Source organism: Miscanthus floridulus, chromosome 16, assembly GCF_019320115.1.
Source record: "Miscanthus floridulus cultivar M001 chromosome 16, ASM1932011v1, whole genome shotgun sequence".
Taxonomy (NCBI): Eukaryota; Viridiplantae; Streptophyta; class Magnoliopsida; order Poales; family Poaceae; genus Miscanthus; species Miscanthus floridulus.
In genome coordinates this window covers 55,982,882-56,054,970 of record NC_089595.1, presented here as the reverse complement: position 1 = coordinate 56,054,970, position 72,089 = coordinate 55,982,882, and the positions used below count along the sequence as shown (strand labels likewise).

The following is a 72,089-nucleotide window of genomic DNA, read 5'->3' as shown; positions in this document are numbered from 1 at the left end:
ATGTTGATGCTCCACAACCTCCTCCTCAAGTGGTCAATAGAAGAAATACACCTCTCCTACAAGATCATCCACAAGATCTCATCATAGGGAGTCCAACAAAGGGTGTGATGACTCGATCTCAAAAACTTACTTCATTTATTGCTCATCACTCTTTTGTCTCTTGCTATGAGCCTACCAAGGTAGAAGAAGCTCTTAAAGATTCGGATTGGATCAATGCCATGCATGAAGAGTTGAACAACTTCACTCGCAATGAAGTTTGGACTCTTGAAGAGCGACCAAAAGGTGCAAGAATCATAGAAACGAAGTGGGTGTTCCGCAACAAGCAAGATGATCAAGGTGTTGTTGTGAGGAACAAGGCAAGACTTGTTGCAAAGGGGTTCTCTCAAGTTGAAGGTTTGGATTTTGGAGAGACCTTTGCACCGGTTGCAAGATTAGAAGCCATCCGTATCCTTCTTGCATATGCATCACATCATGGAATGAAACTATATCAAATGGATGTGAAAAGTGCATTTTTAAATGGCTTTATAAATGAACTAGTCTATGTTGATCAACCTCCTGGGTTTGAAGACCCTAGATATCCTAATCATGTTTATAGGTTGTCCAAGGCACTATATGGGCTTAAGCAAGCCCCAAGAGCTTGGTATGAGCGCCTTCGGGACTTCCTCATTGAGAAGGGCTTCACCATTGGGAAGGTCGACACCACACTATTCACCAAGAAGCTTGATGGGCATATCTTCATTTGTCAAGTATATGTTGATGATATCATCTTTGGTTCATCAAATGAAGACTCATGCAAAGAATTTGGTGAATTGATGTCGAAGGAGTTTGAGATGTTAATGATTGGTGAGCTTACATTCTTTCTTGGTTTTCAAGTCAAACAAATGAAAGAAGGCATCTTTATCTCTCAAGAGAAATACACAAAAGATCTTCTCAAGAGATTCAAGATGGATGAATGTAAGCCAATCAAGACACCAATGCCTACAAATGGACATCTCGACCTAGATGAGGGAGGTAACCCGGTTGATCAAACTCTCTACTGTTCTATGATTGGTAGCTTGTTATATTTAACCGCATCTAGGCCCGACATCATGTTTAGTGTGTGTATGTGAGCTAGATTTCAAGCTAGTCCTAAGGAAACACATTTAATTGCTGTAAAAAGAATCCTTAGGTATCTTAAGCACACACCAAGCATTGGTCTTTGGTATCCCAAAGGAGCTTTATTTGAATTAATTGGCTATTCCGATTCGGATTACGCCAGATGCAAAGTTGATAGAAAAAGCACATCCGGAGGGTGCCATTTGCTTGGTAGATCGCTTGTGTCTTGGTCCTCCAAGAAACAAAATAGTGTGGCTTTGTCCACCGCCGAAGCGGAATACATTGCCGTGGGTGCTTGTTGTGCACAAATATTATACATGAAACAAACTTTGCTAGACTATGGAGTAGTTCTAGAGAAAGTACCTCTTTTGTGCGACAATGAAAGTGTGGTAAAACTAGCAAATAATCCGGTTCAACACTCTCGCACCAAGCATATAGATATCCGCCATCACTTTCTAAGAGATCATGTGGCTAAAAATGATATATCACTAGAAGGTGTAAGATCCGAAGATCAATTAGCGGATATCTTCACTAAACCGCTAGATGAGGCTACATTTTGTAGATTGCGGAATGAGCTCAATGTACTTGATTTTAGTAACTTCACAAAAAATTGAGCTTGTGTTGTCCCTTGCATTCATTGTAATATACAACATGTTTAATTTGTGGCAATGCACATAGGGCTTGTCTAACATGGTTAAGATAACCACCGAAAAGCATGTGAAGAAGCTTAACCTTGGATCAAACTTGACAAGCAACTAGATTTACTTACAAGTATTACATATGCATGAATGTTGTTTTGTCGTTTTGTTCCATTTGCCCTCTTGTTGCCTATTTTCTTAAAAAGAATTATAGCCTAAGGCAAAATATTTTGAAAAATATGAGGGTTTGAGAGAGGTCACTCACATCAGTCCCAATTGGTGTTTATTTGGATCTTATTCAAGTTGGGACTTGATTGGGAACAGGCAGCGCGAAGGGAGTTTGAAGATTTGCTGGAAAAGGTGCACCAGACGCTGCACTAGACGCTGCTGTCCAGCATCCGGTCAGTTCACAGGAGGTGAACTGCTGGTGAAGGAGTGACCGGACGCTGCGTCTGTGCGTCTGGTCAGGAAGGGTTCAGCGTCCGGTCGTTCGAAGGAAGACCAAGTTGTACTGACCGAACCCTGCCTACGTTCGGTCATGGACCACCGGACGCGTCCGGTCCCGATTCCAGAGGATTTGGACCTCTTTGGAATCGACCGGACGCTGGGTGGTAGCGTCTGGTCGCTACCACCGGAGCGTCCGGTCAGTGGATCTTGCGCGGCTTTAGGACTCTTTTCGGTTTCCTTTTCTGTCGTATTTGGGGGATTACTTAATCGTAGCCGTACCCTGTTCATCCTCAACTCATTTTTTTTGCCCTAGCCCGAGCCGCCGTTGCCGCAGCACCGCCGCAGCCTTGCCCGTGCCTCCCTTGCCAGTGCTCGCCCAACCCCCTCGTCAGCCAGGCACCACCTCAACCCTGCGCCGGCCACCTCGCGCCCATGCCGCCGTGCTCCAGCCGCGCCAGCACAACACGCGCCACCGCAGCTCGCGCGCCACCACGCCAACGCCGCCGTAGCTCGCTGGAGTCGCCCTGTCCATGCCTCTGCTCTGCCTCTTGCCGTGTGCCCTAGCCTCTTCTCCTCTCGGTAAGGCTAGCCCCTTGTTTCAATTTCAAATTGCGTAGATCAATTTGCAATACTATGCACTGATTTCACATATACTAGGGCCACAAGTTCATCACTGCTCTGTGTGACCCTAGCCCCTACCGGTTCCGAGGATTCCCCCACGTGTCACCTTATCTTTTCTCGGATCGCTGATCGTCAGGTAGAAAGTCATTCGATTCAATTTCGCATCTACATTGCTTTCTCTATTAGGGTTTTGCATCTATTAGACATATGGTATTTATTTATATATCCATCTATTCTATCGTGCAGCGAGTCGGTTCCGTTGTCGTTCTTGTGGCAGTTGGCAGTCAACTCGGAGCCAAGCTCATGAGTAAGGATCGAGGCCAAGCCTCGAAAGCAGCAGTTTGACAGTTGATCTTCATCAGCGGCAGTTCACCATCTTGTCAGCTCAGATGGCTCACACCAAGAACGTTGGTGGTGGCCTAGGTGATGATGATCGGAGGCCCTCGCCTCGCCAGCCAGCCAGATCTAAGGGCAAGTCAAACAAGCAGGTGACATCCAAGAAGCGGAAGTACCCCGATGCAGAGACAGTGAGAGCAGTAGCTGTTGCAGAGGCCATAGAGCGTGCCGAGAGAGGTGGTGCCCGCAGCGGTGTTGTCATTGCAGATCAGTCGGTTTCACCAGCACTGAGAGCTGCGATTGAGGATGTTGAGCGTCGTCACGGGAGTCCAGCTAGGACTGCCACGTTTGCAGGACGACGGGTTGCCATTGAGGAGGGTCTGTCAGCTCAGCAGTAGCCCCCACCAACAGAGCCTCAGCCAGCCCAGGAGACTCAGGAGGGTCAGGAGACCAAGCCGACACCTCAGCTACGCCGCTCAAGTCATACCAGTGCTACAGTTCCACCGACTCCAGTTACATAGCGCAGAGGTTCACGTCCTCTGCCCAGACCTCAGGGTCCGCCTCCAGTGGTTCACCTCGACTTAAGGGCCGCCACTGCCAGACAGGTTCAACAGCTGCGATTTGTTGAGTTTGAGGTTTGGTTTCCTCCGAGGAGGGATGAGAGAGCAGCTGAGGGTTTCTACATGCCACTGTAGGAGGATTTCTACAATGCTTATCTCAACAGTGGGGCAGTGTTCAGATCTCAGAGAGTCTATCAGATAGAGTCTATTATGGCAGCAGCCGGAGAGAGCATTCGGCCATACTTGTCATATTTGCCAGGACTGTCAGATCTGATTGGATGGACGGGGATATATGTATCATCTTGGGTCCGTCAGTTTTATGCCTCGCTCTACATCGATCCACATCACAGATTCATTCACTTTGCCTTCAAAGGCAAAGACTATAGAGTGATGAGTGGCAGAGTCAGAGAGATACTGAGGCTACAGGAGCAGCCTGTCAAGATGCATGAGGTCTGTTATGGATAGCAGGAGCCTCCCAGGTGTCCTCATGGAGGGTTGGTGCCCCCTACAGATTTAGTGCGACATTGCTTCAAGGAGCCATTTGGAGAGGGGTCGAGCAGGAGCCCCAGTGACTTGACTCCTACAGCAAGGGTACTAGAGGCCATCATTAGGAGGACACTACTTCCCAGGTTGGGATACAGGGAGGGCCTGACTCGCTTATAGCTATGGCTTCTCAATTCCATCATGCAGCAGACAGTATTTGATATCTGGGATCTCCTGCTTTCAGAGATGGAGGACACGATAGCTGAGGGATTCAAGGGTCGTAGGCAGCTTCCCTATGCTCACTGGATCACATTCCTCATCTGCAGAGTAGTGCTTGATAAGCCCCCTAGCATGATGGATGAGTATATAGGTGCCACCACAGAGTTCCCAGCTTACAACCTATCACAGAGGATCAGGCACACCACTCCTTAGGCACCCAAACAGCCTAGCCATCGTCCCGATGTGCCAGAGTCCGTAGCTTAGTAGGATGAGATCATCAGAGGGATTGCAGCCACTGAGGAGGAGGAGCTAGAGGCATAGCAGGAGGTGAGCAAGTACAGTGATAGCTCTGACGACGACTACCAGCCTATACCTTAGATGCCTCCACGTAGACATGATGTAGAGGCCGGTAGCTCCAGTTCTGCTCCACCTGCTCCGCAGACAGACCCTGCTCTCATTGCTATTCTTGAGCGGATGCAGTAGGATCAGACATGACAGGCATAGGAGACAGCTGCCAACTTCGCATAGTTTTAGGCTCGTCAGGATGAGTTCCAGCGACAGCAGTAGCTCCTTCAGCACTAGCAGTTACTTATGCAGCAGCAGCTCATGGGATTCATGCAGCATGTAGTGACAGCCATTGGGATCCCACTGCCATAGCCTTCACCCCAGCTTGCATAGCCTCCTACCACTTCAACGACTCTAGTAGTACATCCTAGTGGGCTCCAGAGTCAGGGATAGCCTCCAGCTCAGTTTGCTTCACCTCCTATATAGGTGTCCCAGTGGTTAGCCTCACCCGTGGTAGCCCCGCAGTTCACTCCATTTCAGATGGGCTTCACACCAGAGCAGTCTTCCTCGCTATTCGTGCCTAAGACGTCAGTCTCTAGGAGTCTTGGAGCATCCTTTAGCGAGTTGACCGACATGCCTACTCCGCCTCATATGCATACCGCCGGTCCGTCTACAGCAGCTCCAGTCGTAGTGACTACTCAGAGGCTCCCCTCGTCTGTCGCCTCATCAGATCCTACGACAGACATACTAGTAGCTTCCCAGGCAGCACCAGCCCCAGCTCTGACCCAGACCGCTTTAGCGACACTTCCTGCTTTAGAGGGTCAGTCAGTTCAAAGCTCAGGGTCAGATGATGATGGTGCCCAGTTCCATCTTGCTCCACGTACTTCAGCGCCCGACTCGTCTGCTGCAGCCCTACCAACCGACCCTTAGGTTTTGGTGTTTGACACCAAAGGGGGAGAGGGCTTGAGTATGTAGACTCAGGGGGAGCGAGTTTTAGGGGAGCTAGTTATCTAGTTTTAGTTTATTATATACATTTGGAGTTTTATTTGTGTGGTACACTATTACTTATGCATTCGTGTGTTTACTTTCATGCATACTATTATATATATGTGATAGTGCTATCTATGTGATTGTGATAGTTGACATGTGTGATCTCTACTTTGCATTATCTATATGTCATATCACTTGTGATGCTCATTTGTTTTTGCTTCTGCGCTTATACTTCGAAGCAAATGAGCTTTGTTACTCGTACTCATGCTTAATTCATATTCTTTGAGTACATTGTGTTGGCTTGGGTCATATCAACTTGCCTAACTCTTTTGCTCTTATCGACAAAAGCTTATATGAACCAAGCCCTTCAAAAACCTCACTCTATAACATACTCGAGGTGGTATTGTCATCAATCACCAAAAAGGGGGAGATTGAAAGCATCTAGGCCCCTAAGTGGATTTCGGTGATTAATGTCAATACAAGATTACTGTGACTAACATGTGTTTTGCAGAGGCAATTAAGTTAGGTCATGGTAATGGAGATCGATTAGGCAATCGAGGTTGTCATGCCCCTACGATGGAAATCGTTTCGGTTTTCAAAGGATGGACGACAAGGTTAAGGATAACTAGTTCTAAGTGTCAATTGAAGTTGGAGAGACACTTAGAGTAGTTTAGGATTTTGTTTTTTCCTTTGGCCATACTATGAAGGGGGGTATGAATGGGTAGCTTGACCTAGTTGAGTCTAGTGAGTTAGGTATGGTGCACACTTGTGAAAACTAGCTCTAGGTAGCTCCTATGAATGCCTAAAATCCTTTGGAGCAAACTTCATTCACATATGATCGAAAGTTGGAAGTGAATGGAGGGTCAAATACTGACCAGACGCTAGCTCCGGTGCGACCAGACGCTGGCCGCAGGGTCCGGTCAGTTCATTTGACTATGAAGAACAAGTCTGGTGTGACCAGACGCTGAGGGCCAGCGTCCGGTCGACTCCAGTAAGGGTCCAGACTTGAGAGAGTGTGACTGGACGCGTCCGGTCAGTGGTGACCAGACCCTAAGTATCCAGCATCCGGTCATTTATAGTAAGCATCCAAGATAGTTCTGACCGGACCCTGACAGCGTCCGGTCATCACTTGAAAACTGTTCGCGGGTTGAACTGACCGGAGCGTCCGGTCAAAACGATCGGAGCGTCCGGTCACCCCGCAGAAGCTCATAACGGTTCGTTTTTCAGGCTGCCTTATAAATAGAAGCTCCACTCATGAGTGGAGCTACTTTTTGCTCATTCCAACAGCTGAGAAACACGTTTGTAAGTGCCAAGAAGAGCAAGGTCCTAGTGAGGTGTTTGTGATTTGAGAATCCAAGAGTGAAACCTCATTAGTGAATCAAGAGTAGACAAGTGTGCATCCATCTTCTCATTAGGCTTCGCATGGTCAAGTGAGAGTTCGTGCTTGTTACTCTTGGTGATCGCCATCACCTAGATGGCTTGGTGGTGATTGGGAGTTTGGTGTTCACCCGGCGAAGCTTGTGGGTGACCCAACTCAAGTTGTGAGCGGCTTTGGGTGATTCACCACGACGGAGTGTCAAAGAATCAACCCGTAGAGAGCACTTGATCCTTGCGTGGATCAAGGGGGAGCTACACCCTTGCGCGGGTGCTCCAATGAGGACTAGTGGGGAGTGGCGACTCTCTGATACCTCGGCAAAACATCGCCGCGTTCTTTTCTCTCCCTATTTACTTTGAGCACTTACTTTGAGTATTTACTTTGAGCAATTCAATACTTGCTTTACATTCTTAGAATTGCTATGCTAGAGTAAGTTTGGAACATAGGGTGCAAGTCATTTGTGCGTTGATTTGATAGGAACACTTTTCTAGGCACAAGGGGTTAATTGGGCTATCCGTAGGATTTGATTATTGCAAGTAAATTTAGAATTAGCCCAATTCACCCCCCCTCTTGGGCATCTTGATCCTTTCAGCCATTCATGGTCTAGGGGCTCGATCTAGTTGGACCTCTCAAGAGGGCACCCAAAGGCTACACCTACATGCTTGTCACCATAGACAAGTTCACAAAATGGATAGAAGCTCAGCCAATCTCCGCGATGAAGTCCGAGCAAGCCATGCTGTTCTTCCTCGACATCATCCATTGCTTTGGAGTCCCAAACTCCATCATCATGGACAATGGCACACAGTTCATAGGAAGGAAGTTCCTTTGATTCTGTGATGAATACCACATCCGAGTCGATTGGGCCGCCGTTGCGCACCCCCGAACGAACGGGTAGGTCAAGCGCGCAAATGGCATGGTCCTACAAGGCCTCAAGCCCAGGATCATCAACTGGTTGACCAAGTTTGGTGCATGCTGGGGCACCGAGCTTCCTTTAGTACTCTAGAGCCTAGGGACAACCATCAGTCAAGCCATCGGCTACACACCCTTCTTCATGGTCTACGGTTCCGAGGCCATCCTCCCAAGCAACCTCAACTATGGAGCGCCAAGGATCAGGGTGTATGATGAATAGGGAGCCAAGGCATCCCATAAGGATGCCATGGACCAGCTAAACGAAGTGCATGACATTGCCCTCCTCTGCTTGGCCAAGTACCAACAGGCGTTGCGACGGTACCACAGCCGACGAGTGCGGGTTGACCCTTCAATGTTGGAGACCTAGTCCTCCACCTCATATAGAGCAACAGGGAATACCACAAGCTCTCCCTGCCATGGGAGGGACCATACATAATTGTGGAGGTGCTCTGTCTAGGCGCCTACAAGCTCAAGACCATCAACGGTGAAATCTTCACCAATGCCTACAACATCGAGCAGCTACGTCACTTTTACCCTTAATAAACGCACACTTTCTCTTATTAGTTTTGTTATCCAACTCCCTAATTTTCAGTGACATCCGACCCCAGCAATAGCAAGGGGTTGGATCTCACTTAGGGGCTGATATAAGCATATCTATCCAGCAAACATTTTCCATGCCCACCCCCCCTTTTTTACGTTAGGACCTAGGAGCTAGGTTTATGGGAACAAGCTCTGAGTATAACTGGTCAGACTATGGGATACCTATGCCCCAGTAGCTACAACATCTTTGCTCACCAGCATGATCAAAATTGGCTTGCCTGCACTCTGAGCTTTTATGGCCTTAACGACGGAAAGGGTCGGAATGCGCTAACTCTTTATGCAAAAAAGAGGAGAAAAGCTAAGAGACCGTTTGCTACACCAAAATTCAAGAGCTTGTCCATTTGTTACAAGTTTTCTTTGCTTGGCTTGTCTACCTAACTAAATTCTTATGTAGGATGTCCTCATCCTTTATCTCTATGGGAAAGTCTCACCTGGGCAGGTAACACAAGTCAACCGGATGGCTCGGCCATGACCAAGGAACGGGTAAGGAGCAGATAGGATCCCGCTTATATCCGATGGAGGCTTTCCGAACCCATCACTCTTACCATCAAGGTAAAAAGGATGCCTAGGTCAATCGGATAGCTCAAAACCACTGCCATGAGACAAGCACCCTACTTTACGCATTAATTTCACTACCGAGCCTGCAACCCCAGCAATGGCAAGGGGTCAGACATCGCTTGGGGGCTGGTGAGAGTGTCTATTCAGTAGACATTCTCTTTGCCCGGCCCCTCCGTATGTTTAAAAACTAGAGGCACGGTGTGCGGGCGCAAACTTAGAGTAAACCTAGTTAGACCGCTAGGACCCTACACCCCTATGGCTATGGTATTTTTGCTCACCAGCATGATCAGAGTCTTTGTCCCCACACTCCAAACCTTAACCTCCACCTTCTCGGGAAGGGTTTGGAGGGGCCTACCCATGGAATCTCAATCGAGGAGAGACTATCAGGTCACCCAAGTCGATCGAACGGCTCGAGCCACTGCAAAGAGACAGATACAGAAGACTAGGATGCTAGTGCAGGTTGCATCGGCCCCATCACGAACGTTGGACCTTGACCCCCACTTTTTCTTTATATGATCATTCATTCATCTATTTTCATTCATACATTTGTTTATTCAATTATCCATACATTCATCTCATGCATCCAAGCATTGCATATGCATTTGCTGCATCACAATGCTTCGCGTCACGTCACAAAGCGGTAGTTGTCTCATTCGATATGAGCGGTGACTGACCGAGGTTCGAAGGCCAGCTCGTGAAGGGCTTGAGGCCGCCTCGTGTCAAATAGAGCCAGGGGAGAAAAAACAAGATGAGCCCCAGCGGCCTTGCCCGACCCTGCTCAAAACCAAACAAGGACATCTCGACCTTTCTTGTTCGATTCTAACCTTGAGCCAAGCCCACAGAATCTCCATCTAGGAGAGGCCAACGGGCCAACTGAGCCTATCGAATGGCTTAGGCAACTATCGGGAGGCAGGTTAAGAAGTAGTGGAATGCCACATGAGGCCTCTACCGACCCCATCAGTGGATGACGGTCCCAAATTCCACTCGAACATCCCATTAGCAAGCTCACCAAGCGTGACACTTGAGCCATTCAGGCAAGTGTCGTTAGCCTAGTCCCTCTAGTTGCAGAAAAAGAGGATGGGGTGACGCATGAAACATGGCCAACCTCTACCGAACCCCACGGGGCTCGGGGGCTCGAGTTGCCTGATCCTAGATCGAGAGACCAAGGTTTGAAAGCTAGGTCATGAAGGGCCCGAGGCTGCCTCACGTCAACAAAAGCCAAGGGGAAAACATAGATGAGGCCCAGCGGCCTTTGCTCATCCCACCTAGAAGCGGACAAGGTCATCTCCACCTTCTTGTTCGATCCTAACCTCTAGCCGAGCCCATAGAATCCCCATTGAGGGGGAATCTATTGGAAGGTAGGTTAAGGAGCAGCGAAATGCCACACGAGGGCTTTGCCGACCCCGTCAAAAGCGACAGAACTAGATTTTGTTTGAACATACCCATTAGCGAGCTCACTGAGCGCGTCACTTGAGCCATCAAGGCAAGTGACGTTAACTCAACCCCTCTAGTTGCAGAAACTACAGATAGGGCAATAGTCACAAAAATGAGCCGACCCTTGACCAAATCCCCGCTATGCGTGGGGGCTCGAGGAAGGTTGGACTTGCGAGGAGACCGAACGCTCGATCGTAGAACGATAGCTAAGATCCTAGGGAGGGGGTACATGCGAATGTAAGAGATGCTTTCTCCTACAATGTTTCACTATCCTCTCCTCGATTTTCAGTGATATCTGACCCCCAGCAACGGCAAAGGGTTGGATCTCACTCGAGGGCTGATAAAGGTACAAGTACACCTTTTTTGAAATAGTTGTCGTGTCAGACCTCTTCCTTATGCTAAGCCTAGTGGCAAGGTTTGTGGAAACAAACAACTGAGCATCCCTAGTCAGACTGCAAAAAGCCTACGCCTCAGCGGCTATGGTGTCTTTGCTCACTAGCATGATCAAACTTCTGCTCTTACACCTCGGGCCCTACGGTCTTAACGAACGGAAGGGTCAAAATACGTGAGCCACTTTTTTCACATACAAGAAGGGAAGAAAACAAGTTCAATCAAATAAAACAAAGTTATAAAATTCTTTTTATGATACATAAGGGTCGACACTTGTCAATAGATTACAATAATGTCCATCCGACCTATATGACTAACTATCCCCTCTAGGGGAGAACTATATCTTCAACTCTATTTGCTAGGTCTTGCACAAGAGGAGCCACCGCCATCTCTATCTTGTCCAGCTTAGAGGCTTCATAGCCAGGTGCAAAACTAAGGCTCATCGTCTCCAAGTCAATGCTATCAGCGTAATGCGAATGAGCAATCGCAAAGGCTTGGGTGACCTTGGTGCGAAGAGCATCCCTCTCGAGCTAGCACACCCGCGCCATGATATCAACAGCATGGGCCATGAGTGATCTGGTCCCCTCCAACCGCACCACCTCCAGGTCATCGCAGACCACTCCGAGGGGGGCGCTCAGGATACCAAGCTCATCGCTCTCCATTTGAAGGTTCCTTTTAACCTTGCGAGCTCTATGGCCAGCCCGATAGAGACACCCTTGGCCTCTAGCCTCCGGGTTGTAGCAGTTCTGTGCTCAGCCTAGAGGGAGCCGATCCTCTGCTGTGCCTCGTCACGCTCTCGAACGGCCTAGTCACGCTCCAAGCGGAGCCTCCCCACGATTTGGAGCAGCTCGTCTCACTCCTTACACAGCCAGGCGACCGCCTCGGCATCCTGACTCACCCTCCGCTCTAGGGCTATGAGCTTCTCCTCAACCACTAGCTTTAGCTCCTGCTCATTCTTGGTCTCAGCTAGGAGGTCAGGGATCCGCTAGCGGGTCTCAACATCCCTCTGGAGCAGTTGGTCCTACTCCCTCCTGACTCTAGTGGCCTCCTCCTCCTCTTACCGCACCCTCGCCGATAGGGCCTCAAACGCCCTTTTGGTCTCCTCACACCGACGGGCCTCGGCCTCCTACAGTCAGAGAATGTTTGCCTCCTCAGCTAGGAGAGTCAGCACAGCCACCCTCTATTGGGCAGCAACAAGCTAGGTGGCCACATCCCCGCACAGTCAGGCCTCTTCGATGAGGCGGTCCTAGTTCTTCTTCTGCTCATGAAGGAACTAGGATTTCTCTTAGTTGCGAGCGATAAGGGACTGAAAAAAGACGATGGTCAGAATAGAAAAATACATGAAGAAAAAGGAGGGCGAGAGGCAAGGTCGAGTGAATACCCAGCCAGTGGGAACAATGACTTCACACAGGGCACCTCTAGCATGGTGAAAGGTCCTTGTGTGGTTTTGGCAATTGAGTGACAACCTAGGTGGACTAATTGTGTTTATGTGAGATACATAGGTGATTAGTCCACATGTACATGTATGTGAGCAACATATACCATGAAGGTGAAAATGGCTTGGAGATGTTGCAAAGCTCACACATGTGATGATGAAGGAGCTCATTGCAAATGAGACATGACATTGAGTCATGTGATCAAGGTGGAGAAGATCAAGACATGACTTGGCTTGATGGACCGGTTGCAAGCGTGAAGGGCAAGTCGAAGACTTTGGAGTGATGGACCGTGTGGCGGTGAAGCTTAAGCAAGACTTGGCGCTGATGGATGAAGGCAGCGGTGAAAAGCAAGTGATGTCAAGATCGATGAACCAATATGATCACGTGATGATATGAAGTGGATCATATCATTGTTGATCATGATGGTGCATGTGTTGCATCAACATTGGAGGAGATGGAATGGAATGCGCAAGGCAAAGGTATAACCTAGGGCATTTCATTTCACCAGTCATAGGTGTGTAGAGAAGTTGATGATCAGATTTAGGATAGATGGTCGTACTATCAAGAGGGGCAAACTTAGGTGTGTAGAGAAGTTGATGATCGGGTTTAGGATAGATGGCCGTAATATCAAGAGGGGCAAACTTGTTTGCATATCGGTCATCTAAGTGCCACTCGAGTGATCTAACTTTGCATCATCGCTAGGATTGAGTGGCATGGCAAGTTGAGTGGCTAATCCTTTGAAAAATGATTGTGAAAATGCTAACACACACACATGGTGGTGTACACTTGGTGGTGTTGGCACATTTATAAAGGAGATGAAGTTGGAGTTGATGTGGATCAACTCGGCGATGGAACGGAGGTGAGAAGGGTTTGAAACTCCACCAGTGGAGTGTCCGCCAGTTGAGTGCAAACAGTCCAATGATGCCATCGGCGCACTAGATAGAAAAGATAAGGTCTCATAGAGTGCACCGGATGCTGGTCACGCAGTGACCAAACACTAGGGTCCTGCATCCGGTCAATGGCGACAGACAGGCGTCGATCATCGATCGAACACTGGTGCTGAAAGTGACCAAACGCTGACTGTGTGTGTCGGTCAGGGTGACATGTGATGATGCAGGCAGAGCAGAGAAGCTAGAAGTGACCGGATGCTGGTGCTGCGTCCGATCGTGACCGACCGGACACGTCTGGTCATATCCGGTACCTTACTGGAAACAACCGGATGCTGGGGTTGCTGCGTCCAGTCAGTTCAAGATGTTGCGTCTGGTCAACAGATGACCATTGAGATCAGGTGAACGACGTTTGAAGAAGGGGACATGTGGTGTGCATCGCACGACCAGACGCTGAGGTCCAGCGTCCGGTCGTCCCGACTTTTGCCCAGTGAAGGGGTAACGGCTCTATTTGTTCATGGGGTTATAAATAGAAGCCATGGTTGGCCTTGGGCCAGTAGCTGAGCACACTAGAGCCTTGGTGGCTTGTGTAGTAGTGCTTGGGAGCCCTCCATCTCACATATACTTGATAGTGATCATTCGATTATGTGAGAGAGCGATTCTAGTGGTGCTTGTTACTCTATTTGTTCATGAGGTTGCATCGAGTGGCACTAGGTGATGGAGTTGCAAGCTAGTGGTGCTTGTTACTCTTAGAGGTTGCCACCTCCTAGATGGCTTGGTGGTGGTCTCCGTTGAAGCCCGCAAGAAGCTTGTGCAGTGCTCCAGAGAAGAGCTTTGTGAGGGGCATTGTGCTCGCCCCGTGGGAGCCACGAAGAGCAACTCTAGTTGAGCGTGTCATTGAGCCACCCTCACTTTTGGGGTAGGTTCTTGTGGTGCCCGATGTGTGGGCTTAGCGGGTGATGCCAATTAGCCACCGAACCACCAAGTGAGCGATCAACACAACGGGGACTAGCATGTTGGCAAACACGTGAACCTCGGGAGAAAAATCACCGTGTCAACCTTGTTCTTCCCATTGGTTTGCATCATCGTTACACAAGCTTATAATTACTTTTGCATATATTGTGCTTATGTAGTTGCTTTTGTAATTAGTTAGCTTGTGTATCTTACTAGTTACCTTCTTGCTTGTGTAGCATAGAAGTAGCTCCCTTGCGTGGCTATTTTGGTTTGTGTAACCTTGTTAGTCATATTACTTAGTTTGTGTAGCTAAGTAATTGTGCTCTCTAATTTGGCATTGGTTACCTTGTTATTGAGCATTGCTAGTGAGCTTAGGTGGCTTTGTGCTTTTTGCTTACTAGCTTGTGTAGTAGCTCCTTTGTTGCTTGAAGTACTAGCGGCATAGGTTTGTGTGACCTTGCTTCTAGAACTGGTTAGGTGAGCTCTAGCTAGCCCGGCACCTTTGTTGCTTAATTAGTATCTTTGGAAGGTGCTAGAGAACATAAATAGAGGGGTGTAGTCTTGGCTAGACCGATAGTTTTAATTCCGCACTTGTTTCGGTTAGCCGACGTGATTATTTTTAGAAAGGACTATTCACCCCCCTCTAGTCCACCATCTCAATCCTACACATGGTCCAAGGCTTTTAGCGCGGCCGCAATCCCCTCATCAAGACTCTCTTGCTCCATGCTGATCGGTCGATGAGGTAGTAACACCGGTGCTGCTCTCGCCCGAAACAGGTGCTGCATCGACCGACGGCCGCTGCCTCGCCTGAAGGGCGACGCACTTCTTGGGCGCCAGCGCCAAAAGGTTGCATCGCCTCAAGACAATGCAAGAAATAAAAGGCATAAGTCACACTGAAAACAGAGAAAAATAGAGAAAATAGAGGAGTTGGTGACTTACATTGGTGTTGTTGGGTGGACATGCGCCTAGTATGGGGTTGTCCCCATCACCGCCTGCCATGTCAGGGGGCCCACACAGAGGAAAAGGAAGATCTAGTATCCTTGAAGGACTTCCTTTGCCTCTCATTTTCCTCTTTTCTCCCATCTATAATCCATACTCTCCCTTGGCCTATAAAAGGGAGAGTGTAGCACCCCACTAAGGGGATTGATTTCAAGACATCACAGAAGAACCACTAGCATCGAACCTTGAACATATAGCTGAGCAGCAACCAAGCTCTTTGCACCCATTCGACCTTTCCATTAGAGACTTAGGACCCGTCCCTCTGTCGCCTGTTTATAACCCCTACTATGAATTTTTCAATGCTAATAACACGAGCAGCAGCCACGAACTGGATGTAGGGACATTCTGCCCAAACTAGAATAAACCTTATGTCTTTTTAGCACACCATCAGGGCCAAACACGCAATAACATAAATTTACTCGTTGGTGTTTACTCGAAACACTGACAATATGAGCCGCCTCTTTCCCAATAAATTAGTACACAGTTTAGAGATACATCAGATGACATCATACCTGCATAATAATTAATATTAAGCATGGATTGGGAAGGCATACTTTCCTACTATACTAACTAAACCCATTAAAGGATCTAGAAAAATTCAGCTATAGCTAACATTGTAAAAAAACTCAGGCAAATAACAAGAACCGATACTGTTTTCTATATCCAAGAAGGAAATTTTCTTGGTCATGTTGTGCTCTACATATTCATAATATGTGGGCTTGGTAATTTTCATATTACTCCTAGCTACAGAAAAAAGGAACATTGTCTAAAGTATGTTGCTAGCCAAAGCCTGAGGTTAGTCTCATTGCTTCATGTAGCTATTGTGTGCTTGATGGTTACCTTGCACATTTTGTTTGGTTCTTTAAATATAGTCCCTGATTTGCATGCCTAGAGTAGTAGATGGTGTGTAAGAGCCCGACAGGGAGGGGCCCTAGGGGGTGGCAGCTAGGGTTGGGAGGGGAGTTGTTGGCGGCGGCGTAGGGCAAGACAGAGGGAGAGACTCGGCGCAGGAGAGGGAGAGAGGAAGGAGAGATAAGCCTTGAGGTAATCCTTTCTTGATTCCAATGATTACACAGCCCCCTTCTTATAGTCTGGGTAGACTTGTATCCTAAGTAATCTAATGAGGAAAGTCCTTATAGATATGGACTCCTTCCTATCTTAGCTCATCCTATTCCTATTGGAGATACTCCAGGTATGGATAGTGGAGCGTCGGGGACCCGCCCTCACTTGTGTGCACCTTCCCTAGGCGGCCCTACTACTGCTGCCGTTGGCGGCAGCCCTCCTAGCACCGTTGTTGCTGTTGGCGCCTAGGCCATGTGGGCCAAGGGCCCTCATCCAGCGTATGACATCACTCCCCTTCCCTAATCAGTGCGTCCTCACACTGAATCATCATCCAATCATTGACCACCTCTGGTGGTAATCTAGCATCCGTGGGTAGCTGTGCAATTTGAACTGTCATGTGGCCCAAGGTGTCGTTGAAGTCGTTGGTGGTGATGTGGTAGTCAGAGAACTGGAAGTGATAGCTGCACAAGCTAAAGTAGTTGGAGATGTAATAGCTGTCCTTTCTTGAGCCTTCAAGTGGTTCATGGATGGAGCAAGCCACGTAGATGGCTACACCAGAGAGTGTTCCTAGGAAGTGTAGTGTCTGCATCACCCATGGAGGTCATGGAAGCGAGTGCACCTAGCTAGCATCAACTTGACCCCTAATGCGCCGGCACAATGCTATGGCGATGATGGTCAGTGGTGTCGTGGTGAAGTGTTGTAGCGTGCCGAAGAGGAGGTCACCGGTGTTGTCGTTTGCTGGAGAGATCAGTGGAGGACCATTGGTGTGCTACCTGCCGATGTAGGTGTCCTCAATGGAGAGTAACTGTTGGTTGTTGTTGTCGAAGAAAATGATCATTGCCGATGGAAGTATGTGGTGTGGCCATGCCTCAAGGAGTAGAATGCTCGAGGGGAAGCTTGCATTGTCGGTGATGATGTCTCTATGTGGAGGTCGATCGCTAGGAGACATGGAGCTAAAGTTTTGAGTGACTCAAGCAAGTCCAATAACAAAGGTGAAGTTACCGGGATGTAGTATCGTTTGTTGTAGCAGACGATGCCATGTTGGAGGGACTAGGTTGATGCTACCGCTTGGACTTCAATAATGACGGAGATGATCTAGAGTTCGCGCTCGTCTGAAGTGACAATGCAGAGTTGAGCAAGGATCTCTGGATCTAGCTCAACATGGGCAGCCACTCTGGTGTTGGTGCCGACTGATGTGTCACGTGCTGGGGTGCCTGCTGATGTCGCGGCTTTTCTGAAGGCCGGTGTGGTGGTTCCACAACCGACCCAATGTTGGAGCTACCGATGTTTCCTTGTGGCGTGATGTCAGGGCAGTTGTCGTTAGTTGGGGTAGAATGCCCCACCTTGGCGGTCATAGATGCCGAGGTCTCCAGGGTACGGGTGAGGTCAATGGCCGTCTCCATGGAGCGGGGATGGTGACATATGACCATCTCTCAAAGTGCATGCTAAAGGTTGTTGATGAAGAGGCTAACTTGGTGTTGTTCACAAGTGATGCCAATGCATAGAGCGTAGGCGATGAAGTTGGTGATGTCATTAATGAGGCTGATATGATGAGGTGATGTGAGGTCGCTGGTGGTGTTTCGGTCAGGGCCAAAGTTGCGGATGATGCTCTCAGTGAAGTACGCCCACTCAGTCATGTGTGTATCCTTCGTTGCGCACATGTACCACCGGTGTGCTTCACCTATTAGATGAAAGGCCACGTACCAGGTTTGTTGTGTCTCTGGCAGATGGTATAAGTTGGAGATTTGTTGTATGTGTGAAAGCCATGGCCTCTGGTCCGTGGAGCCATTGTATGTTGGAGTTATGAGTTGTGTCTTGACAGGGACATGTTGTCATGGTGGTTCTATCGTTGTTGGTGTCATCAGAGGCAGCGGTGTTCAGGGGGCATCGTCCCTCCATGCCGGTGGCCAGGTGGCCGACTACTGCTGTGATGGCGCCTTGAGGTGCTATGCGGCCGCCAGGCAGGCTAGGAGTTGGCTGGCTGTGTGCACAGGTGGTGGTTGATGCTGAACTGCTGGTGGTGCTACTGCCAGTGGTGTGCGTGATGGCAGCTTGTGCTAGTTGATGTCCAACCATCGGTGGACAGCCTATCATCGGTGGTGTGTTTCTGGCATAGACGCGGTTGGTGGTGGTGCAGGCTCTGAACGGTTATCATCTAGGGCTTGGTGGACAGCCGCACGAATGACTAGGGGTTCCTCCCATTGGGGACACAGCGGCGCCATTAGTGGCTGTGGTGATGGAGGTGGAGCTGAAAGCAGGCTATCTGACACAACCAGGATGATCTCCGGAGTGTTAGAGGACTGGGGGTGCGTCCATCTTATGTTCGAGGTATGACTTGCTGGCGGCGATCATGATGCGCTTGGTTTCTATGGCGAGGTCATCGATGGTGGCTTCCCAATCCAATCTGACCTGGACACCGGTGATGGCGGCATCACCATGGGTGTGTGCACACTCGATAGCATGTAGATGGCTGTCGAGGTTGACAAGTTGATGGTGCATCTCCATGAAGTTCTTGCGAAGGTTGGCGGTGAGGTTCTTGATCAGCTACTGCATGGTGGGGGTGGTGGAGTCCATGGATTGTCTGGTCTCCGGATACCAGTGTAAGAGCTCGATAGGGAGGGGCCCTAGGGGGTGGTGGCTAGGGTTGGGAGGGGAGCTGTTGGTGGTGGCATAAGGAGAGGGTGGCAGCGCTAGGGCAGGAGGGAGGGAGAGAGTCAGTGCAAAAGAGGGAGAGAGAGAAAGGAGAGATAAGCCTTGAGGTAATCCTTTCTTGATTCCAATGATTACATAGCCCATCTTCTTATAGTCCTGAGTAGACTTGTATCCTAAGTAATCTAATGAGGGAAGTCCTTATAGATATGGACTCCTTCCTAGCTTAGCTCATCCTATTCCTATTGGAGATCCTCCGGGTATGGATAGTGGAGCATCGGGGACCTGCCCTCGCTTGTGTGCGCCTCCCCTAGGCGGCGCTGTTGCTGCTGTCATCGGCGGTGGCCCTCCTAGCGCCGCTGCTGCTATTGGCGCCTGGGCCATGTGGGCCTAGGGCCCTCATCCAGCGTATGACATGGTGCTAGCTTATGTTCATAGCATTCTTTAGGTGGCTACTTTAATTTTATCTAGCACCTTACAATTTGTGTAGAGTTCTGACTTTGTAATCCAGTGAGGTGGATTAATATTTGTCTTATTTAATCTAGTGAGGTGGATTGGATTTGTCTTACAATTGAATGTTAGGCTATTTGTATAGCGGTAGATAGTTAGATGGAGCTTGTGCACGTCTCTTAGGTATTATGTGAAATACATTTTATTTGTGGGGATTGGTGTTTCTTATAGTACTACCGTGAAGATGAGGTTGTATTTTTATTGGTATTATTTAGAATCTAACAATGCAGATGAAACTAACAGTGCATACGCCATGATTATGTACCTAAATTTGATTCTGGAAACTTAGTTGATACAAATATTGAGTAGTGCATCTGGTTCTACATTGTGTGCTTCCCTGTAGGATGTTGGTTCTAGCCTTGATGCAAGTAACCTATAGTTCTTAACTTTTGCAGGCTAAAAGGAGTGTTCCACGTGAGGTTGGCATATTTGAGGCCTGCATGGCCAAACCAACCGAAACAAAGGCCAGAAAATATTGCTGATATTGACATAGATGGGTGAGGGGACACTAAAACATGTGGATGTTTGTATCCATCTGATGTTTCATTTCTATGAGTGTCCATGGATTCAATATGATGTGTTGTTGCTTCTCTTGGGTAGTATAGATATATAGATAACTTTTATATTCGTTGGCTTTTTTCTTAATCGATGTCCTTTAATAGTTTCTGGTGATATGTATCAAATTGGCTGGTCAGGCCCTGGCACTGAATATGAGGGTAGGCTAACAGCTAGAGGCTGTATACTAATAACTGTTCTATCAGCTGCAACAAATTGTTTGTGGATGATCAACTTATGCTTAGTGTTGGACGTTTAGCATTCAAAAAACATGCCACTCTGTTAATCGACTAAATGATCTTGGTAGAATTCTTGGCTGCAAAATGTGTAATTTGCTACTATTTAGCGTTCCCCATTGCACATATGGGTTACTATTCCAAGCTACTAGTTAAAGTGTTTGGTAATTATCATCGATGATATTTGGCCATTACGACTTCTGATCTTAAAATGCATAATACAGATCTTTGCATTGCCATGTTTGCTGAAATGAATATTAATTTCTGGTAATGATAGGGCGCGTGAATTCCGATCATGAACTACAATGGATCAGTATGTAATGTATGGCCGAATAGAACCATAATGGCTACGGTAGCCATGCATGTAGTGAAGGATTGTGTAATCTATGGCTGAACAGAACCATAACGGCTGCGAAGGCCATGCAACTCATGTGTTGTGAATGCCCTATTTCTGCTGCTAAAATATTAGAGATAATTGTGTTTTGTATCTTAGCCATATCTATTGTTCGAAAATTATTTTTCTTAAATCATTGTAGGGCGCCTGATGTTCTAGTACGGAGAAAAGAAGTCTTCAATTAGCTAGAATCACAAACAAGAGAATCCATGATCTAAACATGTAGAGATCATTTTATATCTATAATTCAGATTCTGGAATTCATTACCTAGAATCTGATCTAGAATTTAGATTCCTAGAGTCTAGAAGGAATTCAAACATGTCCTAGGCCCTGTTTGAAACCGATTAAAATCGGATTCTCACCCGTCTACCGCAACAATCGAGCAAAAACCTACCAAACACCCTTAGATGGCCTTGATTCTTCTGACCTCGGTTCCAAACAAGCCCTTAGGAAAGAAACGTGGAGTCGTAATGCAATTGGAAAAAGTCTATATAACCCCTCTAACTATTTAGGGTGGACTACTTCACCCCTAGACTACAAAACCATATTTTCTATCCCCTGAACTTTTCAAAACCGGTCAAATAACCCCCAAGTTGTTTTAGACGGTGGTTTTGCTACCGTGACAGTGGTTGTCTTTTTTTTATGTACTTTCACTGAATCTTTGAAAAATCATAGTAAATCACGAAAAAATCATAAAATAGAAAATCTAATTTTGTTTGACTTCAAATGAGTAGATCTACACAGTGAACATATAATATGGTATGCTTTAGTACAAAGTTTTTGTTGTAGCTTTAGATCTATGCTTTTTTGTAATTAATTGAAATAATTCATAGCTACAGCTTCTATGGCCCAATTATGATAATATTTTTATGGTGGGCTAATTATTGTATGCTTGAACTATAGTAAAAATTTCATACTCATTGGATCATGTATAACTTATTTAGGTTTATGCTTGTTAAATCTATGCTTTATCTATAACTAAGTTATACATGATTCAATGAGTATGAAATTTTTACTATAATTCAAGCATACAATAATTAGCCCAGCTTAAAATTTTACCATAGTTGGACCATAGAAGCTGCAGCTATGAATTATTCTATTTAATTATAGAAAAACATAAATCTAAATCTACAGTAAAAAAAACTTTGTACTAAAGAATACCATATTATATATTCACTATATAGATCTACTCATGTGGAGTCCAACAAAATTAGACTTTCCATTTTATGATTTTATCTGTGATTTATTATAATTTTTTAAAGATTCAACGAAAATAAAGAAAAAAATGGACAAAACTACCGTCATTGTAGCAAAACCACCATCTAAAACCGCTTGAGGGATTATTTGATCGGTTTTAGAAAGTTTAGGCGGCAAAAAATCTGATTTTATAAGTTGGAGGTGAAATATTCTACCCTGAATAGTTAGAGAGTTATATAGACTTTTTTCTAATGCAAATGGTATTGTTGGCAACTGCTATCACATGCTATCTAAATAGAAAAGCACGGAAGCTACTGACCAAATCTTTTTCTTGCTTTAGACAACCTATTTGTGAACATTGGTATGGAAGAATATATGGTTCAATAATCCATTCATCCAATAGAATTTATATATTCTTAAGCCCGCTATAATTATTGTTGTTATTATTATAAGAGTGGCATATACTGATGCTAGATTTTATTACTTTACCAAATTGCAAATGTTATAAAAAACTATTATGATAAACTAAAGTCAAACGGCTTGCTCGCTTATGATTTTTTTACGTCTCCTAATTGATACAACTGTAGTAAACACATGTGCGAACTCGCACAAACACACACAGCACGCACACCTCTATGCACATATCTACAACTAGGGATGAAAACGGTACGGATATTTTCTGACCGTATTCGAAACCGAATCCGTTTAGAGAGGTTGAGACCTGTCCATATCCGAGTCCGGATATCCAACATCCGATACCGTATCCGTATCCGAATACTCAAATCGCATATTTATGATGTCGATATCCAATCGTATCATATCCGACATAGTTGACACTATCCGTATTCGAATCCGAATCCGAATCCGGACAGAAATATGAAAACAAATGTAATATCGGTGTTATCCATCCGTATCCGATCCGTTTTCATCCCTATCTACAACTACACACCTTGAAGATCATGTTCTCAGTGAGATTGATAGGGTTACACAGGATTAGCACGTCGTCCTGAGCAACGAAATTTATTTTCAGGGGCGTTGCCACCAGGTGATTCTAACCAGAATCTAAGGCCGGTGGGTGGGATGGAAATCGATTTATTGGTGTTTTGTAAATCGGACTAGTAAATTTATATGATTGTCGCGTTGTTCTAGGAAGAAGATGGTAGCATCCAATAGACACGAGGATTCAATCTGGTTTAGGTCGGATCTCTACATCCAATCTCAGAGATGATCGAGTAAGTGTTACTTGCTGGAATGCTCTGAAGTTCTTACAATGGGGTGCAAGAATGGAGAAAAATGTGGTGGAACCTATGCTAGGCAAGGGGCTGCCCAAAGGGAAGCTTCAGGAGCCTTACATCTATGTTGAATGAATGGAATGGTATAGGATGTCCCCTCTCCTTAAAGATGGGTGCCCGATCTGCCCTTATGTAGAGTTTAGGGCCAGGGCTCATACAAAGAGGAGGTTCTCCTGACCGAAGGGTCGAGAGCCAGAGGGAGGTCCTAGTTAACTTGGCTTGCGAGCTACGCCGTCTTCCGGTGCATGTCCGGTCATGGCTATCATCATGGTCTTTTGGCCACGTTACGGCAGGGCGTGACGTGGTGCTACTAGCCTCAATGGTGGTTCGTTAGCCATCCTTTGCAACACGGTATCCGTCATGGCCTTCGTCGCCATCTCCTAGTTTCCCAGGGTGTCATACGGGAGTTGGTAGCCACCCTCAAGTTGACAGTCGCCTTGTTGGCCAGGGTAGTTGGGGTCATGGCTCCTGTCAGTCTAGTTGGCCTCTAAGTCAAGGCCCTCATCGTGGATCCCATCCCATAGTAGGTAGAATCATACATGCGTCTACTCGGGGTGCGGTGTTGTCTCGTCGGGGTGGCGTGGCATAGGGTTGGTGTCTGACCGGGCCGAGGTGATCACTGTCCCTTTGGTCCCTGCCGAGTCAGTGTGGCATACCTGCCCTTGTCAGAGCAGGCACATTTAGCTAGGCACGACCTCTCTCTACCCCTTTTGGGGGTCATGAAGGAGGAGAGGTCGAGCGTCTTGTGGGCGCCGTTTGGCTAAGGTGGCTGGTAAGGGTCGTGACCGACCCCAACCTTAGCACCTGGCTTGTTTTGGTCAGCTCCTACTTAGCCTTGGTCGTTTGGGCCCTTGCTGACAGTTGCATTGTAGGCTGTGCGTCATGCTAACTAATCGGTGCCTTGAGACACCCCAGGATTACAACCCCGATAGTGGCCCCTGAGCATTTTTACAATGGCAAAGTGATCGTGAAAGCACTGAGATGCGTATGTACTCGTGTACGGGTTCATAGTCGTGGCGTATTCAAGCTTCATCGCTCGCCCCTTGTGGACTGGTATGTTCAATGTGGTAGGTGACCATTATGTTTGGCCTTGTTAGGGCATCCTGATGATGCGGTACGTGACCAGTGAGCCTGAAACCATGCTAGTGTGCCGTGTTTCGGGGTTAGTGACCCAAGCGGGACCAAGTAGTCTTGTCAACCCTGTTGCGTTCCTGCCTTTGGGAAGGTCTCGATTTCCCTATCCCCCTACGGGCATCTGACTTTGGCTATGGCTTTTCATGGTGCGCCACATGGCGTGGGGGTCCTAAGCCATCTGGTCTGCCTTTGGGCTTATAAATAGAGGTCTTCTCTCCGACTGAGTCATTCATGGCCGTGAATACGGATAGCTCCTTCCTTTCTGTAGAGAGAGGGAGAGGATGAGAGAAAGATGGATGCCCTTTCTAGTAGCTAGGGCTAGAAGGGATCTTGCGAGCAGGAGGGGGCTAAGGAGGTGCCTGGACTGCTTTCTGGGCCTAGTGGTTTCAATAGTCTCCAAACCCTCTAGGTTTGGGTTCACTGAAACACTGGTCCCAGTGGCCATGATAGACTTCTCTGGTAAACCAAGGGTGCCTTGTCGTTTCCCTCCTATTTTTTGGAGCCTGATGGTGGTGGTCTCTATGATCAGCGACCTTGTCCTCTCTTATGCACCCTGGCCTAGAGGTTGTGGCATGGCGAGAAGGCTAGCAAGGGGTTCCTCGCTCCTCCTCGTGCCCATGGCATTTTCCTCCGAACATCTCCATGGTATCACCGTCACAGTGATACTTGGTCTTAGCACCCTACGGGTGGTGTGCCCGTTCTTGTATTAGAGGGTGCTAAGTGGGGAGAGGTTTTTCCTTGAGGTTTAGGCTCCCCTTGCTGTCAGGCTTGTGCCTCTAGCCAGGGTTGCCTAAAAATTATTTAATGCGAGGGATCGTTCCCTCAACCTCTTTTTTGCACAGTCACGAGGCTTTTTGTGGTCGTGCATTGGCTCAGAGGTCTTGGACCTTCTGTTTCTTCCACATGATCGAGCCAAGATCACCCTTTGGGTTCCGCATTGCGTGTCGCCCTGGCCTCTGATGGTTTATGAGCCATCAGAGCAGGCTTTAGGTCTGAGACCTAGGACGTAGGGAGGAGTTAGTCATGGCTTGGCCCTGACTTCTTTTGGGATCATGGGGACCCAACTCCATTTTTCCCTGATGTCTTTGCCACCCCCAGGGGATCCTTGTTACAAGCGGGTTTTGTTTCGCCCCATGTGGGGAGAGGCATGCCTAATGTAACCACATGGTCGGAGTGATGCACCTTGTCAGGGTCTATGGGTAATCCGAGTGGGACTCGATATCCTCCCCAATCAATGTGGAGTTTGGTTGTGCCTCACGTGAGATATCCCATAAATCATTGGTCGTTAATCCTGTTGGTCCCCAACCGCCTCCATAGTGGCCAGAGGGCAAAATGCCTCCCCTTAGAGGGGGTCAACCCAGGAGACTTTGAAGCAGATGACTCAAACACAGGGGGAGATGGTCGTGTGGCTCCACACCACCGATTAGAGCCATAGGGGCCCATCTCCTCCCTGCTCCTATTCCTTTTGTGGCCTCAAGCCCTTCTAAGGACTGGCCTGATAGAAGATTTCCTAAGCACGACGTGGGGTCATGGTCGCAGCGCGTTGCTCTACGCACGATCTCAGGGGGGGCGTTGGCCTCCCCGTTCACATCATGGTGTAATGGAGCCTATTTGTGGGTGGTCATGCCTCGTGGAATATGGGCACATGAATCTAAACGATATGGACGAAGTGGGGGAATGCAAAGCTTACTTGGTTCGCATTGCTGCGTGGACAACCATCATTCCACCTTCCCTATGATCGCTTCACCTACTCTGTGTGATTTCTAAGGTGGTTAGTAAGTGAAAGTGAATATGCATGCGCCCGAGGTATCCATCTTGGCTGGTTCCTGTGGCTATAAATCAGGAGATCTGGCGTGGCAAAGGGATTCATCTTGTTCTTCGGTGCTTGCCCTCTTGCTTCTTCCCTCTTACCTTCATGCGCTTGTAGCTTCCTTTCCCAGTCGACTCAATGGATCACAGCGAGTATCCAAGGGAAGATGTGCTAGAGGCTGGTGGTCCACTACCGTGTCTCCGAGTTTTGCTGTGCGAATAGGGGGTGAGTGTTTGAATGGTGTTTTGAGTTGATGCTGACCTGAGTTCACCGTGAGCACTCCTTAGGGCTATCTCCCATGCTACTTCGGGAGGCACCACTGGCATTGCCCTAGCCAGGGCCCCATTGGTGGTGGGGTTGAGTTTGTCTTTGTCATCTCTAGGCGGCCACCAAGAGTTTCATTGTCTCATCCGTGAGGCAAATGAAACTCACCGATGATTTTTCGTGGTTGCTCTTGTTGCCTCGGAGGGTGAGTTCATCATCGCGCAGGCAGTGATCGCTGATGCGTAGGCCCACATCGTAGGTAGGGGATTCCCTCATCTTGATGTCCAAATGGATGTCTGCAGCCTCTGACCTTCGTGTCATCTCATTGCCAGCATTGGAAGAGCGGCTGGCGGCTTCTCACCATGAAGAAGAGGCAGCTCGCCTTTGACAGTTTATCATAGCGGAGGATCACGAGCGGGTGGGGGTGGTAGGGATATGGCAAGGGCCGGCATCACCCTTGCTGCCATGCAGCTATGGATCAGGGTGAACTTTTGTCGGGTGGCGCCTAGGTTCCTAGGGCATGTCCGGCTGGAAGAGTGGGCTGAGCTGGTTAATGATTTTGCTGCTGCCACATACGCTGTTGTCGCTGCCGTGGATGTGGAGGAGATCCTCCATGATGGTGGTTAAGATCCCTGAGGTGTTCTCAGGGTCTTTAATAATATTAAGTAAAAAGAGTTCCTTTTTAGGCTGTGTTCCATGATTTTTGTTTCTCTTGCATGCCGTCGTCTTGCCGTGACCGCCGTTGGTCTTGTTGTTCGAATGTCGTCGCCACGTAGCCCTACTCGGGGATTGACCCATGGACTCTGGCTCAGCACAACTCCATTTTCTTGACCTAGATATATATAAGGTAGATTTGGCGGCATCGTGCCCTTCTTCGTTTTCCTTTGGATTGCAGGGGTGCTTCTCCTTTTCTAGCTTTCATACTGGCGTATAGCCTCGCCCTAGTTTGGTTCCAGTAGTTTGGCTTCATGTGGTCTCTGTTTTCCTTGCTCTCTGCCATCCTGCCGTGACTGTTGTTGGTCCGATCGCTCGAATGTCATAGCCACATGGTGCCGCCCAGGGATCGTCCCATGGGGTTTGGTCCAGCTCAACCTCATTTTCACGACCTTGATATCTATAGGATAGGTGTGGCGGCATCGTGCCTTTCTTTGTTTTTCTTCAAGTTGCATGGACACCTTCCTCTCCTTGCTCTTGCACGGGCATGAGGCCCTGCTTGGATCAGGCTATGAGGATTCGACCTTGCGTGGTCCTTTGTTGCGTGTAAGCTCGTGGCACGTTGTGGTGTCATGGGCAATGCTGCTGCTCGTGGAGTGAAAGTCCTTATGGGCAAGGAGTTAGTTGCTCACGTATGCCATTGATTCCAAGCTCCTGATGTGTGATGGTCCTTGTCGAAGGACTCCGTGTTACACAAGTGTTTTTTGTGGTGGTGAACATGTTCAGGTTTTGTGTGGCTGATGTGCGATCGGCACATTCGTTTGTCATTTTGCTGTCTCTTCGCTCTTCTTCTCATTCGAATTGGAATGTGCTTCGTCCCCTCTAGTCTCATGCTCATGCATGTGCGTTTTAGCCTGGGGGCTAGCCCATGGAGCTAAAAAGGTATGCGATCCCCTAGAGCGATGAGGCACCGAGGGTAGGTTGCAGATCCAACACGATGCGAGGAGAAAGAGAGTGAGAGGTTGTGTGGCTTCTTTCCTTTCGTTTCCTTTGCCTTGAGCGTGTGAGTTCCCCGCTTCCTTTTAGGCTCATGCATGGGCACCTAGCCTTGCCTAGGAGCTAGTCCGTGAGGCTTGCCTAGAGTGAACTTTCATGCAAACAAGAAATCAAGACTCGGGTCACCAGCCCATCGTGGTGAGGGACACGATCGGAAGAAGTTTGAAATGGATCGGTCGCTGGGATAATGACAAATAGTGTTGCACTATAGTTCGTGTCCACGTACCCATGTGTGTACCCCCACGAGTGAGTTGGGTCCAGCTGTGAGTGTGAGTCAAATCGAGTTACTCGGGAGTTAAGCACCATTAGGATATAGCGTATGGGCATCACGCTATTTGGTTTGCTCTACGGGTCAGCCCTAAGTTTCTACAACTATTGGTGGGCTTGTATATGTATGTGGATGTGCTTAGGTAGAGAGGCTAAGGTTAAAGTAGATGTGACTGACTGATATACCAGGAGCCATTGTGGGACTGGTTGTTGCTGCTCGAGGTGCGGTGAGCCCCCGAGTGTCTACTTGTGATGAAGTTGTTGCGATCTTTGGGCTACGAGCTAATGAGGGCATTTTTCAATGCTTGGGACGGTCATAGTTGGCATGGATGGACCTCTCTAGCAACTCAAGTCAACCTTTGTCAGCTTGACGCTCTCGATGGGCTGGCAAACCCTTGAGGGTGACTTCTTCGAGTTTGGCCTGTTGTGGCTTCCGACCGGGAGGGCTCGTGCATACTGGTGCTTGAGTCCTCCTGGTGTGACAACGTTGTTGCCGTTGTGTTTCTAGCTCCGTGTGCAGTTGTCGCTCCCAACAGGGGGTTGTCATGACCTATTGCTATGGGAGCTAGCTTTGAGCACAACATGGTTCGATCCGCTTATCGTGACGTGTGGTGCGCTCAGGCAGCCTGCTTCCTTAGATGCATGCACCTCCATGCAAACAGGTGGCAGCCCATAGAGATGTGATGTACAGCTTGCCCGCTATGTAGGATTGGATCCTGGTCCCGAGCTTGACTTTGTGTGGCATGTGGCCGTTTAGCCGCTTGTTCACCAACGGTAACGCCGCGTGGTGGTGGGTGGTTTCGTCATTCATGCGCGCCCTAGTTCATTGCGTTTTGCTGGCGGTGATGCTGCCTAGGGCGTGATTCTGTCATAGGGTCCATTTCTACCGTGTGGCGGGTCTAGTCAGGGTATGAGCGGATGACGGGTGTTGCCCCGTCGGTTCGGGCGATCTCGTGGTTCCTAAAAAGGATGTGACCACCACGAGCCATTCCTTGGGTGAGATCGCCGTGAGCCATGGTTATTTGGTTTCTCGAGTGGAGGTCTCGGCCATGGCTAGTAATGAGAGAGCTCTAGGCCCCTCACGTGGGTGCACTCTGGGATGCAGCCCCTAAGGGCAGTTTCGAGAGTGTGTTCATCATGGATCGTGGGATCTAGATCTATAGGATGGAGGTCTGGGTTGCAACTGAGGGTGGACACGGGTGTTGATCCTTTGGTGCGATTAAACGTGTGGTTTCCTAAAAGGATGTGGCCAGTTGAGGCCATTCCCTTGGTGAGTTTGTCGCAAGCCATGGGCCTTTGATTTCCTGAACACGAGGCCTGGCAGCGCCCGGCGGTGGGTGAGGGTACTAGCCCCTCTAGGTAGGGGAACTCCAGGATGCTACTATTAGAGGCAGTTCCAAGAGTGTGTCTGCTATGGGCTACGTGCCCTAGATCTCCATGGTAGAGGTTTGGATCGTAGCCATGGGCGGACGCGGGTGCTAGCCCTTTGATGCTAATGAACTTGTAGTTTTTGCGATGGATGTGGTTGTCGTGGGCCATTCCACCAGTGAGTCCACCGGCAGTGCGAGGAGCCATTACTTCCTTCTCAACAAACGAGAGCGTGTGACTATCCCCTACCTGGCGCACCAACTATCAGTGTTTTGTAAACTAGACTAGTAAACTTTTACAATTACCATACTGCTCTAGGAAGACGATGGTAGCATCCAATAGACACGAGGATTTATACTGGTTTGGGCCAGAGCCCTACGTCTAGTCTCAGAGATGATCGAGTGCATGTTCCTCGCTTAAATGCTCTAAAGTTCTTACAATGGGGGTGTAAGAATGAAGAAAGAGGTGGTGGAACCTATGCTAGGCGAGGGGCTTCCTGAAGGGAAGCTTCAGGAGCCCTACTGCTATGGTGAATGAATGAAATGGTAGAGGATGTCCTCTCTCCTTAGAGATGGGTGCCCTGGCTGCCCTTATATGGAGTTCAGGGCCAGGGCTCATACAAAGAGGAGGTTCTCCCAACCGAAGGATCGAGAGCCTGAGGGAGGTCGTAGCTAACTTGGCTTGCAAGCCACGCCATCTTCTAGTGCATGTCCGGTCGTGGCTATCGTCATGGTCTTCTAGCCACATTGCGGTAGGGCGTGACGTGGTGCTACTGTGCCGACCATGGCAACACTGTAGCCTCGATGGTGGTTCGTTAGCCATCTTGTGCAATGTGGTATCTGTCATGGCCTTCATCACCATCTCCTTGTTTTCCAAGGCATCGTACAAGAGTTGGTAGTTGCCCTTAGGTCGTCGGTCGCCTTGTTGGCTGGGGGAGCCAAGGGCCACAATTCTGATCGTTGGGGTCGTGGCTCCCACTAGTCTGGTTGGCCTCTAAGTCAAGGCCCTAATCGTGGATGCCATCCTGTAGTAGGTAGGATTATACATGCGTCTAGTTGAACCGTATTGGGACAGTGGGTATCGTAACCGCTGCCCCCATGGTGCGGTGTTTGTCTCGTCGGTGCGGCATGGCATAGGGATAGTGTCTGACCGGGCTGAGGCGACTGTTGTCCCTTCGGTCCCTATGAGGTCAGTGTGGCATGCCTGCTCTTATCAGAGCAGGCACGTTTAGCTAGGCGTGACCTCTCTCCACCTCTTTCGGGGGTCGTGACAGAGGAGAGGTCGTGCGTCTTGTGGGTGTCGTTTGGCTAAGGTGGCTAGTAAGGGTCGTGGCCGACCCTAGCCTTAACGCCTGGCTTGTTTTCTCAGCTCCTGCTTGGCCTCGGTCGTTTGGGGCTTTGCTGACTGTTGCGTTGCAGGGCGCGTGTCCTGCTAACTAATGGGTACCTTGATACACCCCGTATTACAACCCCGACATGACCCCAAAGAAACCAAGCAGCTCCAAAGGCTACGCGAGGGTATCGTGGCAAGAAACTGATTTTGCTTCGGGAAGCCTAGTGCCCAAACGTCTAGCCCTAGGCCAGCGTCAGAATGCGGCTTCCGTTCGACGACCCGCCGCGCCCCCTCTCACATAGGTTGTGCCCATGGCGCCCACGTCACCACGCGCTTGCAACCCTTCTCCCAAACCATGACGTATGCAACCCCTTCCGCCCAACGCCCATCCCGCTTCGGAGGCAACGTCCGTCCGTATGGAGGTCCCTCGCTTGCGCCCAACGCAAGCAGCTCCCTCGTTCCGCACCCATCGCACATCCCTCGTTCGTATGGATGTCCTGCCAGCTCTAGGAGAGATGATGCAGCAGAAGGTAGGAGGAAGAGATGCAACACCCAATCTACTTTTCAAACATCCAAATGACAATGGTTGCAACATATGTCTGAAGGCAGTTGACACACTTGAAACATGCTTATGAAACACTTGAAAAACACACCCGAAACACACTTGAAAACCATTGCAACCATATGCAACATCTGAATAAAACACATACAACATATCTGTGAAACATATGCAACATCCAGATAAACACAATTACAACATGCGTCTGGACAACACAGATGAAACATACCTCTAAAATATCTGAAACACTCAAAACATACTCTTGCAACATGCCTATGAAACAATTGCAATATATGCAACATGTGCAACATCCCCTCGATCTACTTTTGCAACATCCATATGAAATAAATGCAACATACCTCTGAAACGTCTGGAACAATCAAAACATATAATTGCAACATAAGGGGGAGAGAGCATGGCGTGAGGAGTGGCATGGCCGACGAATCTACGGACATTGGGGGCTCCCGGTAGGGGAGGGCGCTGGTGTGAGGGGAGGGGCACCGCCGGGGTGGGGGAGGCCGCCGGGGGTCGGCGGCGGCGGCCAACGATAACTACTCCGGAGTCTAGGCATCACCGGTGGTGGTGACGAGGACCGCCGCGACGGTCAACGACGTCGGCCCGCGCGTTGCCACGGTGCGGCCACCGCTTCCACATCGAGTGTCGGGGTAGGGGAAGGGGCCGCCGGGGTGGGGGAGAAGGCCATCGGGGCGGGGGGTGGACACCAGGGTGGGGAAGGCCGTCGGGGTCGTCGGCGGCGGCAAGTGGTGGCTGCTCTGGAGCCTGGCCATTGCCGGTGGTGGCGACGAGGACCGCCGTGATGGTCGACGACGTCGGCCCACGTGTTGTCGCGGTGCGGCCACCGCTTCCACATCGAGTGTCGGGGTAGGAGAAGGGGTGTCGGAGTGAGGGAGGCAGCGATTACCGCGCCGTCGGGTGTGAGCCGACGCGAAAATGATAAGAATAATGAGACGCGAGCACCGCAGGAGCGAGGGGTCGAGCCATCCGTCGCCATGTATCGGTATCGATTTTGCTTTGCAAATTGCAGTTCCAACCGCGTGGGCCCCTCTCTCTGAAAGTGGGCCTATCCTCGCTGGCTATGTCTCCCCTCCGCGCACAAAAACCCTAGCACGCAGGCCCAGCCCTGCTCCCAAAGCTTCTGCAGAACACCTACCCGTCTCCCCTCCCTGGCCCCGCCGTCGCGTCCTCTTCGAATCGAATCGCGCCGCGATCACCTCATCTCATGGCGGACAAGGAGCCCGTCGTGGAGCGACCCGAGGCGGCTGAGGAGGAGGAGGACGCCTCAGCCGCCGCCGCTGCCGCGGGGGAGGAAGAGGACACGGGCGCCCAGGTGGCTCCCATCGTGCGGCTCGAGGAGTTAGCCGTCACCACCGGCGAGGAGGACGAGGACGTCCTGCTCGACATGTGAGGCGCCGCCCCCCTCCCCACCTCCTTGTTCATTGCCGCGCCCGGTTGCCCGCCCCCGCTTGATTTGGTGCTGATTTGGGTTTTGCAGGAAGGCGAAGCTGTACCGATTTGACAAAGACGGGAACCAATGGAAGGAACGAGGCACGGGCACCGTCAAGCTTCTCAAGCACAAGGAGACCGGCAAGGTCCGCCTAGTCATGCGCCAGGCCAAGACGCTTAAGATCTGCGCGAACCATCTCGGTATCCCTTTCTCTCTATTTGAAATTCGCCGTCACAATTTTTATTAAGTTTTTGGTTGATCCCAAAGAATAGGATTATGGTACTGATGCCGCGCTGTGTATGCAGTGGCCTCCACCACGAAGATGCAGGAGCATGCCGGCAGCGACAAGTCGTGTGTCTGGCACGCTGCTGACTTTGCAGATGGCGAACTCAAGGAAGAGATGTTTGCCATCAGGTTTGGTTCGGTAGAAAGTGAGTTCTCCATCTCGTTTACCCGGTTGTTCTGCCCAACTATATATTTGATACTAGATGGTTGAACTTCATAATCTCAGTGTTCTAAAATGAAATCTTTAGGGCCTATTTGGTTTGAGCCCAGGCAAAGCTGCCTGGCCCAGGCATGAATCTCAGGCCTGGAGGCCTGGGGTTGAGGCCTGGGGTTGAGATTGTTAAGTTGACAATCCGATTATAGGCTGCTTGGAACTACTAGTTGGCTTGCCCTTTACGTTACTGCAAAATGACCAAACAAATAGGTTTACCAGAGTTTAAGGTCCTTGTTTTGTTGATTAAGCGTTTTCAACGGTTCAAGGTTGTTCTACCGAGTGATCCTAAAGAAGCCATTTATGAACGAAATCGCCATCTATATGGCTTTATTTCTATCCATTGTTTGGTTTCAGTTTTGTGGATCTAATTGTTGAGTGTTGACAAAGGAGAGTTGCTTGATATGTTGGCTTCTATGAATAATAAGATGGTGAATTGTTTTGTGTTCTAAATAGTAAATTCTAATACACGTGGTGACTGAACTGTCTCTGGATATTGATTTTGAGAAGATGTAATAATCCGATAGCTTGTTAGTTCTACCGCTGTAGTATATATGATGTACCACTACCTTCTCTTTAGGGAGAACTATTATTAGGCATGCATCCGTGGGTGGTGGTTGAAAGAGGCCTAATCATTTCATATCATTTCTGTGCCAGGTGGTGTGATCAATTGATTACAACCTGTCGGGGTTTATTGTTTGCATAATTTATTCATCATGGTGGCATATTTGCACAGTACCTTTCTACTGGCTCTTTGTCTGAAATTTCTTATGTCAAGTTTGCGTCATCTAGTTTTAACAAGCCATTTTTTAGGTTTCTAGTTTACACTCCATAGAGCTTTTTCAATTTTTCCCTGTAAAACATTCTCCTTGATTTGTGAATTCCTGAGCAGTTCACAAGAAAAATTCCCAAACTAGATGTCACATGGTCAACATTGTAAAATGGATCAACCATATTGTTGTGTATGTAGCCTTTATATAGCGACAGTTGATATGTAGAGTTCCTGAAGTACATATTGATATTACAAATAATGGTCTGGTAGTGCTTTTTGCCAGTTGGCTCATTCTGCGTTTGCATTATGCTAACACATTATTTTATTTTCATTGGTGCTTCTATATATTTGAAGGGGTTGGCTTTTACAACTGCTCAATATCTTCTTTTTGGCGCATATTTTACTTAATTGAGTTCCCTACTGGCATTCGTAGGCACTAGCTTTGGTTTACCAACATTCTCTTTATGAATAAGTATGTTCTCATGTGTGCTCTGTGTCAGCTCCAGCTTAGTGGTAGTTCTGTGAGGTGTGAAATAACCACCCAAATCTTTGTTAACTTCCTAATTAGCTCATTTTTTATTAGTTAAAATGTCATGAGTGTTACTTTTTAGGTCACTCTAGGTGCTAGCCTTTGTTAGACCTCTGTTGTGTATTTTTCATCTGGTTGCAGGCTGCAGCCTTTCTATTCATAGTTTTAGTTCCACTATTAATGGGTGTTGTTGAGATCTTGATACCTGTGTAGCATCTGTACTGCAGTACATGAGGGTATCATATTACATTGATAAGCATGTTCTCATGTGTGCTTTGTGTGATTGCCAGAGGCTTGGTGGTAGTTCTGTGAAGTGTGAATTAGCCAAAATATTTGTTGTTAACTTCCTAACTTACTCGGTGTTTATTAGTTACAACGTCATGAGTAAATACTTTTTAGGGCATTCTTCGTGCTATACAACCTTGCCTTTGTTGGACTTCTGTTGTGTGTTCTTCCTCTGGTTGCAGGCTTGTGGCCTTTCTCTTCATAGTTTGAGTTCCACTATTATTAATGGGTTTCGTTACAATCTTGCTACTGGTCTAGCATCTGTACAGTACATCAGGGTACCATATTACATGGACTTCGATCTCATGTGTTAGACCGTGTAGTGTTTTCTATTCTGGCAGTCAATTTCTATGTCTGTTTAGAAAGATGCATAGTTCTGTGTTTTCTGTTCTGGCAGTCAATTTCTCTGTCATCTGTTGAGTGAAATACTCCCTAGGTATATGTCTAGACTGTCCATTTTCTTTTCCTTCTATCGGTTCTCTGGTCATTGTGTCTTCCAAAAACTTGCTGAATTTCACTAAGTTATGCTGACCAAAATTCTCTTTGATCTCATATAGATTGCAAGAAGTTCAAGGAGTTGATTGAGGAGATTGCTGAGTCACTTACAAAGAACGAGGGCAAGGAAGGTGAAGATGGTTCTTCCACGGCTGAATTGCTGGAGAAGCTCACTGTGAGCGATGGCAAATCTGAGGAAAGTGGCAAGTCGGAGTCAACTGATTCTGGCAAAGTGAACGAAACCAAATCTGACGCAGCCCCAGCCGAGTAGTTGGTGTTGTTTCATGCAGATCCACCCGGTGCCGAATCAGTTTGTGTCCTTCCAGTGGAAGTTTGGTGCCCGTTAGCCATGAAATATGACTGCTAACATTTGGGGGCGAGTTGGAGCAGTCTCAGGTGTTTGGATTTGGTCTAGTCTGGTTTGGTCCGGGCTTGATTTTATTAAAAACTTAAGTCCATCGGGGGTTGTGGAACGTTTGGTATGTGAGTCGCTAGTATTTTACTGCATGGATCATTATGGATTGCGGTAAATTCATTCATATAAGGTGCATCCTATATTTTTTTATTTGGTTCAATACACATACATGTGTTGTATTAATACTTTATACTTTATGCCAATGCCCCATGGGGAGAGTTCAATGAGTGTCGAGAGTGGTAGATCAGGTGTGTTAGCTCATGCTTATACATGTGATGTATCTCATAAACGTATCCTCTCGACTAAGATGTCCTCCCTCCGTTCTAAATTATAATTTGTTTGACTTTTTTTTTTACCCGAAATTTGACAGCTCGTCTTATTCAAAACATTTATGCAAATATAGTTGAATTTAAGTCATTCTTGAAGAACTTTTGTTAATAAAACAAGCCGCAACAAATGAAGTGATATCTAGTATAATTTTTTGAATAAGACGAGTGGTTAAGCTTGGAGTAAAAAAAAAGTCATACGAACTATAATTTGGAATGGATTTAGTAACTGGAAAAGATGTAACTGGAAATTCTATGTAGGTAGGGATGACAGTGGGTCGGGTAAGGTACGGGTGGGTGGGTTGGTCAAGATACGGGTGGAGTGTATGATCCTCTCGACTAAGATGTAACTGGAAATTTGGAGTGTATGAATATCTTCTTACAACAACAACAACAAAACCTTTAAGTCACAAACAAGTTGGGGTAGGCTAGAGTTGAAACCCAACAGAAACAATCAAGGTTCAGGCACGTGAATAACTATCTTCCAAGCACTCCTATCTAAGGCTAAGTCTTTGGGTATATTCCATCCTTTCAAGTCTCCTTTTATTGCCTCTACCCAAGTCAACTTCGGTCTTCCTCTGCCTCTCTTCACGTTACTATCCTGACTTAGGATTCCACTACGCACCGGTGCATCTGGAGGTCTCCGTTGCACATGTCCAAACTATCTCAATCGGTGTTGGACAAGCTTTTCTTCAATTGGCGCTACCCCTAATCTCTCACGTATATCATCGTTCCGAACTCGATCCCTTCTTGTATGACCGCAAATCCAACGCAACATACGCATTTCCGCGACACTTAGCTGTTGAATATGTCGTCTTTTCGTAGGCCAACATTCTGCACCATACAACATAGCAGGTCTAATCGCCATCCTATAAAACTTGCCTTTTAGCTTCTGTGGTACCATTTTGTCACATAGGACACCAGACGCTTGCCGCCACTTCATCCACCCTACTTTAATTCTATGGCTAACATCTTCATCAATATCCCCGTCCCTCTGTAGCATTGATCCTAAATATCGAAAGGTATCCTTCCTAGGCACTACTTGACCTTCCAAACTAACATCTTCCTCCTCCCGAGTAGTAGTGCCGAAGTCACATCTCATATACTCAGTTTTAGTTCTACTAAGTCTAAAACCTTTGGACTCCAAAGTCTCCCGCCATAACTCCAGTTTCTGATTCACTCCTGTCCGGCTTTCATCAACTAGCACTACATCGTCCACGAAAAGCATACACCAAGGGATGTCCCCTTGTATGTCCCTTGTGACCTCATCCATCACTAAAGCAAACAAATAAGGGCTCAAAGCTGACCCTTGATGTAGTCCTATCCTAATCGGGAAGTCATCCGTGTCTCCATCACTTGTTCGAACTCTAGTCACAACATTGCTGTACATGTCCTTAATGAGCCCGACGTACTTCGTTGGGACTTTATGTTTGTCCAAAGCCCACCACATAACATTCCTTGGTATTTTATCATAAGCCTTCTCCAAGTCAATAAAAACCATGTGTAGGTCCTTCTTCTTCTCCCTATACCGCTCCATAACTTGTCTTATTAAGAAAATAGCTTCCATGGTTGACCTTCCGGGCATGAAACCAAATTGGTTCATAGAGACCCGCGTTATTGCTCTCAAGCGATGCTCGATAACTCTCTCCCATAGCTTCATAGTATGGCTCATCAACTTAATTCCCCGGTAATTTGTACAACTTTGAATATCCCCTTTATTCTTGTAGATCGGTACCAATATACTTCTCCACTCATCAGGCATCTTGTTCGATCGAAAAATATGGTTGAACAGCTTGGTTAACCATACTACAGCTATGTCCCCGAGGCATCTCTACACCTCGATTGGGATACCATCCGGTCCCATCGCCTTACCTCCTTTCATCCCTTTCAACGCCTCTCTGACCTCAGATTCTTGGATTCTCCGCACAAAGCGCCTATTGGTGTCATCAAAAGAGTCATCCAACTGAAAGGTTGTGTCCATATTCTCACCATTGAACAATTTGTCAAAATACTCTTGCCATCGATGTCGGATCTCATCCTCCTTTACCAAGAGATGCTCCCTTTCATCCTTAATGCACTTAACTTGGTTGAAGTCCCGTGTCTTTCTCTCACGAACCCTAGCCATCCTATAAATGTCCTTCTCTCCTTCCTTCGTACTTAAATGTTGGTAAAGATCCTCGTACGCTCTACCCTTTGCCACACTTACAGCTCGCTTTGCAGTCTTCTTTGCCACCTTATACTTCTCTATGTTGTCCACACTCCTGTCATGGTACAAGCATCTATAGCATTCTTTCTTCTCCTTAATAGCCCTTTGGACTTCCTCGTTCCACCACCAAGTATCTTTAGCCTCGTGTCTCCTTCCTTTGGTTACTCCACACACCTCTGAGGCTACCTTCCGAATGTTGGTTGCCATCTTGTCCCACATATTGTTTATGTCGTCTTCTTCCTTCCAAGAGCCCTCTTTGATAGCCCTTTCCCTAAATACCTCTGACGTCTCCCCTTTCAGTTTCCACCACTTTGAATATCTTCTTCTTAATTAAAAAAATCTTCTAGGGTTCTAGCCGCCACCGTTTGCCGCCATCCTCCACGCACCGTCTCTGACGACATCCGTGCTCCTGTTCACCGAGGCGGCGGCCGTCCCCGCTGTCGGGAGGGTTCAATGGCAGCAAGCTGGGGATTGAGCCGCACGCTCATCAAGATCACCCCCGCCGGTGACCTCCTCATGCTCGACTTCATCAACAGCAACATCTACAAGGTCCAGCTGCCGCCTGAATTGCCTGGATCGACTCGGTGCGCGGCCCCTCTGGCAGCGGCGCGGCTAGATCAGCCGTCGGCGACTTCGGCGGCCAGGGAGCTCTTTCGGTGGCGGCGCTCATCTCTGGAGCTTGTGATGGCGGTGACTGACGGTGGATCCAGACTTCATTGCAAAGAAGTATGTTAAGCTCTGATTCCATTCACTCCATATCCAAACTGACGGTGATGTCTTATTGCGGCCGTAATTTAAAGTAATAGATTTGTAGTTACATGATAGTAGCTAGCTATTGATCTTGATCTGCAGATGATTTATCGATTGTTTAACCCGTGGAGACAGTAGTTTTGCTAAGCAGGAAGTTAATATATATCTCTGTTTAACCCAAACAAATGAATATGCTCATGTAATTTGACAACGTAGGATGATCAATTTACCAAGCTAATACATGGCACTTTTGTTTGTGCTACTTGATTTACTGTCCGAAAAATAGATATCAACGGTAGAGTGAAGGAGAATTATCACTAGATGGAATCCATTAGGTAGAGTGAAGGAGAATTATCACTAGATGGAATCAACTGGGTAGAGTGAAGGAGAATTATCACTAGATGGAACTTCAGTCCCATAGTCTAGCCTGAACTCCTTTTAATCTCTTAGTGTTTTTAGATGGAATCAACTGGGTAGAGTGAAGGAGAATTATCACTAGATGGAACTTCAGTCCCATAGTCTAGCCTAAACTCCTTTTAATCTCTCAATGTTTTTCTTCAGCATTTCACAGCAGCATGCCTTTAAGCAGTGTTCCTTGCAACTAGCTTCTTTGGAATGAAATTGGCTGCAGCAAGTATGAGTCAATTATGATTCTAGCAGTAACTAGCAGTCCTCTCATGTCTCAACTAATTAGAGACCTCTTTATAATGCTTCCAACATAGTTCTCTCATGAAGCTTACATACTACGGAAAACAGTAGGACAGGGCTCAATTGTGATTATTACATTTTTGTCTCAAAGTTTAAATTTATTACCATTTCCAAATTACAAATTTAAAGAGCGACTTAGTTTTTTAGGTTGTGCTAACTCCCACACATTTGGCCATAGGTATGGAATATGCTGCTGCTGGTGAGCTATTTGAAAGGATCTGCAATGCTGGAAGATTTAGTGAGGATGAGGTAGATCAGCTTTACTACATGGGAGTCTTTAATATGACCTAAGATATGTACTTCTAATGACAGTTATTTGTTCTCTGTAGGCAAGATTCTTCTTCCAACAACTGATTTCAGGAGTTAGCTATTGTCATTCAATGGTATATAGTTCTCTCCAACTAACGTATTGCACCTCCTGGATGGTAGTATAGCACCTCGGCTAAAGATATGTGATGTTAGTTACTCCAAGGTATTGCAGATTATAAACTTTAGTAAGCAGCTTGCCGATAAATGAACACTAAATCATACTCTTTTTTTTCAGTCCTCTGTTGCACTCTCGACCAAAATCAACTGTCGGGACACTAGCTTACATTTAGGGATGGCAATGGGTTTCTACCCGATAGGTATTGCCTAACCACACCCATGCCCATTAGGATAAATCATACCCATTAAGAAACCCATGCCCATGCACGGGTACAACTCTATGCCCATACCCATGCCCATGCAGGTTTCGGGTACCCATGGGTTGCCCATACCCGAAAACATATGTAATATTACCGATGCAAACATATGCAACAAACCAGAAACACTAGACAATTAAACAATATAAAATATTGAGACATACGCAGCAAGCCAAGAACACAAGATAAATAAACAATAATCCACTACATAAGTGTTTTAAGTCTCATGATTAAATGACCAGATCTAATCACCAGAAGCACCACACATAGGCACATAGCACCAGGAACATCAGTCATCTCATCCAGAGTTTTAGACTAACCAACTTGGCCACTCACAAAGTCACAATCCCACCGGCCACTACAACACTAAGAGTTCAGGCCATTATGGCAGCCACACCACAAGGTTATTACAAGTTCACAATTGATAAATAACAATCATAATTAGAAGCAGCAAATCAATTGTTCTTGCACTTGACTTGTTTCATCCTTGCAACCAAAAGTACAACAACACTTGAGCTTGGAGAGGAAATCTCAAATGACAAGTTCCTGCATGAAGTAAACACAACACATTAGTGAACTAACCAATATAAAAAATAGGGCCAAGAGAAAGAAACATCACCTGAAGACCCTCTTGTATATCTTGAAGACAAGACCAAAAGGTAGCCTGCTGTTTAGATTTCTCATCAACTACAAAATGGAGAAGGATTAGTTTGCAGCCATTCAATAGACATTTGCTGAAATAAATTGCAGAACTAGTAAACCAAGCATTTATAATACCTTTATACTTGTTATGCAACCAATCTTGGGAACACATGAGAGCCTCCAGCATCTTAGAAGTCAGCCTACTGCGATGCTCACTAAGCACCCTTCCACTTGTGCTAAAAGCTGACTCCGAAGCAACAGTGGTAATAGGAATGGCATAGATATCCCTTGCAATCCTCCTCAAGGTTCACCTTCCACCAATCCAAGATAATGAAATTCTTTGTATGCACGTTAACCATTTCTTCATCCAAGTAGCAATCTAACTCAGATCTAAACCCTATACTTGTTGGCCTTCTACATGCAACACGTGCACTAATAGAGGACAAGAAGTCATCACCATTGCCATCTAGAGAAGCTGATGTTGGGCTGCCCTCATCTGCCACATGATACTCACAGATCAAGTCATCTAACAAGTTCTTGACCTCAATCACCTTGTCCTCACATGGTTTACCAGCTGTACCAAGCAAGTCCTCAAAACAAATATTCAAAACAGCAGTCTTGAATCGAGGATCAAGGATAGTTGCAATTCCCATCAGACCTTGAATGTCAGTCCAATATTTGTCAAACTTAGCTACCATTTTAACTGACATGGCTTCTACCAATGGATTGCCACAAGTTGACCATTGCCTAATTTTCTTTCTAATCTCAGCAATTTTCAAGAAGTAATTATTAGCTGTCACATAATCAATCCTAGAGAACAAGTTAGTGATATCATTAAATAATCTAAGCCTCTCCACAACATCCTCGGCAAAGGTCCACTACTCCTCACTTGGCAAACAAGTGTACTGCTTATCTACACGACTAGCTCTTATAAAAGCAGCCTTGTAAGGCAAAGCAGTGTTAAGCATGGTGAAAGTCGAATTCCACCTTGTTCTACAATCAAGTGCTACCTTTACCTTGGTTTCTACCTTGACAAAGTTAGCTATCTCCTCAAACTTTTCAACTCTTTTTGGTGTGGCTGTCCAATAAGCTACACTATCATGAATGTTCTCAATTGCATCTTTCAACACCTCTTACTATCAAGTTAAGGATATGAGCAGAACAACGCATATGTAATAAATTTCCATCATTCAACAGTTTTTGCTTTCCAATATTTCTCACAAGATAAGGGATTACCGCATCGTTTGTGGTGCAGTTGTCTAGAGTAACTGAGGATATCTTCTCATCCAGATTCCATTCAACCAGGGATTCATACAGTTCCTCACCAATGACATCGGCGGTGTGAGGGGCTGGAACATAGATGAACCTACATTCATATATTCAGAACATTGTCAATTGTATTGCAAATCCCATAAAGATACATCATGTAGTCTAAATGAACAACATAAATAAGATCTATCAAAAGTACAAAAACTATATCATACCTCATGATAATATTCCTAAGAGTCCACGATTCATCGATGAAGTGGGCAGTGATGGCCATGTAACCTCTTTTTTGGTTGTCAGAGGTCCACAGATCACTAGTAATAGCTACCCTTGATTGAATACCAGCCATGTATTCAATAGCTTTCTTCTTCTCCATCTCATATTGCACCATGATATCAGATCTAAAATACAGGTGTGTAATTTTTGTAACAAAATGACAGTACATTTTTATAATAGACCAGCAGTACAACTTTTATAAGAATACAACAGTGTAATTTTTATAACAAAACAATAGTATAATTTTTATAACAAACCAGCAGTATAATTTTTAAAACAGAGCAGCAGTGTAAACTTTATACCTTATTGTGTTCCTTGTACCAATTTTGAACAGCGGCTGAAGTGCACCAATAAATCTACAAAAGCCAACATGGTCAACCATGCTTGAGGGGTACTCATCTATAATTATCATTGCACTAAGTTCCTTTCTAGCTGTCTCTTGATCAAATGTATAGTTCTCTACTGAAACAATTCCTGCATCTGTGTTGTTAAGCCTTAAAGTAGCCTGTGCCATTGTCTTTCCATTCATCTTGATTTTTTTGCACACAGCTCTTCAAGTGAACTCGAAGGTGAGTTGTCCCATTTGTCCCTCTAGCAGACTGCTTGAAACAATATATGCATTTTGCTCGCACTATTCTATTGCACTTCACTCTCTTAAACTCTTTCCAAACAGCTGAAGTGAGCTTCCTCTTAGAACCAGCCGCAACACCATCCTCTTCTTCAATTTCTTCTTCATCATCATCTATTTCAATTGGCATCGAGTCATTGACAGATTTAGGCTGAGGTGATCCTAATACTAGAAGTGACTTTGAATGTGCTTGTGATGCTTGAGACAATGGAGATTGACTTCCAGTAGAGATAGACATTTTTCTAAATATATCAAGCATAAAGAAAGCTTTAGTAGTTAATACTACTTGCACACTACAAGCTAGTAAGCTACTGAATTTAGAACGTGTACTCATAGTTAGGGATGAAAACGGATCGGATGCGGACATATTTCTGCCCGGATTCAGATTCGAATACGGATAGTGTCAACCATGCCGGATATGATAAATTAGATATCAACATCATAAATATGCTATTTGAGTATTTGGATACGGATAAGGTATTGGATGTTGAATATCCAGACTCGGATACGGATAGATTTAAACCCCTCTAAACGGATTCGGTCTCGAATACGGTCGGAAAATATCCGTAATCTCAAATAGATATACTAAAACACTACACAAAAATAGATATACACTAGGCATCACGTGTTGAGTCTTGTACTGATCTAAATGTCTAACAAAAATTACAGTAGCTTCAGAACGTGTACATACCCGAGAGACTTGATGATGTTTGGGCTGGCAGCAGCAGGTGAAGTGGGGGAACGAGGAGGCCGACCCTGCGTTCTAGTAACTCTGGCTGCAGAAGACTTCAGGAGCTGCCGTTTTGGATCACAGCCAGCACGAACCTTCTCCTTCTGTGGCGCCCGCTTTGGAGCAGATGCGCGGTCGACGGCCGCAGCTTTGAAAGGAACAAGCTGCATGGGCTTGAAGGTTGGCGGAGCAGCTGGATCTTGTGTGCCGTCTTCTTTCTCCTTCGGATCTTGCGGCAGCCGGTCGGCATCAAGTGCATCGGCGTCTCTTCGGAATGGGACCGAAGGATGGGGGCGGGGTCAGTAACTGCACAGCTACAAGGTAACAAGAACAGTTAAAGAACAAGAGGAGAAGGGTCACCGGCCGTTGTCGTCGGAGCCAGTGAGCACAGCCATGGAGATCATGAGATGAGTGTTGAGTGCGTACGTGCGGTGGTCGGGTGGTGTGAGAGCGGGAGTGTGCAGCGTGCTGCATGCCTGCACGGCTGCACCTGATGTGCCGCCGCCGCAGCTCTGCACGGATAGGAAGAGAGGAGTGGAATGTCAAATGTGTGCTAGGGTTAGGTTAGAGCCGGCTGCATCTCTCTTTTATAGGGCATGGATTGAGCTGACATATGCCCATGGGTTTGCGGGTTCGGTGACATATTACCACATCCACACCCGCATACCCGATGGGCTAGGCTTTTTATCCATTAATATGCCCATGGGTAAGGATTTTAATCCACACCCATACCCTAATAGGGTAAAAATCCATCGGGTCTCGGGTCTCAGGTACCCATTATCATCTTTACTTATATTGCTCTAGAGGTCCCTTGCTAGAAAGGAAATATGATGGAAGGTGATTCCTATCTTGCTAGTTCTTTGTCATGCTATGGTATACCTGGCTAAAAAGCTTGACATGTTTAGAAGTGAGACAACTAGTTTTCTCTGCTGTTATTGATTTGTGCTGACAGCACTGCCTGACTGCCTCTCTCTTCTATAGGGTCCGGAAAGTGATGACGATGACAAAAAACCAGCAACAGGAAGGCAGAAGATGCGAAGTAGTCGTCTATGGTTTTCAGGACTCGAGAGATGGCGACAATGTTAGCAAACTTTAGAGTTCCAAGATGATATTGTATATTAGTTGATCGCATGCCATCTATTCATTTGTTATCTCCCAATCAAGGAATGTTACGCACTTAAGGTTATTACAATTTCGATTTTTTGACAAAACTCAGACATCTATATCGATGGTGTGAATCTTCTTCTCTTATCAAATGTGTTCTGCATACTTTCTAGTTTATCTATGGAATTGAATTTTAGCCCGACTCCCTGAGACTACAATTCACATGATGGACCAGTGTGAAAAGAATATACTCCAATCCAAAATGGCCATTGTTTTTACAAATATGCATAGCAACGCTTTGACCACCTGTCTCATCGAGGGTTATCGATTTTGACCTAGTTAACCTAGGAAATGCTGATCGGAGGAATACAATTTTCCATTCAAAACAAACACATTGCTCACAATCAGTAATCTGATAGTAAATGTCCACGGACCAGGAACACTTGCAGCTCAAGATAATAGGGCTGACATTTATATTAGACAAAGAAATATAACAAAGCTGACCGCAAACAATTTCCAGTACACTGATAGATAGGGCTGACGTTTATATCAGACAAAGAAAGATAAATCACCAAACTTCACTTAGTTAACATGTAGACAGGATATAGGTATCACTGCTCCCTAAGAACATCACAACATCACTCGTTGTGAAGCTTCTAAGGCTTGGCTTCCACCTTCTTTGTGAGGTCATGGATCTACCCAGCCATGGCGTCCACCATCTTTGTGAGGCCATCGATCTGCCCAGACATAGCGGCCACCTTCTTTTGGAGGTCCTCGATCCGCAGGGCCTTCTTCTTCACGGCCGAGGAAGATGGCTTCGTCTTCGCGGCCGAGGAGGATGGCTTCACGGCGGCATTTCCTGGCTTTGTCATTTCGGACGGCGGCGGCGGCGGTGGAGGAGGAGGAGGACGAGGAGGGGAGATGTATGAGGAGGCGTTGGAGGAGGATTAGGCGAGGTGAATGTGGAGGCGGAGGATGAACGGATCCTATAATTGTGGAGCGCAATCATGTCACGGCGGTCAACCGCCTTCTCCCAAAGGAAGGCCACGATCACGAGACACCAAGACGCCGTTGAGCTAGAGGGAGCACCCACCTCTAGGGGGACAGCCGATGGGCCCATGTAGGCCTGTTCAGGGCGATTTGCAAAAATGGGTCTCGAAACATCGGTTGTTTGTAGATTTGACATTGGACCCACATTTATAGACACAGATAGACCTACTTGTCATCCACCCGAGTGTTATCGTGATCAAAGAGTCAATCTTTCGAGTGTGATTTTTTAAAATTTTTCGCCTGTTCATGGTTTGGGTTTGCCAGTTTTGGCCGGGTTTGGAAACCAACCCGTGTGCACGTGATTTGGTCCGGGCACGGGTCCGTAGTTGGTCTTTGCAAGTTATTGGGCTGGATCAGTGCGTGCATCATCCAGGTGGCATCGACTGATTCTGATCGGTGAGGCGGTGAAAGCAGTCATTGCGCTGCTTGACCAGGCACTTGACGCCGTCGTCCGCGACAACAAAGAACTCCGCCACTGCACCGGACAACGCCGTCGTCTACGACGACAAAGAACTCCGCCACTGTGCCGGACTTTGGACCTTTCATGCCATTGGGCGCCATGGACAAGCTGCTCTGTCCCCACTCCCGAGAACAGAGGACGGATCACTCGGCAGCATCGCCGATGTGCACGCCTCCACGCCGAGAAGATACGCCGCGTGGCCGCGTACATGCGCCAGGGATGCCAAACCACCGTCGACATTTCATTTCTGGTTGGGTTGGGACCGCAGACCGGCTGACCCATCACTCTTTACTCGTTTGAGATCACAAACCAACCCAACCCGTCTGAAACGTCGGGTGACAGTAAGGATGAAAGCGGGAACAGGAAATTCCCGTACCGATCGACACCGAATACCGGAATTCCCAGGAAGAAATCTAAGAAAATTCGACGAATCCAGGATCAAAATCGGTTAGAGAAATGAATTTCCCGACCGAATTAACAAATCCCGTATTTGTTCAGGAAAATCCCACGGAAAATTCCCATTTTAAAGGCCTCCCATACAAACGATCCAACCCCACCCCACCGGCCAGCCCAAACCCCACGCCGCGCGGCCCACTCGTCCGTCGTACAGGCAAGGGCCTTTCAACTCGCCCGCACGCGCAGCTGCGTGCCCTTTGAAGGTCACCCTGGTCCTCCTTTTATGCTCTTCCCTTGGACTGCGGCTTTGCTAGTGAAGCGAGGTGGTACTAAAACTCACGAACTAACACTCATTCGTTCTTCTGCCGCGCGGCCGCGGCCGTAGCTGCGCAACAATAATTGGGCCAGCACAGCAATTGCTGATGGACCGGCCCAGTAGCATGGAACAGGCGAACAATGATTTCTGTGTGCTTGCTCTCCTCTGGACCTTTTGCACGTTGGCAGGCAAACTGGCGAACTAGACATTTGGAGGTTCAACAAAAATACTGAGTTTTAAGTGGTTACATGTATATCGATGTTCCCGTTTTTGTGTTATCGATTCCCGATCGTAATCGACACGTTCCTGATCGAAGTATTCTGTTCCCGATATCCCGTAATATCGAATTCGTTTTCCCATCCGGCTTTCCCGTTCCCGCTACCGTTCCCGGTTATATAATGCAGGAGCGGGAATGGTTACGGTGTTTTCCCAACCATTCCCGACCGTTTTCAACCCTAGGTGACAGATTCCATCCCGGGTTGGTGGGGGCCGGTGTCCGGTTTTCACGAACCGATGAACAGGGCTAGGGAGGCCCAGCGATGGTACGCAGCTCAAGTTGCCCATTTAGGCCTGTAGTATTTTCCATTTATATTTCCAAATTGTTTGATTATCCTTTTTGAATGACGGCATCATTTTTAAAATGTATTTTTCCTTATTTTTCCCAATATATGTGGCCCACTAAGCGTGCCACGTGTTGACTCAGTGGACTCGTTGTCCTAACACAATATTAACTCAATCGACACTCTCATGTTTGTCTCAGTGGAGTCATAGGCCTAACGTGAAAGAAAGTGAATCGATCACTCTCATGTCTTGCCAGAGTGAACCACTGGCCCTAACATGATAGGAACTAAGCCGCCACTCACACATGTCATCCGAGTGGACTAATAGGCTAATAACACGATAAGAAAGTCAACCGATGACTCTCATGTCTCGTCTGAGCAGACTCGTGTACTGCTACCACGATAGCAACTCAACCTACACTCTCGCGCCTCGTCTGAGTGGACTGATAGGCCTAACATGTGCTTCGAGTGTACTAATAGGCCTAACATGATAGGAAGTGAACCAATCGGTCTCATGTCTCACCAGAGCGATGAACCACTAGCCCTAACATGATAGGAACTAAGCAGCCACTCTCATGTGTCGTCCGAGTGCAATAATAGGCCAACACGATAATAAGCTGAACCGATTACTTTTGTTTCTGAAAACCTAAACCGATTGCTGTAACCGTGCATTTTTCTTAAGTGCGAACGTGAGTTTTTTTATTTTAAGGTATGTGTTTTTATTAGAAATTACTAGTGTAACTCAAAACAATGAGTATGGATTATGGATGAAGAAAAGACTGGGGAGAGTGAAAAATAAATACATTTCATAGATTTACATGGGGGTTTCTCATTCTTTTATAGGTCACTGTATAGAGTGTAGTTCTTTTACATCTTTGCCCTATAATACGCAGAGCATATTCCAAGCATATCCTTGGGCTTTTTTCCTTTCTACTTGTAGCAGAACAGGCCAATTTATAAGAACACAAGTACAATGGCAACCACCGGAGCGATAGCACTGTCGTACTTGAGCCCATATAAACCCGGTAGTCCGTCGAGTATCACAAAAGATCTTGAATAATCGCTAACATACAACCAAGATCGTACATAATTCAACATACATATCACATGTTAAATAAAGTTCACAAATAGTTCATCGTACATCGAAGTTCAAATATAAATATTACAACACCAAGTTCAACTGCGGTAGCGGAAGCAATATAGTTTTGAAACCATCATCACACACACGATTCAAATACATGTCAGTTCAGGATCAAGTCCGACAAAAGCATCATAGGTAAGACAACACAGAAGGGCCATGCCCGCGGCCTCACTCCTCGTCCATAGATGGAGAGAAGCAGTTCTTGCAATAACCATGGTACACCGTACCATCTACAACAAGTGAGAAATAAATCCTGAGTACGAGAAGGTACTCAGCTAGACTTATCCATCATAAACCAAGAATAAAGCGACACCAAGAATCATGCAAGGTTTTATAAGTGGAGCTAGCTTGACAACACTTTGCATAAAAAGCCACTAGTTGAACTACATATTTTATAATTCGGTCTTCAAGTTAATTATAGGTATTCAACTCTAGATTTAGCAACTAACCTGTGCCAAACATATGTTATACAATTATATAGCATAACAATGGTAACCATATCCATTTATTATATCATCATCATAGCCATTTCACTTTCATGTTCTCACTACGATAGAAGGAAGCTCAGTCAAGTTTCTCACTATCTGGGAGAGACGGCGATTCAAATCGATTGCAACCAGCTGGGCAGAAATCCTAACACAAACCCAGATATACCTGCACCAAGGTAGCCTTAGGTCACATTTGGTACAATTTAGGTCATATGTCGTGGGTTCAATCAGCGCCGCACACTCAGGGACTGACTAGCTGCCAGGACGCCTTGGACTCACGTCCGGCTCCTCACACATCCTTACTACCTCTAGTGTGCGCACTCACATAGAACAAGGCTCGGCCTGAGTTGAGCTACTCAGCTTCATGGTCAGAATGAGTTATCTGACCAGCTAAGTGAGAGGCTATGTTCAAAATGATCGAGGACCAACAACGATGCTGTCCTTAAGCGGCACAGATGGAATCACTTGAGTCAACCTACAATATAGACTCCATCAGATCTCCAATTACATCATCACATGGTTCTTTTTCACGATAGCAAATATAGCTAACCGTGATCAGGTATCCACCTATAGCTCACAGGTGACAGAAAATCACCCGACTTCTACCGAACTAAGCATGGCTAAGCATTTATTCGATCTTGGACCTATAGAGGGTTCAAGATATATTTCTAGACAAGGAAATTATATGCATCAAGTGTTTTCAATCAACTCTTATAACATAATGCATCAAACATAAAGAACTCAAGTTGATATTTATAAAGCATGGGAGGCTTAGAATGCTCCGGGGCTTGCCTTTCTAGTAGGCTGAGGGCTTATGGTCTGGGCACTCAGGCAGTTCTTCGTGGGCTAGTTCTTCGCCTTCTAGAACCTCCTGCTGCTGGGTCTCCTGCTGGTCCTCCTCTCCCACAGCCTCGAACTCTAGAAGTGTTATTCTCTCCGACGATCCTATATGCATGAAGATATAGATAAATACAAAGAATGCACAAGGGATGAAGTGTAAGTATGGTATGAAGAAATGCATATACATACACATCCTTAGCAACAAGATAACAAGATGATGACATGATTACTTTGCTTTATGGAGTAGGTGCATATCTCCTCTCTAGTAGATTAATTTTTGTTTACTGAGTGGGTGCATATCTCTTCTCTAGCAAAGCAAACATACACTCACCATGTTCTAGCAACTTAAGATAAAGTTGTTCATCATCAGTAAAAGGCCTAAAACCTGCAACTAACAACTTATCTTAATTAGCCTAAGCATCTAAATAACAAGCATCAAGCTCACACAAAGCAATCAAGTCAAGAAACTAGATGCAAGTGAATTATAGAGCAATAAATAACTTAGTGCATATAACCAATCAAAACTATGCATAACCAACTACACCAATAGATTATATATATCACCAACATGTTAAAAAGTATGATGGTTAGACCCAAATCAATTTTATATAAGCCTTTATTTATTTATCAATTAATTTTGATAAAAATTGGAACTGCTACTTCCATTACTCTATAAATTCTAGAAAAATTACAGCAGCCTACACATACTCTCAAGAGACTACTATTAAATTTTCATTCCATTTGGACAAGTACAACAACCTCTACAAAAATGACAACTTACATGTTTTATAGCAATTTAAATATGTTTAGCATGGTGAAAAGTGTCGAGCAATTGATTTACTATTTTTCCTACAGTCCTCGTAACACAAGAATACTGTGGGAATTAATTCATGCCCATAGGTTACATAAATCTACCACAATTAATTTCACAAGAAACTAGCATTTAATCAAGCTAAAGCGAGAAGTCATATTGCAAGCATGCTTACTATAGGTTTAATATTTTTCCTAGCTACAGCATGTCAAAACAAGACCAGCAAAATTGGAATCACATTTTTAGTATCTTTTAAACTCAGGTTATGCATTTTACAAGATTAAATAGGTAATAAACAAGATAATTTAAACAAGGTATAAAACTATAGCACATATCAAGTTTCATATTTTTAACAGATAGTACTCATCAAGATGAAGCTAACAAAATTTAGTTCACTCAAATTGGACACTCCTAGAATTAGTTATGAATTTTACAAGTTTGCAGCAATTTCTAAAAAACAATTAAAGAAAATCATCAAAACTCTATTAAACGCTAGCTACACCCGAGCACAGCACACCCCACTATGACTAACACCCGGTCCCCATGGCCAACTGGCACCACCGTTAGACACAGAGAGTAGGGGCACAGTTTTTACCAGTGAGAGCTCACCGACGGTGAGGTCTCCGGTGACAGGGTCACCATCGTTGGCTTCCCCTCTTCATTCTACACCCAACGAGCTACGTGGTTGAAGCTCCACCAGTGGCTAGGCATGGCGGCGGTGCGCAATGGTGCTCTGGCCATGGCGAGCTTAGACGAGCGTGACTACAGCTTGAGGGTGACCTAGCGGAGATCTAGGGTTAGGATTTGGGCTCTAGGAGGCGCCGGTGAAGCACAACCATGTGGATGGCGGCACAGCGCCGCGAGCACGATGGTGGCGCTATGACATTTTGGTAAGCCAGGTGACGGCATCATGCATCCATCTTCCCCGTGAGCTTCACTATCAGTAGGTGATGCCGTAGCACCTAAAAGCGAGAGAGGAAGAAGACCGAGCAAGCGTGGCCACGATGACGTGAATGGTGACGGCGCGGTCGGTTCACAGCGGTGTGGTAGCGTCCTTCCTTCGGTGAGGCCAGCATTGGCCAAAGGCCACCGACTATAGCATCCATTAAACCTAATAAATATGCATGAGGTGGAGGGGCTTGCACGAGGTGCCCTGGCCACGATGAGCGCAAGCTCAACGGCACAATGCGGCCATGGTGACCACGACGAAGGCGTAAAGGGGCTTTACCTGTGCTCAAGGAGCATTGCTAGTGGATCAATGGGGTAGCACTTGACACGGTGGAGCTGTGGATGAGATGAATCAAGCGGTGGTGCAGCGTGTGTTGCGCGTGTGGCCGCTGAAGGCATGGCAGCAGCGGCGCTGCTGCTTTGCTCTACTCTAGAGCGGCATGCGGTTGAGAGAGAGGGCGAGAGTGAGAGTGAGCGTGCAGGTGAGTGGGAGATCGAGTGCTCCCCCTTTTGGCTTGGTAGCACAACCAATGTCAGCTTACGGCTGGCACATGGCGTGCATGGCCTACGCCCGGTTTGAACTAGCCAGTGTTGATTTAGTCTGCAAACACAATGACTGAAACTCGATCTTCAACCCTCCAATACTCCGAATCTTTGCACCAATTTGGCAAACCAATTCCACTATTTTGTAGACCTATAGGAGTACTACAAATTTGCTTAAAGGTGTTTGGCCAAATTCCAAATGGTTTTCAAACTAAAAATCCCCAAAGTTGGCTACATTAAAACTATAAAGCAATTTAGGACTTAGAAAAATTTTGGAGTTCTAAAACAGAATTAAGTAGATTTTTGTGAGCCTTGTTTGACTAAGCTAGGCACTGATTCAGCTTTTGACCCTCAAACAAAGTTTGTTCTACATGATCTAAACTACAACTTTTATTTAAGTCCCATTGACATGCAAGCCCTCTAAGTAATTAGTCAAGATAGGTCAAACAATCAACCTAATAAAGGGCATTTCTAGTAATACCATCACTTACAAGCATTTTTGGACCACTCATGAATATAAACTTGGTTCCATTTTTCATTCTAAGTGTCTAAGTTGTTTTGGTGACCAACCAACACCCACTTGCATTATCAAGTATGATCACTAAGCATTCATAAGGCAATTTAAGCATTTTATGAAAGGAATACGATTAGTAAATGTATCATTTCATGCTCATGAGTGCAAATGAATGTATGATGCTTATGCTCATGCAATGCAAGTAAAAAATGCAAGCTTAACACTGGGGTGTTATAGCCCCTCCCCCTTATAGGAATCTCATCCCGAGATTTAATGATCTACCATTTTTCATAAAATGTGGGGTATCTTCACGTAGATAATCCTCTCTTTCCCATGTTGCATCTTGTTCACTATGGTTACTCCACATTACCTTGTGGAACTTGATCACTTGGTTCTGAGTTACCCTTTCTTTACTATCCAATAACTGTACTGGATTCTCCTCATAAGCTAGGTCTGATTCTATTTTAATATCGTCAGTTTCAACTCTTTCTTCAAGAACACGTAAGCATTTTCTCAATTGAGAGACGTGAAAGACACTAAAAATATCTCTCATCTCTGGAGGTAACTATAGTTGGTAGGCTACTCTTCCACTTCACTCAGATTTTGTGTGGACCTACATACCTAGGTGCAAGTTTTCTTTTCACACCAAACCGTTAGACTACTTTCATTGGTGATACATTTAGGTATACATAGTCGCCTACCTCAAACTCAATAGGTCTTCTTCTTTTGTCAGCCTAGCTCTTTTGCCTAGATTGAGCGGCTTCAATATGTTGTTGGATGATATGAACTTGCTCTTCATCTTTCCTGACAAAATCAATTCCATTATACATCCTCTCCCCGGGTTCAACCCAGTTCAAGAGAGCTTTACATTTCCGACCATACAAAGCTTCGAAAGGAGCCATCTTAATACTCTCTTGGTAACTGTTGTTATAGGAAAATCTAGCTAGAGGTAGCCACTTTTTCCATGAACCTTCCAAAGAGATTACACATGCTCTCTACATGTCTTCTATTATTTGATTCACTCACTCAGTCTGTCCAAATGTCTAAGGGTGATAGGCGGAACTTTGGACTAAGTTGGCACCTAACTATTTATGCAAGTGCTCATAGAAACGAGTAATAAACTGAGATCCCCTATCTAACACGATGGTTCTTGGTACCCCATGCAAACATACTATCTGAGCTATATACAGTTTTGCATACTGATGCAGTCGATAATTGGTCCTACCTGGAATGAAGTGTGCAGACTTGGTCAAACGGTCTACAATTACCCATATGGAGTCAAAACCCTTCTGAGTGGGTGGAAGTCCAACAATAAAATCCATGCTGATCTCCTCCTAGTTCAAACCTAGAATAGACAAAGGTTGAAGTAGTCCAGTAGGTTTCAGGTGATCTGCCTTAACTCTGCTATAGGTATCACACCTAGCAACATAGGCTGTAATTTATTTCTTCATCTTTGTCCACCAAAATCATGTTTTCAAGTCGTGATAGATTTTGCTACTACTAGGATGGATAGACAACTTGGAAGAGTAAGCTTCATCTAAGATTTGGTTTCTAAGTTCATGATGCTTCGGCACCACAAGTCGATCCTTAAACCATAGCACACTTCTCTCATCTAGTCTAAAATGCTTGGTTTCCTTCTCCATATTTCTCTTAATGTGAAACACACCTACATTAGTCTGCTGAATTTCGATGATCTTGCTCTCAAGTGAGCAACTGATAGTGATATTGTGTAACACAGCAGGATGCAACAGATTAAATCCATCTTCTAATAGTGCTCCCAAGGAATTGCAATGAGATTTGCGGCTGAAGGCGTCTGCAACCACATTCGTCTTGCTAGGATGATAATGCACTTCTAAGTTATAACCCTTGATCAACTCTAACCATCTTCTCTATCTCATGTTTAACTTAGCTTGAGTGAAGATATATTTGAGACTTGTGATCTGTATAGATATGGCACACATTCCCAAGCAAATATTGCCTCTAGATCTTTAGTGCATGAACAACTATTGCTAACTGCAAGTCATGGGTCGGATAATTAACTTCATGCTTCTTCAGTTGCCGTGAGCTATAAGCAATGATTCGGCCTTCCTGTATAAGAACACATCCCAAACCGTACCAGATGCATCACAAAACACATCAAAAGGTTTCTCTATATTGGGTTGTGCTAAGATAGGAGCGGTGGTCAGCAAAGTCCGTAGAGTGTGAAAAGCTGCTTCACACCATGAAGTCCAAACAAATTTCTCATCCTTCTGAAGTAACCTCATCATTGGCTTAGCTATCTTGGAAAATTTTGGAATGAAGCGACGATAGTAACCTGCTAAACCAAGAAAACTCCAAACTTCAGTAACTGAGGTCGGGGCTTCCCAATCCATGACTTCTTGTACCTTAGTTGGATCTATAAAGATTCCATTCTCTGACAACACATGACCTAGAAAAGGTACTTTTTGTAACCAAAATTCACATTTGTTAGACTTGGCATACAACTTATGTTCTTTCAGTCTAGTTAGGACAATCCTTAGGTGCTCTGCATGATCTTCCTTGTTTTCAAAGTAAACTAGGATGTCATCAATAAACACAACTATGAACTTGTCAAGTTCAGGCATGAATACCGAATTCATCAAATACATAAAGTATGTAGGAGCATTTGTCAGACCAAAAGACATGACAAGATACTCATACAAGCTATATCTAGTTGAGAAAGCTGTTTTAGGTATATCTTCCTGCCTAATTTTAATCTGATGATAGCCTGATCTCAAATCAATCTTGGAGAATACCTTTGCCCTTGCCAACTGATCGAACAAGATATCGATACGTGGTAAAGGGTACTTGTTTTTAACCGTCATGACATTGAGTGGCCTATAATCCACACACATCCATAATGACTTGTCCTTTTTCTTTACAAACAAAGCCAGACAACCCCATGGAGAAGAACTAGGTCGAATAAGTCCCTTTTCTAAAAGCTCTTGTAACTAAATCTTGAGTTTGGCTAGCTCATTTGGTGGCATCCTTAAGGTCTTCTAAAGATAGGTGTTGTACCAGGCACTAACTCAATTTTAAACTCCACATCCCTATCCGGTGGCAAACTAGGTAACTTGTCTGAAAATACATCTGAAACTCACATACCACTGGAATATCAAAGAGAGTCATGGTCTGGATAGCACAAGATAAGTTTTGAATATCAAAACTCCTAGGAAGTGGCACTAGAAAAGCACCATCCCCCTTTGGTTCCATCAACATAATGGTTCTAATTGAAGTGTTAATAAGAACACCGTGACCACTCATCCAGTTCATACCCAAGATCACATCTATTCCTAATCCTAGAAACACTATGAGGTCTATAGTATACTCCCTCTCTTTTATGGAGATGAGCACATCTCTGACTATCTGGTTGGTAGAGATACTAGCCCTAGTTGAACTTATGCAATAGCCACCCTTGTCTACAACAATTATCTTTTGATCATGTTTAGATGCAAATGCCTGACTCATGAATGAATGCGAAGCTCTAGTATCAAACAAAACAATTGCTAGGTGTTGGTTCACAAGAAACATATCAGCAGTAACAACCTCTCTAGCAGGAATTTCTTCCACGATAGTGTAATGAACATGCCTTGGGCATGTCTTAGCATTTGCCTGCTTCTGATTGCCCTGGTTCTGATTGTTTCCTTTCTTAGGATAGGGGCACTCTCTTGACTAGTGACCAACCTAATTGTAGTTGAAGCATGGCTGGTTGTTCCTTGGCCTCCTAAGCTTCCTTGTCCTGCATTTCCCTTGGGTAGAGCAATAGAGAAGGCCTTGCGATACACTTTCTATGGCTGATTGAGCTATGTCTTTCTTCTATGATGGCCTAAACTTGGGTGTAGGTGGACAAAACTGAGGCCTCGTTGCCATAGGAGCTTTATGCTGAGATGAACCTGATGCACCTGCCTCAAAGGCTCACTTGCGGCCCTTAGCTACAACATGCAAATTGTTCTTATTTTCCTGGGTAAGAGCATCACCGACAAACTCATTGTAGGTTGCACACCTAGAATTTACCATGGTCTTCATCAGCTTGGTACTAAGTCCACGCTTGAAGCTCTAAATCTTCTTCTCCTCAGTGTTCACAAACTCAGGAGCTTACCTTGATAAATTGTTGAAAGCATGCATATATTCCATGAGGGTCTTGGTTCCTTGAGTGAGCTTCATGAACTCTACAGCCTTCATCCTCATAAGCCTGGGGGTATGTGATGTCCCCTAAAGGTAGTCTTGAACTGATCCCAACTAACATTAGCACCGACAGGTAAAGTAGACAAGTAGTGGGTCCACCATATGCTTGTAGGTCCCTATAGCTGGTATGAAGCATACTCAGCCTTCATCTTATCTATGACCCTCAGAAGGCAAAACTTCTGCTCAATTGTGTTGAACCACTCATTAGCCTATAGTGGTTCCTCTACTTCCTTGATGATAGGTGGCTTCATGTCCAAGAAATCTGAATGTGCTGTACTAGTTAGGTTCTGGACCTTGACACTGATGTCCCCCATGTGCGGTATTCTATGTGATATTGCGTAGCATTTCCTCCATAGCACGCTGGTTCCCTAGAAACTGAGCAAAGAACTCTATGGCTGAGGGTGGCGGTGGTGGTGGGGGTGGATTGTTGTTACCATCCTGACTACTAGTGAACCCCTGACCATGGGTGCATGCCATCTACAGAATTACAACAATAAGTATTTATTGGATGATGCCAAATAATTGCATAAGAATTTTATCATTATGCCAAATTAAATTCACTAGAGAGAATAAATTTATACAATAAAACAATGGCACAATAATTCCTTTCCATAACACAACATCACCACTATCATTACTTGGCATTCTTGCAACGCGTTCACCTACATGCCAAATCTTGCCAGCAAAACAGAACTGGACTTTTTGTGTTCAGGCAACATCATGGATCAACCATACAAGGTTCCAAGGTTACATCAAAATCACATTAACTAAACCAAGACTTAAGTTACATGTCCATTACATAAGAACGCAAAAGATAACATCTAGCGTAGCTAGTTAGTCACTACAGCTACTCTACTTGTCCGAGTGGTTGCTGTTGATGTCGGACATAGGCTCATCATCGTTGTCCTCCATGGGAACAACATCCTCATCTGTCTCCTCCTCAACCTCCTCCCAACCATCATCCTCGATCAACATATCTAGGTCCTCCTCCTCTACACCTAGGGGAGGGATGGGGGTCAATGATATTGTTGAGGCAGTGGACGTCGTGCTAAAGTTCTGCGATGGTGTTCTAGACCTGCTAAAGTCAACATAGGTACTCCTCCTCCCTCCGACCAAACTCTACCGCCTGACGACTAGCTAGCACCATAGTCCTAGTCCTGGCTTCCTCTAATGCCTCTGCACGATGGTTAGCTTCATCCCTCTATTGGCCTACCTATACCATTTGAGCTTGAATGTCCCCCAATGCTGTCTAAGTGTCATTCGTGTCCCAAAGAGCCTCCCTAGCTATCCTCCTATGCTATGCGGTGTCAACTCTCATGAGCTTGTCCACACAAATGGTATAAGACTCCTGCCAGAAATCCCGAGTGTCTTGTCATGCAAAGAACATCTGCATCACAACAAACATGGCACTCATAGCAGGACTCAAACTCTGTGCCCACTCATCTCGGTCTTGCACCAAAGCAATGCGGTTAGTCTGTACCCAAGTTATAACTAACGGATCCACCTGAGGAAAGGTCCCAGTGGCACTGCCGGTGAGCTCATCACCATGCTGCTGATAGATCTTGCTCAAAACCTCAAAAGCAGCCACCTGTGCACTTTCCCAAGGGGACTTTCCCTCGGACTCAGCCCTCCATTCCTACCACTATGGTGCTAGTGCATGAGCGGGAATGGTCACCTGCACCTCGTACCATGGCTGCCCCTCCACGTACTCCTGTGCTTAGAAGTAGCGAGGCGACTCGATGTACCCCACGAAGTGCAACACCCTCCAAAGTAGAGCGGGGGTGCCAAACAAACCTAGGAACGTATTGTTCCTAGCCGATGATCCTGGTGCTACCATCTGTACCAAGAAATGGTGCAACTCTTGTGAGAACAAGTCTTATGTTAGAAAGGACTTATTTAATGGGATAAGAAACTCATAAGGGGAGGAACAATGCAAAAAAGCAAATGAATGAGTCATCATGATGCATGCATGTTCCGTACATCCTCACAAACTTAGAAAAACATTAAGGTTCTAGCAACATACATGGCGGCATACATACGTTCTCTTATAATATAAGCGTAACTAGTCGGGCTACATGTTTCGTTGTTAGTGTACCTGTAGAAGAATTTCATTTCAGCCCAACCCCACAATTATGTATATGTGGAAATAAAAATCTGGTCTCTAAGTTGAAGGCTAAATACTTCCACATATATATACCCAATATATACACTTCCATACCAAAGCTACCCATATGTAAATATGTCCATACATACATATAAATATGCATATACAGCCGTATCAAAACTAACCCACAATTAAATATTTTCATATATATGAGATATATATACTTCGGTATCAAAACTACCTCTCCCCTTAGACCACACGCTAACATCTTGCGGTCATGCCACTAACCACCTTACCTGGGCATAGAGGTATATTGATCCATACATTACCATTCAAGTGAATGGCACCCATACAATAGCACGCCGTATGGACGACGAAATAAAAATTCCAAGAAAGTAAACCCCCAAAGTTAGTGCTTACTAAGCCACCTGAAATCCTTAACTAGGCATAAAGAAAATGATCACTAGCACACTTTAGATTCAAATTTTTGGTTTGAACACCTATATATATATCTATAAGTTGCCAAACTAGTTTTCTAAAACAAAAACCTTTGTTTTAATTACACATATGACAAGTAATGTTGAATCTTGCTCCAATGCCAGCTGTAGTAGAACCTACCAATTTATAAGAGTACAAGTACAATGGCAACCACCGAAACGATAGAACTGTTGTACTTGAGCCCACATAAACTCAGTAGTCCGTCGAGTATCATGAAGGATCTCGAATAATCACCAACATACAACAAAGATCGTAAATGATTCAACATACACGTCACATGTAGCTTGAGGGTGACCTAGCAGAGATCTAGGGTTATGATTTGGGCTCTAGGAGGCACCGGTGAAGCACTGCCGCATGCATGGTGGCACGGTGGCACGAGTGCGACGGTGGCGCTGCGGTGTTCTAGTGAGCCAGGAGACGGCATCATGCATCCGTCTTCCCTGTGAGCTTCACCGTCCCTAGGTGATGCCCTAGCACCTAAAAGCGAGAGAGGAAGAAGACCAGGCAAGCGTGGCCATAGTGACATGCATGGCGGCGACGTGGCTGGTTCACGACGGTGCGATGCCGTCCTTCCTCCGACAAGGCCAACATTGGCCAAAGGCTAGCAGATATAGCATCCCCTAAACCTAATGACTATGGAATAGTAGAGAGAGTGGTGCGTGCATGAGGTGGCCTAGGCACGGCAAGCGCAAGCTTGGCGGCACACTACGGCCATGGCGACCACGACGATGGTGCAGTGGGGCTTTCCCTGTGCTCAAGGAGCATTGCTAGCAGGTCGATAGGGTAGCACATGATGCGGCGGAGCTATGGGTGAGACGAATCGAGCGGCGGTGTGGTGTGTGTTGCACGCACAGTCGGTGAAGGCACGACGGTGGCGGTGCTACTACTTTGCTCCACTCTAGAGCGGTGCGCGGGCGAGAGAGAGGGCGAGAGTGAGAGTGAGCGCGTAGGTGAGTGGGAGACCGAGTGCTCCCCCTTTCAGCTTGGTAGCGCAGGCCGATGCCAGCATACGTCCACCACATGGCACGCGTGGCCTGCGCCCGGTCGGCCACTGTTGCTTGGTGTTTTCACCGACCAGAGCCGATTCAGTCTGCGAACATAGCGACTGAAACCCGATCTTCAACCCTCCAATACTCCTAATCCATGTAGTAATTTGGCAAACCAATTCCACCATTTTATAGAGCTATAGGAGTACTACAAATTTTGCTTAAAGGAGTTTGGCCAAATTCCAAATCGTTTTCAAACTAAAAATCCTCAAAGTTGGCTACATTGAAACTATAAAGCAGTTTAGGACTTAGAAAATTTTTGGAGTTCTAAAACAACATTAAGTTGGAGCCTTGTTTGACTAAGCTAGGCACTGATTTAGGTCTTGACCCTTAAACAAAGTTTGCTCTATATGATCTAAACTACAACTTTTATTTAAGTCCCACTGCCATGCAAGCCCTCTAAGTAATTAGTCCAGATAGGTCAAACAATCAACCTAATAAAGGGCATTTCTAGTAATACCATCACTTACAAGCATTTTTGGACCAACTCATGAATATAAACTTGGTTCCATTTTTCATTCTAAGTGTGTCTAAGTTGTTTTGGTGACCAACCAACACCCACTTGCATTATCAAGTATGATCACTAAGCATTCACAAGGCAATTTAAGCATTTTATGAAAGAAATCACAATTAGTAAATGTATCATTTCATGCTCATGCGTGTAAATGAATGAATGATGCTTATACTCATGCAATGCAAGTGAAAAATGCAAGCTTAACACTGGGGTGTTACACTACTAGGGTATCTTCGGTCTTCTCTTTTCTAACCACCTTGCCCTCTGGGCCTGGTTCCAAGCTCATTGGAGGCCCAACAAGCATCCTGTGCACACCCCTTATGGGGCTCTGGTCTTCGGATGGCAGAGGCCCTGCCTCCGCCAATTTTCACTCACTCCCGGGTGTCTTCATCGCCTTCCCCCAGCAATCTTTGTGACCTCCACGCGTGTCCCTCCTTGCAAACACACTCCTGGCCTTCTCGTATGGTGCCTTCGCATGTTCCGAAGGCGCCTCTTGTGATGCTTAACCTGAAAGCACAATAATCCACAACTCTAGGTTCATTGTTAGTCATCCTACAGAGATAGGGGGAAGGCATGCCTTCGCGGCCAAGATATATGTTTCCCAACAATTTGAATGACACCTAATAAAAGGAACTGATTTTGAAGCAAATATGTGTAGCTCCAGATCCTAGGATGAAACTTTTGTACTCTTTCTCAACTTTTGCAACCTTGCTAACATATTTTAACTCACGCCTATGATATCACAAGCTAAAGTTTTTTTTATCTATAATGGTCGCTGTACTTAGTATCATTCAGAATCAATGTAATTAGTATCATTCAGAGAGAGTTGATAGGGTTATAGGGCATACACCTTGATTGCTGATCTAAAGCTTGGTGATGCGACCACGGCTGCCATACCAGAGATGGAGGAGCTCGCTGTCTTGGAGTCCCTGGTGCCGTGTTGAACGAGGTGGAGACGAGGAGAGCAACCGGATCCACTGCTGCCTAGGGGCGCGCCGTTGGCTGGGTGCGGCGCTAGTGCCTTGGGGCCACCATCGCTTGGGGTGCTACTGTCGACTTGGGGCCAAGGGCACAGCGGCCGCCTCAATGAGCGAGGGTGAGAGTAGGACGGCCGCCGCGATGAACGAGGGAGAGGGCAGGGCCACCGGTGCAATGCCGTGCAAGGGCGGCTAGAGCGAGAGAGAGAGCGAGGTGCGTGCGATTGGGAGACTGGCGAGTTCGGCATGGGTTGGGGTCGCGGTGGGGGTGGGGAGTGAGAGGGCTGTGCGCAATGACCATATTGCCCTTGGACCAATAGATTTAACAAAAATGACTATTTTGCAGAGGCGTCGGGAGACGTTGGGAAGCGTCCCAACCATTGTAAAAGGTTTATATTAGGGCCCATGTTTTTTGCTTCGCTCCAGGGCACCAAACTGACACGAAGAGGCCTGGACTCTGTCAAAACTGGACCACTTACTCTCCCAAACCGAACAACTAATTTTCACGAATGTGTACAGAACAGTGAAGAAGGTATCATTTTAGACTAGCTCTTCTCACTTCTCAAAATAGAGGTTCCCCAGGCTTCACAAAACACCTACACACAACTTAGAGGTGTTCCCCTATTTCCCCTAATTGTTGAATACACACTCTATCCCTGAATAAATAAATTTCTAGAATTGTCCTAAGTCAAACCATTTAAACTTAGACCAGATTTCTAGAAAAAAACATTAAGAATTATGGTATCAAATTAGTATCATTAAATTTACTATAGAATATAGTTTTATAAGGTACTCATTTTATGTCATAGATATTGTTACTCTTTTTTATAAAGTTAGTCAAACTTAAAAAAGTGCGACTGGCATGGATTCTAGGAATTGATTTATTTGGGAATGGAGGGAGTAGTAAACAATTAGTCACTTAACATTTAGTCACTATTCGGGATAAAACAACCAATTTAATGGAAACGACTTACCATTATGTAGCATTTACATCACTACTATAAAAAAGACGGCTGAGGATCCACGTGCGAGGAGGTGACAACAGGTGAGATTCACACGCTTGGGCTCTTGTGGTGAAGATGGCGGCGGATAAACGCCCACAAAAGCGGCAGTGGGTCAGATCCTTGTGCGCAAGGCTCGGTGATGGTGCATTGGCATCCCTTGGTGACGGTGGTGGTCCTAGTAGCCAGAGGGCTCGGAAACGGGCTTGCCAGCGGGCTTACTATTTTTTTTAATTTATTTCCGAAGGTGAGCATTTGGCCGTCTCTAGAAATCGCCGATCTCTAGTGACGTGATACCAGAGGCACTAGACCTATTGCCTGTCTCCGGAAATCATTTTGGACTGCCTCAGAAAATATTAAATGTGATAGTGCACGGTGTTTAAATGGACTATACAACCTTTTATGTGAACAGTGAACTTAGTGCAACCCAAGTAGATTGAGACAAACTTAAAGTAAAGCAATCAGAACACAAACAAGATTTGATTTACTGAAGTTTGGATTCACAGCTTGAATCATAGTCTCTATTGGGAAAGCTGTGAGTGCCTACTTAAGGTCAAGCTCTAGCTAGGTTTTTTTTTCAACCACTTTTTCTAATCCACTTGTTGACCATTACCCTTTCAGATGCAAAATCGTAACCCTCTTAAACTTGCCCATGGTCTTTCACAAAGCTCGAAGGCTTATTGGGCGAGCCCTAGCCATCTTATGGCCTCCAATAGTAACAAATGGTCCATGAGTGTTTCTTGACTTGGCATAAGTTCTCAAGACTACGATGTGCTCTCTTGTGATCTCTGAACTCAATTGGCTCATATAAGGCTTATAATGCTTCTACACGTGCCTTCAAATAGGGTCAAACAAGAGGGTCTTATTAGGGGAGTAATCCCACATCTAATAGATGATGTACTGTCAATCTTGTAGTATGCTGACGATACAGTTTTTTTAGATCATGACATCAACTTAGCAAAGAATATGAAATTGTTACTTTGTGTCTTTGAACAACTGTCTGGTTTAAAAATTAACTATCACAAAAGTGACATCTTTTGTTTTGGGCAGGCTAGAGAGTGTGAGGAACAATACTCGCAACTCTTTGGTTGCAAACTAGGACAACTCCCCTTTAAGTACTTGGGCATCCCAATGCATGCTAGAAGACTATCGAATACAGACTAGAAAGTGATAGAAGATAGAATCGAGAAAAAATTAAGCAGTTAGAAGGGTAAATTGTTGTCAGCTGGAGGTCGTTTAGTTCTGATAAATTCTATTTTATCTAGTCTACCATGTTTATGATGTCTTTTTTTGAGATCCCTAGGGATGTTCTAAAAAGGATTGAATACTTCAAATCTAGATTTTTTTGGCAATATCATCACGAAAAACAAGTATAGGCTAGTCAAATGGCCTATTCTCGGCCAGCTAAAAGACCAAGGTGGAATGAGAATTATGAATTTAGAGCTGCAAAATAGGTGTCTGCTGAGTAAATAGTTGTTTAAGTTATGTAATGAAGAAGGCATGTGGTAGGATTTGGTTAAAAACAAATACCTAAAAAATAAAACGTTGAGCCAAGTTAAAAAGAAAGCAGGGGTTTCCCATTTTTGGGCTAGCCTTATGGGTGTCAAAGATTAGTTCATAAACCTGAGTTAGTTTAGATTAAATAATGGAACTCAAATAAGGTTTTGGGAAGACAAGTGGTTGGGACACCAGGCATTTAAAAACCGATATCCAAACCTATACAATGTGATGTGCAAAAAGCAGTTAACGATAGTCGAGGTTCTGCAAACTGCTCCTCTAAATGTGTCCTTCGGAGGGATTTGGTGGGAACAAAATTAACAGAATGGCATAGCCTAGTTGCTAGTATTGTGCATGTTACGCTCAATAATACGCCAGATAGGTTTGTTTGGGGTTTACACAAAAATGGGTCTTTTTTGGTGAATGCTATGTATAAGTTCCTTGTCAGCAATGGTTTGAAAGTCACGTCGGAGATATGGCAAATGAAGATACCCCTAAAAAACAAAAATTTCATGTGGTTCCTGAAAAGGGGAGTAATTTTAACAAAGGATAATCTAGCAGGAAGGAATTGGAATGGTAGTAAAGTTTGTTGTTTTTGCAATAAACTTGAAACCATACAACATTTTTTCTTTGATTGTCATTATGCTCGTTTTCTCTGGTGTGCAGTTCATTGGGTGTTTGGTATTACCCCTCCAACAAGGTTATCTCACTTGTTTAGTAGGGGATGGTCAAAATTGGGCCACAGCAAACACAATTTGCTTGTTTTGACAGGAGCATTGGCCCTGTGCTAGGTAATCTAGCTCACAAGAAATGATTTCATTTTTAACAAAAGCCAAAAACAAACTTTTTTGTAGGTACTGTTCTGAGGGACATATTGGCTCTGATTTTGGACTCAATTATAGCGCTTGGATGAGCACAAGACTTCCATTGTGGAGGCATGCAGGCTTTTAGAGTCTAGTGCCATGTTTTTGTTTGCTTCTCATGGGTGGAGTTACTCTTATCACCTTGAACATTAGGATTGGTGCCCTAGTTTTATTTTAAGTGTGAGTTTATAATAATTGGTCTAATTTTCCTCCTAAAGGAATGATGAAGCTGGAACTTTTGTTTCCATTATCTAAACAAATGTTCCTTCAACCTTTGAAAGAGAAAAAGAGAGGGCAAGAGGGTATCGATACGACGATACCCCACCACCCCACCACATAAAAACTAGTCATTACACTATGTGGGGTGTATGACCCTGGATACCCATGGCAGACCACATGGACTGCATCCCTAGGGGTCGCTCAACCCACAAGACGAAGCCTTGCGGGGCACGACTCTGCTCGGCGCCTCCCGCAAGACACCGGGAAGATATCCTGAAGATACTACGAGATCTGTTAGGATATGTATGATCCCAAGATTCCTGTAATCAGTTATTACTTTCCGGTCATCTCTCAGATCTAACCGACTTGTAACCCTACTCCCTGGACTATATAAGGTAGGCAGGGACCCCCTCCAAACTCACGCAATATCATACGATAGCTAATACAAACCAACAGACCACTGGAGTAGGGTATTATGTCATACTGACGGCCTAAACCTGTCTAACTCGTGTGTCTCTGTTGCCTTCTTGTTCTTGATCTCACGCTCCTCTACCGATCAATCTACCTTCGTGGGATACCCCTCGGAGGACTGCCGATGATATTCTATCGACAGTTGGCGTGATAGGTAGGGGTGTGCGTGCTATTTCCCTATCGAACAAGATGGCTTTTTCCGTAGACTCTTTGTCCCTTCCACAGCCTGGCCAGATCTTCACGGTCGGATCCATCTCGTAGGTCATCAACGCGGACAGAGTCGAAGAGCTCCTCGAGCCGGGGCAGATCAGTTTTGCACCGACCACCCCCACACCTACAACTACAGATCCAATCTCAGAGCTGATTCTAAGGTCTCCTTCAGCAACAACTCGCCGTCCGCTTCCTCGCTACTAGAGGAGGCAGATCAACAACGATGATCTAATTGAATCCATTGATCGGGTTGGACTAAAGCTCGCTGATTGTCTCTCCATCACCGAATCGGCTCTGGACACTCTAGTTCAATGCCGACCACCCTCTGATCTAGATCTATCGGAGGCTGCTTGGGAAACTACAGGGGTTATGGCTCTACCCTTCAAGTTCACCAACGCCGTCATCGCTTACCAACACGCCTTGAGGGGCAAACTCGCTGACCAGGTGGAGTGGGCCCATCTACTCACTGACTAGGTCACCGTCTAGCTTCCACCAGCCGTCAACATGCTACACTTAGGTCAGAGCCCCGAGGTGCCCCTCCAGACCATCCCAAAAGAAACTCCAGGCTCCAAGTCTCAGGGCTCTATGGAGACCCTCGCCGAAACCTTCTCCAAGCAACTCCTCCTTTCACCCTTCTGGGGTGGTGTGATCTTCAACGTCACCATCGACAGCCCTCCTTAGAATGGCGAAACCGGGGAAGAGCACGTTGCTCGGGAGAACTGGAACATCAACCGCGCGTAGCGCCGAGAAAACGAGGCAGCCATTGCGTGGGCCGAGGTTGCTCGGAATAATTGGCTCGATTCATAAGGAAGATCGCTCCCGCTCCACCGCGACCTCGACGAAGAATTTCTCCACGTTGATGGCCACGATGTCTTCAAGACTCCAAGTGCCAATATGGCAATAGCCGCCAATGAGCTCGCTTGTTTCCCTCAAACACCCGAGCTAGACAAGATAGCCGCCATGCTTAAAGCAGCTCACTGTCAGGTCAATGAGATTCATGAAGATCAGAGACCTTCATGCTCTACGAGCACGATACATCGATCAGCTGCGTTGAGATCCAATCGCCGCCCTAGTCAAAGCCATTTCACTAACCAGTCACTACCTCTCTAGGGGAAGCTAGGGGCCATCGCGCCAAACACCATCGCCAACATGACCAGGAGGTCGAACAGGATGCTCGAGTGCACCTTAGCAACCTCCGGGATGTGCGGCGGCGTATTGAGCAACGTCGCTTTGGTCACCACAAAGATGAAGTGCGTCGCCACCAGGAGTACAAGCAGGAGTACGACAACCTAGACTCAGCCCTCGAGCCTATCCCTCACCGCAATGCTATAGACGATGGTGTCGACAACACTGAGGGGCCTCTAGCTTTCACAAGGGCACTCTGAACACTTTGGTGGCCCCTTGATTTTAAGATCACTAGGGTTGAGCCCTATGAAGGAAGAATGAACCCAACACAGTGGCTGCAAGCTTACACCACTATTATCCGCGCCACCGGAGGAGACACCAGCGTCATGGTGAATTATCTCCCCATCATGCTCACACCACCCACCATGAGCTAGTTTACCAGCCTTGCGCCAGACTCCATCGGATCCTGGGAAGAGCTAAAGAAAGTCTTCACCGACAACTATATGGCCATGTGTACTCGACCCGGCACCAAGCATGATCTCAGCCGCATCAACCAAAAGCCATCCAAGCTCCTCCGCAGCAACATCCGATGTTTCTCCGAGATGAGGAACTCTATTCCCAACATCACGAAAGCTGAGGTCATCACCGCCTTTATCCGAGGACTCCACCATCGCGAGCTTCGCTCCAAATTCAACCGCAAGCCACCTACCAGCATCGGTGAGATGATAACTATGGCCAATTAGTACGTCGACGCCAAGGAAGCCGAGGTGGGCTCCAATGAGGATGCAGGCACTCATCGCCTGTCTCACCGCTATGACGACTGCCCCGACGACCGATGCCACAGCGACCGTCGCCCCAACGACCGTAGCTACCATCATGACAGCGGCCGTGATTGGATAGGAGGACCCAAGCTTGGCCAAAATCACCGCTGCCGGCCAGACCACATAGTCACCGCCGTCAGTCAACCTCGCGCCAAGTGCAACTACAACAAACAGTACCAAAAGATCCTCGACGGCCCGTGCCCTCTTCACAAGAACACCAAACACAAGATGAAGGACTGCATTGGTTTGGCTAAGGAGTTCTAGGACAAGAGGCTCGATGACAACACCAACGATGGAGCTGGAGGTCACCGACCACCTGGGGGCAACAACAATGCCTTTCAGGACCACAATAAGGTGGTCGCCACCATCTTTGGGGGCCTCACCTCCACTAAGAGCAGAAGAGAGTGGAAGCTCATAGCACGGCGAGTGCTCTCCATCACTATGGAAGATGCCACCGCTAACCCCATCTATTGCCCATGGTCCAAGGTCCCCATCACCTTCAGCAGGGCCGACCAGTGGGCGGATATTCCCTACATAGGGCATTTTCCCCTTGTCCTCGACACAACCGTACAGAAGGTGCTCTTTAGAAAAGTGCTCATTGATGGTTGGAGCGCTTTGAATCTCCTCTTCACCGGAGCCCTAAAAGAGCTGGGCCTTGGTTTGTCATATCTCACACCTTCCGACTCTACCTTTTGGGGTGTGGTGCCAGGCAGGGCCTCCAAACCGTTTGGAGAGATTACCCTACCAGTTCAGTTTAGCATGGCAAGCAACTACCGCGTCAAACATATCAACTTCTACATCGCCGACTTCAACACCACCTACCATGCCATACTTGGTCGGCCAGCTCTGGCCAAGTTCATGGCCATGCCGCACTACGCCTATCTAGTGCTGAAGATGCCTTTGCCTGCTGGAGTCTTGGCCCTATAGGCCAACCTCACCATCGCCTATGCTTGTGAGACAGAGAGTCTCACCCTTGCCGAAGCTACCGACCTCTCCATCCAGATGGCTAGCGTGGTCGCCGAAGCTAAGTTGGTACCTAGCAAAGACATGGAGATCCTAGAGCTAGAGCCTCCCTGCGCCTCCGGCAAGTCAAAGAAAGTCAAGGAGGTCGACCTCGGCCTTGCGATCCCTCCAAGACCATGAAGGTTGGGGCTCACCTTGACCCCAAATAGGAAAGTGCGCTCGTCTCCTTCCTACGTGCCAATGCCGATGTGTTTGCTTGGAAACCTGTAGACATGCCGAGGGTATCACGGGAGAAGATCGAACGCTCCTTGAATGTCTCACCGACCACCAAACCGATCAAGCAGAAACTCCACTGATTCACGCCAGACAAGAAGGAGGCTATTAGGGTAGAAATAAAATGGCTCTTAGCTGCCAGATTCATAAAAGAAGTGTATCATCTAGATTGGTTAGCAAACCCTATTCTTGTTCAAAAAAAGAATAAAGAATGGAGAATGTGTGTTGATTATACTGATCTTAACAAACACTGCCCTAAAGACCCCTTTGGCTTGCCTCGGATAGATGAGGTTATAGACACCACCGCTGGCTACAAACTACTCTCCTTCCTTGACTGTTACTCCGGCTATCACCAGATTTCCCTGAAGGAAGAAGATCAGATCAAGACATTGTTCATCATGCCCTTCGGTGCTTACTGCTACACAACCATGTCCTTCGGACTCAAGAATGCCGGAGCAACCTATCAAAGGGCTATCCAGATGTGCCTTGACCAACAGATTGGTCGCAACGTCGAAGCCTACATCGATGATGTGATTGTCAAGACCAAGGCCACCGACAATCTTATCGTCGACCTTGAGGAAACTTTCACCAACTTGAACAAATATCAATGGAAGTTGAACCCTTCAAAGTGCATCTTTGGAGTTCCATTTGGTATATTGCTGGGCTACATTGTTAGTGCTTGAGGCATCAAACCTAACCCTAACAAGGTCTCTGCCATCACCAACATGAAACGGCCAACATGTGTCAAGGATATACAGAAGCTTATAGGCTGCATGGCCTCCTTAAGCCACTTCATATCACGTTTCGATGAAAAAGGGCTACCTTTCTTCAAGCTCCTTAAGGCCTCAGAGCACTTCTCCTAGTCGGAGGAGGTAGACATAGCTTTTGAGCAACCCAAGTTGTTTTTAACAAAGCCTCAAATCATGATAGCGCCACGACTAGATAAAACTCTATTGATCTACATCGCCACCACTTCCTGCGTCGTCAGCATAGCTATGGTCGTCGAACGCGAGGAAGACGGGCATGCCTACAAGGTGCAACGTCTGGTGTACTTTATAAGTGAGGTACTTAATGAGCCCAAAACTTGTTATCCTCAGGTACAAAAGCTGTTATATGCAATCCTGATTACATCGCACAAGCTTCGACACTACTTCGACTACTACAAGATCGCCGTGGTCACTAAGTTCCCTTTGGGGGACATTCTCCACAACAAGGAGGCCAACAGTCGCATCATCAAGTGGGCTATTGAGCTCGGTACTTACTCCATCGAATTTAGAAGTAGGCCTACCATGAAGTCACAAGCGCTCGCTGATTTCATCGCTGAGTGGATAGAGATCCAAGAACCTATCGCTGCCACTTGCCCCGAGCATTGGGTAATGTACTTCGATGGTGCTCTTAACATCAACGATGCTAGAGCAGGCATTCTGTTCATTACGCTGACCAAGGATAAGCTCTGATACGTTCTCCGGATACACTTTCCAGCCTCCAACAACGCCGCCAAATATGAAGCATGTCTCCATAGACTCCGTATAGCCATCAAGCTCGACGTCAAATGCCTCATGGTGTACGGGGATTCTGCGCTGGTCATTAACCAGCTTAACAAAGACTGGTCTTGCTCTAGCGAGAAGATGGACGCATATTGCGCCAAAATCAGGAAGCTTGAAGGAAAATTCTATGGCATCGAGTACCACCATGTGGTACGCGACCAAAATCAATTCACTGATCACTTATCCAAGTTGGGCTCTTCTCACGCCGTGATCCCATGGGGGTTTTCATTCATGATCTCCTAGTGCCATCCATCAAAGAAGATAAGGAAGTTCAGGAAGTTCCCCCCGCTGAGCAATTGGTGCTTATAGTAGCTTCGCCAGCTGCCGATTGGAGGGAGCAATTCATCAAGTACCTCAC

General features: G+C 46.2%; 2 protein-coding genes across 2 annotated transcripts; both read left to right on the top strand.

The window, feature by feature from the left end:
• Positions 1-32,683: 32,683 nt before the first annotated feature.
• Positions 32,684-36,240, top strand: LOC136512601 (ran-binding protein 1 homolog b-like). Its single transcript, XM_066506560.1, has 4 exons — positions 32,684-32,978; positions 33,070-33,221; positions 33,327-33,452; positions 35,661-36,240. Exons 1-4 carry the CDS (start codon positions 32,797-32,799, stop codon positions 35,867-35,869), a joined length of 669 nt encoding a protein of 222 aa, XP_066362657.1. The 5' UTR covers positions 32,684-32,796; the 3' UTR covers positions 35,870-36,240.
• Positions 36,241-38,998: 2,758 nt separating this feature from the next.
• LOC136510703 (uncharacterized) lies at positions 38,999-45,484 on the top strand. The gene is made up of 4 exons (XM_066505067.1): positions 38,999-39,271; positions 40,151-40,252; positions 40,333-40,386; positions 45,210-45,484. Exons 1-4 carry the CDS (start codon positions 38,999-39,001, stop codon positions 45,312-45,314), a joined length of 534 nt encoding a protein of 177 aa, XP_066361164.1. The 3' UTR covers positions 45,315-45,484.
• The last annotated feature ends 26,605 nt before the right edge of the window (positions 45,485-72,089 follow it).

What these genes read in the sequence shown, in the direction of transcription:
- LOC136512601 (XM_066506560.1), top strand. Translation starts at nt 32,797, where the DNA reads ATGGCGGACAAGGAGCCCGTCGTGGAGCGACCCGAGGCGGCTGAGGAG. An exon ending in GATCTGCGCGAACCATCTCG is followed by an intron (nt 33,222 to 33,326) that starts GTATCCCTTTCT and finishes CTGTGTATGCAG; the next exon opens with TGGCCTCCACCACGAAGATG. An exon ending in CAGGTTTGGTTCGGTAGAAA is followed by an intron (nt 33,453 to 35,660) that starts GTGAGTTCTCCA and finishes GATCTCATATAG; the next exon opens with ATTGCAAGAAGTTCAAGGAG.
- LOC136510703 (XM_066505067.1), top strand. Translation starts at nt 38,999, where the DNA reads ATGGCAGCAAGCTGGGGATTGAGCCGCACGCTCATCAAGATCACCCCC. An exon ending in GAAGATTTAGTGAGGATGAG is followed by an intron (nt 40,253 to 40,332) that starts GTAGATCAGCTT and finishes TGTTCTCTGTAG; the next exon opens with GCAAGATTCTTCTTCCAACA. An exon ending in TTAGCTATTGTCATTCAATG is followed by an intron (nt 40,387 to 45,209) that starts GTATATAGTTCT and finishes TCTCTTCTATAG; the next exon opens with GGTCCGGAAAGTGATGACGA.